Here is a 72,089-nt window from a genome sequence, read left to right as displayed (position 1 = left end):
TAAATGACAGTCAAAAATATATTCTACTCATTTTGGTGAAAATATATCAAATGATCATTACATATTTCACAGACTTTCTAAACTGTTCACTCTTGAATTTTGAGGGGGTTCTTATCAAATGAAGAAGGTCCTTAATGCCCACCATCACGTTTGCTAACTCATTTCCCTGTAATACCACTGGTGTGGGAAGTGTCTCACTTCAGCTAGAGCTTTTGTTTATGACAGAGTCTCTGCCCTGTGTTTCTGACTTCTTTCATGTCCTGGTGGGCTCGAATAAACAACATGAAGGAAGTCCCAAGTCCTACTTTTCCTTCTCTCCTGAAGCCAAATTCCAAGCTCAGCGAAAGTGGGCAAGCCTTCTTCTCCTTCAACTCCAAACCTGTTTGCACTTTCTCTTTTCTCAGGGGAAATTCCCTAGGGAAATTTTAGTCCTTAGGAAACTGAGATATCTCTCTCGTGAGATTATTAAAGGAATTCTCAGCCTTTCTTGTAAACAACAGTTTAGATCCAAACTTTTAGACTTACAGACTGATAGGAACTTGTCTGACTTCTGTGTTGAAATGATTAGGCTACACATGGGATTCTTGACTTAAATGCATTCATAAATAAAGAGCCTCAAGAGACTACTTCTTTTACTTACATTCTTTTTTCTTCCATATGTGTACTATGCATATGAGGAGCTTTCAAAACAGAGGCATAAAGTTCCTTGGGCCACTAGAACCAGTTATCTGGAGAGGCTCAAAAATGTTACCAGGGATGGCCATCTGAAATTTGGGAACACTGTAGAGGTATTTCTATGTTTAGCCTACTGTGACCAGAGTTGAACACCACCTGTGATGGTCATTGTACGTATGCTTTGTTGCAAATTACCAGGTTGAAAATACAGTTTCACATTCAGAAGACCTGGGAACATTCCCGGTTCTGCAACTCATTAGCTCTGTGTAACCAGGGTTAATTATTTTACATTTATCATCCTCAAATTTCTTACCTGTAAAAAGAGATATTAATGCTTAATGTCTTCAACAAAATTCAACTGAGTTTTCTTTAAGATTATATGATAGAATGGGGCTTCCCAGGTGGTGCTAGTGGTTTAAGAACCCGCTTGCCAATGCAAGAGACTTAAGAGACATGGATTCAATCCCTGGATCGGGAAGATCCCCTGGAGGAGGGCACAGCAACCCACTCCAGCATTCTTGCCAGGAGAATCCCATGGACAGAGGATCCTGGTGGGCTATGGTCCGCAGGGTGGCAAAGAGTGGGACATGACTGAAGCAACTTAGCACAGCATGGCACAGCATATGATATAATGTGGAATCTTGAATATTGCAAATTGTTACACAAATATAAGGATGTATTATTAGTAGGGAGCACAAAAATAAGGAATTATAGAAGAAGAAGCAAGAAGGAATATACGTCATCACTTTGTCTAACCATCTTTCTAGAGCCTTTGCAAGGGACAAGAATTACTAGACTGTTCATAGCCTGAGACATTCACTGGGACTCATTCAACTGGAGGGAGGGGTTAACTATACGCAAAATATAGGGTCTTAAGTTCTATTTCCTCTCTTGTAGTCTGTGAATCTATGTGGCTAGAGTACCTGGCAAGGCTTACTTCAGCAGGCCCAGCTTTCATGTGGTTCTGTGTTCTGACAGTGGCTAAGCAGATAAAGTAGGTTCCACCCTCATCCACAGAGACAAGAAATCAACAATGGCCCAGGTTCAGAGAAACTGAGCAAAGGGAGTGCCATAAGTTCTTCAAGGCTTAATAAATCCTTTCACATCAACAGTATTTATCAGAAGATCCTTGTACCTGGAAGAATAAAAAAAAAATTACCTTACATTAACAAAGCTTATTCTTCATTACCTATCATGGTGTTACTGCTTTTGTATTTGGCTCTATTGGCAGAAACGTCTAGAGGGGGGAGAGTAAGTATTTGTATTCCAGCACCAAAATTATATCTCAAGCTTCTAACTCTAGGCAGGGGATATAGAGGAAAAAAAAATTATCATGAACTCTGGGAGGTCAATTTCTAGTAAGGGATACAAATGCCTAAATAAATAGTTACAACAACACTCAAATAAAGTGGCAAGAATGTGCAAACTGTATTTGGCTGCAACCAGGTCTGGAGAGCTCAGGAAGGATTCCAGGATGCTGTGAAGCCTGAGTTGAATCTTAAAGGGTAAGCAAATGTCAGCTCAGGGAAGATAATTAGAAGTTGCTTGAGGTAGAGAAAGAAGCATGAGTAAATGCACAGGGTTGTTTGAGTAGAAAATTGTTAGCAGTGTGAAACTGTTGAAGCATAAAGTTCAAGGTAGAGTGAAGTAATGAGAGATACAGCTGGAACACAAAGCAGGGGATGCGTAATGAAGGGTTTATGCCACATCAGAGACTTGAATTTTATCCTGGAGTCAAAAGGCGAGTGTTGAAGGGTTCTGAGTAGACAGGGTGGCGTGGCCATATTTGCATTTATGAAAACAAATTTCGGCAGCCCTGCACTTGGTACATTTGAGGGGAATATGACTAGAAACTTGTTAGGAGGCTCTTTCAGAAATAAATTAGGTCAGAAATATAATGTAGGTCTTTAGCATTATGTACATAAATATGTATATGTAAAGCACCTATGTGTTTACAATAAGTATTATATGTGTTTTAAGCAGAGACTTAAAAAACTGTAATATTTAATGCTTTCTCCCATTTTACATATGTACTAAGCATATATGTAGTGTTTTCAAAATAGAGGCATATCTGAGTGCCTTGGGATATTGGATTAGGACATGTGAATGAGCTCAGAATGGCTTCAGGGATAAGCATATGAATTTTGAGGATGTTGCAGAGATATTTCTAACATATTTAGTCATTCTGTCATCCACTTTAAAATCACTCATGCACGGGCATTTGCAGTATGTGTGGTTGAAAATTGCTTCGTTGATAATATCACAGCATTTTATGCTAAAAGTCTACCTTGCTGTTACTGACATCTTGGAATATGATATGTTTTTATTATGATGACAAATAATGGTTTGCTTTTCTTCTATTAGAGAAAATGAATTGAAACCTTCAGGACAATATTTGCTTGAGCTCTGTTCACAAGTTTTTCTGAAGTGAATTCATCAATTAAATGATTAATAATTTCAGTTGCTAGTCATCCAAGAAACATCATGCTTGGCTACACTTTTAGTGTGATATAATCATTACTTATGACTAGGGCTTCCTCCTTCACCAAATAAAATTTATGATGTTTACTCAGGTGAACTCCAGCATGCAGGTTAAGTCACAGAATGCGCCAAGGTAAGTGAGAAAGTCAAGCATCTACTGTCTTCAAAGTGTTCCTCTGGGAAATCTGATATTTCTTGAGGTATAACATTTCACATTTTACTGCGTGGTACTTTTCTATATGTTTATATCATGCTGCTGCTGCTGCTGCTAAGTCGCTTCAGTCGTGTCCGACTCTGTGTGGCCCCATAGACAGCAGCCCACCAGGCTCTGGGATTCTCCAGGCAAGAGCACTGGAGTGGGTTGCCATTTCCTTCTCCAATGCATCAAAGTGAAAAGTGAAAGTGAAGTCGCTCAGTGTGATTGTATCATAGTAACTGAAAAAAAAAAAAATCAATATGATTGTTAAAGGATAACAAAGCATCATCACATATTCAGAATACATAGGTATTAAGCACCTATCTCAGGAATGATTTATTGGAAAGACATGATATTCTGATCTAGATTCAACTCCTAGTCCCACCACTTCTTGGAAATGGGACCAAGGGCAAGTACTTAGCCTCTAAGTGGTTTTCTCCTACAAATTGTGAGTAATAAAACCTACCTATTGGTGCTAGCGGTAAAGAAGCCACCTGCTAATGCAGGAGATGCAAGAGATGTGGGTTCAATCCCTAGGTCGGGAAGATCCCCTGTAGGAGGGCATGGCAACCCACTCCAGTATTCTTTCCTGGGAAATCTCATGGACAGAGAAGCCTGGTGGGCTAGAGTTCATGGGTCTCAAAGAGTCGAACACAACTGAGCAACAGCACGCACAGAGTTATTTTGAAAACTGGATGTAGCAAAGTATTTAAAGTGCCCAGATTGGCAAATAGCAGGCATTCTATAAATGAAAAGTAAAGTTGCTCAGTCGTGTCCAACTCTTTGCGACCCCATGGACTGTAGCCTACCAGGCTCCTCCCTCCATGGGATTCTGAAGGCAAGAGTACTGGAGTGGGTTGCCATTTCCTTCTCCAGGGGATCTTCCTGACCCAGGGATTGAACCCAGGTCTCCCAAATTTCAGGCAGACGCTTTAACCTCTGAGCCACCAGGGAAGCCCATATTTGCTTTTTATTCTTTGTTGTCACTTTCTGATAATTGATAATTTTCTCCCTTTACCATTTGCTGCTCTTTTTCAGTACTTTTGTCATCTCTTTTTTGCTAATTGTTGGAGTACTATGGAAGTGTGACCTGCAACACTTTTTTTGTAACTATAGTGCCAAGTGGCATCATTCATTTTCAAGAACATTTCTCAGTGTGCTTATGACTCCCAAATCTTTATCCAGGCCACAGCTTCCTTCAGTAACTCTGGATTTGTGTATCCAATTGCATACTTGAAATTACTACTTAGATGCTTAATGGACATATTGTTTTTCAAATAAATGTTCATTATGTTATTATTACTATAAATATTATTACTGTAATTGTAAGTGCTGATGATATATCAGCAGGAAAAACAGATGGAATTCTCTCTCCATACGCTTATACTCTACAAATGACAAGTTTATAATAATCAAAATGAATAATATATGGTATGATAGCAAAAGGTGCTTTGGATAAAAATAAAGCAAGTTAAAAAGATATTCATTACTGTATAACAAACTATCCCCAAATTTAGTAGCTTAAAGCAATTCATATTTATTATCTCCCATTTTTGTGAGTTAGGAATATAGGCACTGCTTAGCTGGATAGTTTCAGCTCAGGGTCTTTCGTGAAATTTCAGTTGAGATATTGACCAGGGGTGTTATTTGTGTCTGGAGGATCTGCTTCCAAGATGGCTCATTCATGTGGCTGTTGGTAGGAGATCTAAGTTCCTCACCACATGAACCTCCCCTTGGGAATTTTTGCATGACCTCACAACAGGGAGGTTGTCTTCTCTCAAAACAAATGATCTGAGAGAATGAAAGCACAATTCTTTGCCTGGCCTCTCAGATTTATAGTTAATCTGACACTTCACTTTAGCTTCATTCCTAAAAGTTATCTTTTAGGTAATTTCTGCCTCTAGGTGATACAGCCTACATCTATACCAGTCTGTCCTATCCTAGCCCTGCATTCTAGAACTCCAGCTTAGACTTTTTGAACAATCAGATCATTTGTTTTAAAGTGTTCATTTTGTTATTATTACTATGAATATTATTACTGCAACTGTAAATGATGATGATATATCAGTAGGAAAAACAGATGGAATTCTCTCTCCATATGCTTATACTCTACAAATGATGTTTATAATAATCAAAATAAATAGTATATAGTATGATAGCAATAAGTGCTTTGGATAAAAATAAAGCAGGTTAAGTAGTTAAATAATACTTTTTTAAATGTTAAATGATACATTTAAAAAAACCACACCACTGAAACAATGGAAAATAATAAGCTGAAATAAGGTAATCATTGTGCAAGAAGTACTAGCTACACGTTTCTAAATAAACAGATATACTAGGCTGGAAACAGTGGAGCTGTGGAGGGAATTTCATGAGTTCTGTGTATTTAGTTATGAAGACTATTTCCTGTTCTTCCTCATTGCCCCGATGAAAGAGAACATGTCTTAAGTGAAGAGAGATCCATTCAAAGAAGCTGTTAACAGGAATTCCAGGGGAGGGTCCACCCTAAACACTGCAGTATGTTTTCTCTCCATGGTGTATAGTGATTAATCACTAGAAAAGCTTAAAGTCAGTATCCAATTAAGGGATGGTATCACAAGAGGACTTCCCTGGTGGCTCAGAGGTTCAAGCATTTGCCTGCAAGGCGGGAGACCTGGGTTCAATCCCTGGGTTGGGAAGATCCCCTGGAGAAGGAAATGTCAACCCACTCCAGTATTCTTGCCTGGAGAATCCCATGGACAGAGGAGCCTGGTAGGTTACAGTCCTCGGGGTTGCAAAGAGTTGGACACAACTGAGTGAGTTCATTTTCATCACAAGAGGAATGAAAAGTGAAAGTGAAAGAAATTCACTGGTAAAGTATCTGTGAAAGCACTTCTAACCCTGAGAAAAAGCCTTAAAATAAAGCTGGGGGGCAGGATTATCTCTATCTGCAAAGCAATGAAGAAGCAATGAACACTGTGTAAAGAACAAAAGAAGGTCCATAAGAAATGAAAATTAAAACCTCTAAGATCTGGATCCTACCACAGTGTAATCAGAAATACTTCAATAAAATGACAATGCCTTGTGTTAGCAAGGATGTGCAGCAATGGGAATTCACATTCACTACCGGTAAGTGTGTAAATGGATTGAAGAGGGTTTAAACCTGCATAATGAAACTGAACAAACTCATACTCTTTTACCCAGAAATTCACTCCTAGAGATTCTACAGAATCTGGGGAAACTTCTGATCACAGACATACATAGGAATGTTCAGAGTAACACTCTTTATAATATCCAAATGTTCAGTTCAGTTCAGTTTACCCAGTCATGTTCAACTCTTTGTGATCCCATGGACTGCAGCGTGTTAGGCTTCCCCGTCCATCATCAACTGCCAGAGTTTACTCAGATTCATGTGCACTGAGTCAGTGATGCCATCCAACCATCTCATCCTCTTCTCCTCCTGCATCAATCTTTCCCAGCATTAGGGTCTTTTCAAATAAGTAGTTTTTCACGTCAGGTGGCCAAAGTATTGGAGTTTCAGCTTTAAAATCAGTCTTTCCAGTGAGTATTCAGGAATGATCTCCTTTAGGATGGACTGGTTGGATCTCCTTGCAGTCCAAGGGACTCTCAAAAGTCTTCTCCAACACCACAGTTCAAAAGCATCAATTTTTTGGCACTCAGCTTTCTTTATGGTCCAACTCTCACATCCATACGTCACTACTGGAAAAACCATAGCCTTGACTAGATGGACATTTGTTGGCAAAGTAACATCTCTGCTTTTCAATATGCTGTCTAGTTTGGTCATAACTTTTCTTCCAAGGAGCAAACGCTTTTAGTTTCATGGCTGCAGTCATCATCTGCAGTGATTTTGGAGCCAAAAGAATGAAGTCTGTCACTGTTTCCATTGTTTCCCATCTATTCACCATGAAGTGACTGGACTGGATGGCACGATCTTAATTTTCTGACTGTTGAGCTTTAAGCCAACTTTTCACTCTCCTCTTTCCCTTTCATCAAGAGGCTCTTTAGTTCTTCTTCACTTTCTGCCATAAGGGTGGTGTTGTCTGCATATCTGAGCTTATTGGTATTTCTACCAGCAATTTTGATTCCAGCTTGTGCTTTGTCCAGCCCGACATTTCTCATGATGTACTCTGCATATAAGTTAAGCAGGGTGATAATATACAATCTTGATGTACTCCTTTACCGGTTTGGAAAGGAGTCTGTTATTCCATGTCCAGTTCTAACTGTTGCTTCTTGACCTGCATACAGATTTCTAAGGAGGCAGGTCAGATGGCATGGTATTCCCATCTCTTTCAGAATTTTCTACAGTTTATTGTAATCCACACAGTCAAAGGCATTGATGTAGCCAATAAGGCAGAAGTAGATATTTTTTCTGGAACTCTCTTGCTTTTTCAATGATCCAGCAGGTGTTGGCAATTTGATCTCTGGTTCCTCTGCCTTTTCTAAAACCAGCTTGAACATCTGGAATTTCATGGTTCACATACTGGTGAAGTCTGGATTGGAGAATTTTGAGCATTACTTCGATAGTGTGTGAGTGAGTGAGTGAAGTCGCTCAGTCGTGTCTGACTCTTTGTGACCCCGTGGACTGTAGCCTACCAGGCTTCTCCGTCCATAGGATTCTCCATTTCCTTCTCCAGGGGATCTTCCTGACCCAGGGATGACGAGTGCAATAGTGTGGTAATTTGAGCATTCTTTGGCATTGCCTTTCTTTGGGATTAGAACGAAAACTGACCTTTTCCAGTCCTGTGGCCACCGCTGAGTTTTCCAAATTTGCTGGCATATTGAGTGCAGCACTTTCACAGCATCATCTTTTAGGATTTGAAATAGCTCAGCTAGAATTCAATCACCTCCACTAGCTTTGTTCATAGTGGTTCTTCCTAAGGCCCAGTCAAGTTTGCATTTCAGGGTATCTGGCTCTAGGTGAATGATCACACCATCGTGATTATCTGGGTCATGAAGATGTTTTTTGTACAGTTCTATGTATTCTTGCCACCTCTGCTTAAATATCTTCTGCTTATGTTAGGTCCATACCATTTCTGTCCTTAATTGAGCCCATCTTTGCAAAAAATCTTCCCTTGCTATCTCTAACTTTCTTGAAGAGATTTCTAGTCTTTCCCATTCTATTGTTTTTCTCTATTACTTTGCATTGATCACTGAAGAAGGCTTTTTTAAATCTCTCCTTGCTATTCTTTGGAACTCTGCATTCAAATGGGTATATCTTTCTTCTTCTCCTTTGCTTTTCACTTCTCTTTTCACAGCTATCTGTAAGGCCCCCTAGACAACCATTTTGTCTTTTTGCATTTCTTTTTCTTGGAGATGGTCTTGATCCTTGCCTCCTGTATAATGTCATGACCCACCTTCCATAGTTCTTCAGGCACTTTATCAGATCTAATCCCTTGAATCTATTTCCCACTTCCACTGTATAATTGTAAGGGATTTGATTTACGTCATACCTGAATGGTCTAGTGCTTTTCCCTACTTTCTTCAATTTAAGTCTGAAATTGGCAATCAGGAGTTCATGATCTGAGCCACAGTCAGCTCCCCGTCTTGTGTTTGCTGACTGTATAGAGGTCGTCCATCTTTGGCCACAAAGAATATACTCAGGGTGATTTCAGTATTGACCATCCGATGATGTCCACGTGTGGAGTCTTCTCTTGTGTGTTGGAAGAGACTGTTTGCCATGACCAGTGCATTCTCTTGACAAATCTCTATTAGCCTTTGCCTTGCTTCATTCTGTACTCCAAGGCCAAATTTGCCTGTTACTCCAGGTATTTCTTGACTTCATACTTTTTCATTCCAGTCCCCTATAATGAAAAGGACATGTTTTTTGGGTATTAGTTCTAAAAAGTCTTGTAGGTCTTCATGTAACCATTCAACTTCAGCTTCTTCAGCATTATTGGTCAGGGCATAGACTTGGATTACTGTGATATTGATGGTTTGCCTTGGAAATGAAGCGAGATCATTCTGTTGTTTTTGAGATTGCATCCAAGTATTGCATTTCATACTCTTTTGTTGACTATGATGGCTACTCCATTTCTTCTAAGGGATTCTTGCCCACAGTAGTAGATAGAAGAGTCATCTGAGTTAAATTCACCATTCCAGTCCATTTGAGTTCGCTGATTCCTAAAATGTCAATGTTCACTCTTGCTGTCTCCTATTCGACCACTTCCAATTTTCTTTGATTCGTGGACCTAACATCCCAGGTTCCTATGCAATATTGCTCTTTACAGCATCAGACTTTACTTCCATCACCAGTCACATCCACAACTGGGTTTGTTTTTGCTTTGGTTCCATCTCTTCATTCTTTCTGAAGTTATTTCTCCATTGATCTCCAGTAGCATATTGGGCACCTACCAACCTGGGGGGTTCATCATTCTTTGTCCTATCTTTTTTGCATTTTCATACTGTTCATGGTGTTCTCAAGGCAAGAATACTAAAGTGGTCTGCCATGCCCTTCTCCAGCGGACCACATTTTGACAGAACTCTCCACTGTGACCCGCCTGTCTTGGGTGACCCTACATGGCATGGCTCATAGTTTCACTGAGTTAGACAAGGCTGTGGTCCATGTGATCAGATTGGTTAGTTTTCTTTGATTGTAGCTTTCAGTCTACCTGCCCTCTGATGGAGAAGAATAAGTAACTTATGAGAGCTTCCTGATGGAAGAGACTGACTGAGGGGGAAACTAGGTCTTGTTCTGATGAGTGGGGCCATGCTCAGTAAATCTTTAATACAATTTTCTGTTGATGGGCAGGGCTGTGTTCTCTCCCTGTTATTTGACCTAAGGCCAAACTATGATGGAGGTAATGAAGATAATGGTGACCTCCTTCAAAAGGACCCATGCACACATTGCTACATTAAGTGTCCCCAGCCCTGCAGCAGGCCACCACTGATCCACGCTTCTACCAGAGACTCCTAGACACACACAGGCAAGTCTGGGTCAGTCTCTTGTGGGGTCACTGCTCCTTTATCCTGGGTCCTGGTGCACACATATCCAAATGTCCAAATATCCAAATGTAAAATGGTGTATTAATGAGGGTTCTCCAGAGAAACAGAACCAATAGGGGATTACGTACATATATGGGGTCACAAAGAGTTGGACACGACTGAGCGACTGAACTGAACTGAACTGAACTGATGTATATGTGTTTGTGTGTTTTTATGAAATGACAACCCACTCTAGTATTCTTGTCTGGAGAATCCCATGGACAGAGGAACCTGGTAGGCCACAGTTCCTGGGGTCACCAAGAGTTGTACACAACTGAGTGATGGAACACACATACATACATATATATATATAATTTATCATAAGGAATTGGCTCACATGCTTATGGAGCTTGGGATGTCCCACAAGTCTTCATAAGGTTCCATTCTCATTCAGTTCAGTTCAGTTCTTCAGTCATGTCCGACTCTTTGTGACTCCATGGACTGCAGCATGTTAGCCCTCCCTGTCCATCACCAACTACTGGAGTTTACTAAAACTCATGTCCATTGAGTCAATGATGCCATCCAACCATCTCATCCTCTGTCATCCTCTTCTCCTCCCACCTTCAATCTTTCCCAGCATCAGGGTCTTTTACTGAGTCAGCTCTTCACATCAGGTGGCCAAAATATTGGGGTTTCAGCTTCAGCATGAGTCCTTCCAGTGAATATTCAAGACTGATTTCCTTTAGGGTGGACTTGTTAGATCTCCTTGCAGTCCAAGGGACTCTCAAGAGTCTAATCCAATACCGCAGTTCAAAAGCATCAATTCTTTGACTCTCAGCTTTCTTTAAATCCAACTCACATCCATACATGACTACTGGAAAAACCATAGCCTTGACTAGATGGACCTTTGTTGGTAAAGTAATGTCTCTGCTTTTTAATATGCTGTCTAGGTTGGTCATAACTTTCCTTGCAAGGAGTAAGCATCTTTTAATTTCATGGCTGCAGTCACCATCTGCAGTGATTTTGGAGCCCAAAAGAATGAAGTCTGCCAGTGTTTCCACTGTTCCTCAATCTGTTTGCCTTGAAGTAATGGGACCGCATACCATGATCTTAGTTTTCTGAATGTTGAGCTTTAAGACAACTTTTTCACTCTCCTCTTTCACTTTCATCAAGAGGCTCTTTAGTTCTTCACTTTCTGCCATAAGGGTGGTGTCATCTGCATATCTGAGATTATTGGTATTTCTCCTGGCAATCTTGATTCCAGCCTGTGCTTCATCCAGCCCAGAATTTCTCATGATGTATTCTGCATATAAGTTAAATAAGCAGGGTGACAGTATACAGCCTTGACATACTCCTTTCCCGATTTGGAACCAGTCCGTTGTTCCATGTCCAGTTCTAACTGTTACTTCCTGACCTGCATACAGATTTCTCAAGAGGCAGGTCAAGTGGTCTTGTATTCCCGTCTCTTTCAGAATTTTCCACAGTTTATTGTGATCCACACAGTCAAAGGCTTTGACATAGTCAATAAAGCAGAAATAGATGTTTTATTGGAACTCTCTTGCTGTTTCGATGATCCAGCAGGTTTTGGCAATTAGATCTCTGGTTCCCCTGCCTATTGTAAAACCAGTTTGAACATCTGGAAGTTCACAGTTACCCTGGTGAATTTTTCAATGTCCAGGATGTGATCATCATTTTTACAATCTCATAAACATGAATTTTATTTTAATTTCCAACACAGGTATCACAGTAATTAGATTAATCAAACTGATGAATAAATCAGAATTTGAACATATTAATTTAAAGAGAAAAGTGACATTTTAAAGAAAGTAGCATCTTATACAAACATTTCTAGAATGTCTTCATTAAGTCAGCAGGCAAATCAAAATCTGGAGGGCTTGGTAAGCACAGAAGCAGAACAAACCCGCCATCATCTCTCACTTATACTTCGTCATTAAATTTTCAATCTACGCTCTTATATACTTACTCTTCCTTCTTCAATCATGGTGAATCCATGATGGACTTATTTAAAAAATGCAAAGCGTACTGTTTTTTTTCCTATGCAAGATTCTTCAATTGCAGGCAGAAAACCTAAACCCTTTACACTGCCTAAAATTCTCTGCATATCTTGACTTCATTTCACCCTGAGAAAATTTAATCTGAGATACCTAAATTAGATATCAATAGTTTAACTTATAAAAATACCATTATTGAAATTCCTTTCAGAAAAATATGTTTACTGTGACTCTGAAACTATCTAGCTCATATTCCTACATTCCTCATGGAAAAGATTGCTATTATAATTTATTTTTAATGACTCAGTGTTAAATTAATTAAACAAAGAGGCCATTGGACTAATGTGGTTCTAATGTCATGATGACCTTCGTAAGCAAGCCAAAATCTAGGTTTGTAAATAGCTCAAGATTATGAAATCAAGATGCTGTGGAAACCAAGTCACAAGTAGCCAACTACTTGCGATTATAGCCAATCAAATAATTTCATTTCTTTGCTTCTGCACTGTGTACCCTGGCTCTTATGTTAGTAGAGGGAGCACTCCTAACTACCTGGCTTTGCACTGCCAATCAGAATGACTATACACCCAATGATCTCTTAAATTTTTAATATGTCTCAGTTTATCTTTTAACAGCAGGTTTATTTTCAGCAAAATAACTTATTTTGAAAGTAAATTATTACCAAAGTAGGCACAATCTCTATGTTAATGACTTACTAGAGAAGCTAACCTATGCAAGACATTTAAGGAGAGTCAGAATATCATACTTAGAGGTTCATGCATTTAACATTTATTAAGCACCCGCTAAGTATCAAGCACTGTTTTAAGTGTGACACAAAAAGCAATCACAAAACATATAGATTTCCTGCTTTTTCATGGAGTTTAATTTCAGGTGAAGGGGGAGCCAGCAAATAAACAAGAAAAATATCTGATAGACCTCAAGATGCATGCAGAAAATTAAAAGAGAGTCAGGGGAGACTGAATTATCATGTTTTAAGGATTTAAAGAGAAATCTTAGACACTCTGATAAGCAAATAGGATCTGAAAGGAGGTTTATATAGTTAATATTTGAAACAAATCCTGTGGTTTAGAGTAGAACTTCATAATTTATGTGTAAAAATGTTACTAGGAACATAGACTCCCTTTATCTAAATATTGACATATGACATTTGGAATAGGACCTCTGATTCCATACTGACTGCTAGGATCCCTTGCGGAATCATTTGTGTTTTGAAAGAAACTTGTATGGGGCACCATGCTAGTTCAGGTGCACATTTTAAGGTACTTTAAATTCTTGAGAACTCTCAAGAATGCTTGAATGGGGTTCATAGGAACCAACTACTTGCTATTAAATACTTTAGTGGATTTGATAATTTTCTTAGCAAACAGGTTTGCAACTTTCAGCCAGCTGTTTCACTATATAAACTACGAGGATTGCTAAAAAGCCTAAGAAGTATTCTGAAAGTGTAGTTAACTTGAAGACATCTCTTTTATGAAGATATATTAAAACTTCTACCTAATCTATTAAGAAATATCAACCTACTTGGGTGTTGAAATAAAATGTTCAAAACAGATCATTTCAGTTTAATCTTTTTTGAAATCCGATTTGGGAAGGGTAGGGTGTGCCAGAAGCCAATGTGGTGATTGCTTCATGGAAAAATAAAGTACAACAGCATATATTGACCATGAAAAACATTGTTGAACAGGTCCCCTCTCCAGGATTGATTTCCAGAAAATCTATTCACAATAATTTTATTTTACCTCCTATAGCAATTAGAAAAAGTAGCAGAACAAATATATTCAACATTTGGATGAGGCAGGACTTTGAAAATTTGATCTGTGGTTAAATTTACCTCAGTGGTATATTTGGAAAGATGATAAAATTCAGAGAATTAGAAATATCAAATACTGGCAGTGTTCAGAAATCTTAAAAGATGGCAACTGTTAAACTGGAGTTATTTTTAATGACTATGGAAAGAAAACTAGCTGTTGGACCAAAAAGCTTGTGCTTAATTTTCTGTATAATTCAGTTCAGTTAGTCAGTTCAGTCACTCAATCGTGTCCGACTCTTTGCGACCCCATGAACTGCAGCACACCAGGCCTCCCTGTCCATCACCAACTCCCGGAGTTCACTCAGACTCATGTCCATCAAGTCTGTGATGCCATCCAGCCATCTTTTCCTCTGTCGTCCCCTTCTCCTCCTGCCCCCAATCTCTCCCAGCATCAGAGTCTTTTCCAATAAGTCAAGTCTTCACATGAGGTGTCCAAAGTACTAGAGCTTCAGCTTCAGCATCATTCCTTCCAAAGAAATCCCAGCGCTGATCTCCTTCAGAATGGACTGGTTGGATCTCCTTGCAGTCCAAGGGACTCTCAAGAGTCTTCTCCAACACCACAGTTCAAACGCATCAATTCTTCGGCGTGCAGCCTTCTTCACAGTCCAACTCTCACATCCATACATGACCACAGGAAAAACCATAGCCTTGACTAGGTGGACCTTAGTCGGCAAAGTAATGTCTCTGCTTTTGAATATGCTATCTAGGTTGGTCATAACGTTCCTTCCAAGGAGTAAGCGTCTTTTAATTTCATGGCTGCAGTCACCATCTGCAGTGATTTTGGAGCCCCCAAAATAAAGTCTGACACTGTTTCCACTGTTTCCCCATCTATTTCCCATAAAGTGATGGGACTGGATGCCATGATCTTCGTTTTCTGAATGTTGAGCTTTAAGCCAACTTTTTCACTCTCCTCTTTCACTTTCATCAAGAGGCTTTTTAGCTCCTCTTCACTTTCTGCCATAACGGTGCTGTCATCTGCATATCTGTGGTTATTGATATTTCTCCCGGCAATCTTGATTCCAGCTTATGTTTCTTCCAGTCCAGCGTTTCTCATGATGTCCTCTGCATAGAAGTTAAATAAGCAGGGTGACAATATACAGCCTTGACGTACTCCTTTTCCTATTTGGAACCAGTCTGTTGTTCCATGTCCAGTTCTAACTGTTGCTTCCTGACCTGCATACAGATTTCTCAAGAGGCAGGTTAGGTGGTCTGGTATTCACATCTCTTTCAGAATTTTCCACAGTTGATTGTGATCCACACAGTCAAAGGCTTTGGCATAGTCAATAAAGCAGAAATAGATGTTTTTCTGGAACTCTCTTGCTCTTTCCATGATCCAGCGGATGTTGGCAATTTGATCTCTAGTTCCTCTGCCTTTTCTAAAACCACCTTGAACATCAGGGAGTTCACGGTTCACGTATTGCTGAAGTCTGGCTTGGAGAATTTTGAGCATTACTTTACTAGCCTGTGAGATGAGTGCAATTGTGCGGTAGTTTGAGCATTCTTTGGCATTGCCTTTCTTTGCAATTGGAATGAAAACTGACCTTTTCCAGTCCTGTGGCCACTGCTGAGTTTTCCAAATTTGCTGGCATATTGAGTGCAGCACTTTCACAGCATCATCTTTCAGGATTTGAAATAGCTCTACTGGAATTCCATCACCTCCACTAGCTTTGTTTGTAGTGATGCTTTCTAAGGCCCACTTGACTTCACATTCGAAGATGTCTGGCTCTAGATGAGTGATCACATCATCATGATTATCTGGGTCGTGAAGATCTTTTTTGTACAGTTCTTCTGTGTATTCTTGCCACCTCTTGTTAATATCTTCTGCTTCTGTTAGGTCCAGACCATTTCTGTCCTTTTTCGAGCCCATCTTTGCATGAAATGTTCCCTTGGTATCTCTAATTTTCTTGAAGAGATCTCTAGTCTTTCCCATCTGTTGTTTTCCTCTATTTCTTTGTATTGATTGCTGAAGAAGGCTTTCTTATCTCTTCTTGCTATTCTTTGGAACTCTGCATTCAGATGCTTATATCTTTCCTTTTCTCCTTTGCTTTTCACCTCTCTTCTTTTCACAGCTATTTGTAAGTTCTCCCCAGACAGCCATTTTGCTTTTTTGCATTTCTTTTCCATGGGGATGGTCTTGATCCCTGTCTCCTGTACAATGTCACGAACCTCAGTCCATAGTTCATCAGGCACTCTATCTATCAGATCTAGGCTCTCAAATCTATTTCTCACTTCCATTGTAAAATCATAAGGGATTTGATTTAGGTCATACCTGAGTGGTCTAGCGGTTTTCCCTACTTTCTTCAATTTAAGTCTGAATTTGGCAATAAGGAGTTCATGATCTGAGCCACAGTCAGCTCCCGGTCTTGCTTTTGTTGACTGGATAGAGCTTCTCCATCTTGGCTGCAATACTACCTCTATATCCTTAGTAAATTCTTTTCTCTCTATATTTTTTCTCTGTATATACATATTTGATAACTTTAGCTAACATATTTTGAAGTTTACTATGTGCCATCTTATTTCACCTTCATAGTAATATGTCAGTGGTATAGATAGTAGCAATATTCATATTTTGAAAATTAGGAAGCTGATCATTATGGCTACTATAAATCTTCCCTTGTGTGTGTGTCCTAAGTTGGATCTGATTCTTTGTGGCCCTACCGACCGCAGCCCACCAACTTCCTCTGTTCATGGGATTCTCTGGGCAAGAATACTGGAGTGGATTGCCGTTGCCTCCTCCAGGGGATCTTCCTGATGCAGGGATGCAATGTGCATCTTTTATGTCTCCTGCACTGGCAGGTCTCATCCATTCTTACCACTGCACCACCTGGGGAACCCAAATCTTTCCTTAGGTCAAACACTGATAAATGGAAGAGGCAGCATTTGAAATTAGGTCTGAGACCAAAACTTGAGTCTCCAACCCCTATGTACTAGCATCAGAAGGTCACTACAACAGTAAATGGAATAACATATGGGACAGTGCCTAACACAATTGAAGCACTCAATATAAAAGAAGTTAGGAACGTTAGCATGAACGCTCAACTGAGAAGGAAAATAAATATGTGTTTCTTTTTAATCTGAAAAATCAGAATTTAAGTCCTTGTTCTGCCTTGCCAGCCAGAAGAAGTTCAGTCTGATTCATGATTTGGGCTTAATTTTTCTAGTGTTAAAGTGTCTGGGTTCTGTGCTGTGCCAAAGAACTGGAGCAGGCTCTTGTCTTCTTGTATGATTTGGTGCTTACTGGCTTATTACTGAGAAATTCCTTATTCCTTTCAGCATCATTGCTTCAGATCCAATAGTTCTGAGATAATTGAGGCAAAGAAATCTTTGTTGAGTCACGGAGGTTGGGGTGGGGGTTCATTCATTAATAGTATCTTTTAGTATGAAATACTATCTTAGGTCATTTCATGGGATTGCAAAAAGTCAGACATGACTGAGCGACTAACACTTTCACTTTTCACTATCTTAGATACTGAGAAAAAAGCAGCAACAAGACACATTTTCTGTTCTCCACTTCTCTTGGAACAGTGATACACCCTGTGGAATCTTGCCACCTCTTAACAGGGTGCTACAGAGTGACACAGAGATTCCAGACAAGGATGAATTTACCATGAGGCTAAAGAAGCTTGGGCTGCAGGGACCCTCATCTTCATTGTTCCTTCCAATACTTTTAAGATGGGTGTCAAGAATGTGTACACAAGGTATTTTCTTTTGTTTTTTCAAAGGTAAGATATTTTAACTGTCACCAGTTAGATGGTTGCTTAAACCCCATGTATTTTTGTGACCTGGCCAAAAGAAAATAGACTTTACTATTAACATTACTAGATGTGATAATATTATGATGGTTATATAAAAAGTATACTCATTTATTAAAGGTATGCATTGAATATGTAGAGACAAAAGGACAAAAAATATGGAATATTTCCTCCAAAAGGAAAAAAGTGGATACAGTGAAAATAAAAAATGTACTAATATAATGTTTATAATCTCTAAAGCTGGATGATGGAAACATGAAGTTTAATTTTATTGTTTACTTTATTTTTGTGTATGTTTGTACATTTCTAAAATAAGGAGTTAAAAAATGCCAGAGCCCAGAATAAATCTGGGTGTGATTTATCTTACATGTTTTTCACATAGCCTGGTAAGTCATTTAATGTGTAATTTCTAATTCATTTCCCCCTAGAAGTGTTTGAATTATATCTTGGTCTTGCCTTTGCTATTAATCTTATTGCATTTTCAGGAGAAGCATATTTAATTCATAGCCTGAATCTGTGATTCTGCTCAAAATGTTTATCATAAACTCTCATCAAGTTTATCTCTGTCTTTTTACCTTGTATCTCATTTATACAATTTATTCTCCATATTACTAATTTTTTTTTCTGGAAGTCAATTCTACTACTTATTGCATCTCATTGAAGGTTAAAATTTTGTTCTTGAATTCGGGATTCTTTGTATTATAAATTTTTACTAATTTAATGAGTTCATTTTGCTTCTTAGCCTTTACTTCTTTTGACTTCTTTATAGCTCTGTGTTCTTTCATGAGGCAACTTTTAAAATAAACCAATCAGAGAACCTATCTTTCTAGGTTAGAAACTGAAAGAGGTGTGGGTGGAATTAATCTTTTCCTTTTGCTGCACTCAGAGGCTTCATAGGTGAATGAGTGTGCTATGCATCTCCTGGAATAGGCAATGTTCTCCAGATACTTAATTTTCTTTTCCCTGAGACCTACACAAATCTCCTGTAATATTGCTCCATGAAATCTCAGTTTGGAAAATTTTGGCTAAACATTTTTAAAATTGTTTTATTTTCTGCCCATAATCAGAAGATTATGGAAGGCAGAAGGTAAATTCACACCTTGGATATTGTATGTGTCTTTATCATTCCTCAATTCAATAAAATATTAGTTTATATCTGTAATGGACCAAGTCCTGTGCTGGCTCTAGGAATACAAAAAACCAATACTTCTTCTCAAGGCAACATTACTTCATGGAATCATAAACAAACACAGGTGATCTGGCAACAGAGAAAGGAAGGCAAATGTAACTATTACTAATAGCACTGAACTGAAGACTACAGAAAATCCATTAACAGAGAGAAGCTTTTTCCAGGAGTAGAAACTCAATTACTAAGTGGTTCCTTTTAAGAAATAAAAGCAAAGTGTTATCTTTGTAAGTTAAGGGTTTTTTGGTTTGGGTATTTTGGGGAGAAAGGGGTAACCCTGAGCAAAAAGAAAACTCATTCTTTTTTGCCAAAATGTTTCAAAACATTTTAATGTGCATTAAAATAAATGGTTGCCTGAATTGAGAGAAAGAAAAAAATAAAAAGGTTTATTCTGGTTCAATGCTAAACCTCTTTGAGATTTACTGAGAGAATGTTTAACATTAGAACAACTGTTTTGGTTCATTAAATATTTTAAGCGATTCTAAACTTTAATCAGTGAGAACTTAAGCTTCTAACTGAAAAAAGAGTCTATTTTTAAGTAATGTGACAACTTTAAAATTTTATAATTTTAAAGCTCATTTTCACACAATTTTTTCATGGATGCCCCAGAAGTTTTGGATTTTCCTAATGAGATAATATTTATAAATAAAAGGCTATAAACTCTATAGGCTATAAGGACTAATAGATATGAGTTTTAGACGTCTAAATTTTGGTTGTACTTGGGGTTTTATGACCAACCTAGATAGCATATTAAAAAGCAGAGACATTACTTTGCCAACAAAGGTCCGTCTAGTCAAAGCTATGGTTTTTCCAGTGGTCATGTATGGATGTGAGAGTTGGACTTAAAGAAAGCTGAGCACCGAAGAATTGATGCTTTTGAACTGTGGCATTGGAGAAGACTCTTGAGAGTCCCTTGGACTGCAAGGAGATCCAACCAGTCCATTCTAAAGGAGATCAGCCCTGAGTGTTCTTTGGAAGGAATGATGCTAAATCTGAAACTCCAGTACTTTGGCCACTTCATGCAAAGAGTTGACTCATTGGAAAAGACTCTGATGCTGAGAGGGATTGGGGGCAGCAGGAAAAGGGGACGACAGAGGATGAGATGGCTGGATGGCATCACCGACTCGATGGATGTTAAGTTTGAGTGAACTCCGGGAGGTGGTGATGGACAAGGAGGCCTGGCGTGCTGCGATTCATGGGGTCGCAGAGAGTTGGACAGGACTGAGCGACTGAACTGAACTGAACTGGGGTTTTGAGATTATTGTTTTAAAGCTAATAATGGTTAAGAGCTTTATGGTTTAGTGTTTTTCTCTGTTCTATTTTGTAATCATTTTTATGTCAGTATTGCCAACAAAGAAATGATTACAAAATATAACATTGTGTTAAAATAATAACATGTCATGAGATTACATATTGACAAGGAAATGTTGAATGGTCTATAGAAAAATGGACAAAGGATATAAAGAAAAAGTGTATGAACAAGTCAAAAATAAAAAATGTCAATACATCTGTAAAAATCTGAAAAGCTGAACCTCAACAGTAACAACAGCAACAAGAAAACAGCATCTATTAAAATGGCAAGAACTAAAGAAAATATTAAACTGGCAAAACTATTTAAAAAACAACAGTCTCCTTTTTTGTGAGATTAAATATGAACTCCAGTACAATGCTACTGAATGTGCTAATTGGGATAGCCCTTCTGGAAAGGGCAGAAGTAAAATGTAGCCCCCGCAGTTCAAAACCATTTATAATCTCTGATTCATTAGTATCACTTCTGGAATTCATCCTAGGAAAATCTATTCACTGTATTCAAGCATAATATCTTTATAGAACTCTTGTTATAGTTTGATTTTTTAAAATGCTCATTATTCCCATGTTACAGAGGAGAATGACAAAACCCAGAGATGCTGACTTGTTCAAAATCCCACAACTAGTCAGTGCTAGGCATAGATCAGACATTTTGGATATCAACTTCATAATTATTGCTCGTGCTGACAATATTTGACCCCGTACTTTTTTGGAACATTCTCCACAGTATGTTCAACAACAGATTCTGACTTTACAACATAATGTTTACTGAACATTTACTGGGTCTCTCTAACTTCTTCACATGTAGATTATCTCATTTTACTCTTGGGACAAGCCTTTGGAGTTTGGAGTTCTGTTTTTACAATGAAGAAGCTGAGTAATTCTCCAAATGACAAATAGCTAGCTGAGTTAACAAAACAACCTAAGCAATCTTGGTGGTGGTGGTGGTTGAGTTGCTAAGTTGTGTCTGACTCTTGCAATCCCATGGACTATAACACTCCAGGCTCCTCTGTCCATGGAATTTTCCAGGCAAGAATACTGGAGTGGGATGCCATTTCCTACTGCAGGGGATCTTCCTGACCCAGGGACTGAACCCTCATCTCTTGCATTGCAGGCAGATTCTTTACCACTGAGCCAGCCAGGAAGCCTTAAGAATCTTACTCTTCAGAATTCTCTCTTAACTATTATATTGAATTGTCTCCCCAAGATAAACTACCCATAGATCCTATCCTCAAAGAGCTCAAGTGTAGTCTCAGAGAGACAAATTTTTTACAGTTAGCAATACATGACAAAAATCCTGGAGGACACAGAAGATAAAACTAACATAACTATGCTTTGGTCCCCATAGTGCTGATCCTGGGTGGGTAGTAGGTTTTTCAGTACTATCATCATTGTAAAGAAAGAAAGTGAAAGTCACTCAGTCGTGTCCAACTCTTTGTGACCCCATGGACTATATACAGTTCATGGAATTCTTCAGCAATACTGGAGAGAGTAGCCGTTCCCTTTTCCAGGGTATCTTCCCAATCCAGGGATCAAACTAGGTCTCCCTCATTGCAGGTGGATTCTTTACCAGCAAGACACTAGGGAAGTCTATTTTAAGACCAATTTATATTCGAATTTGCAACTTCACATAATCACATCCACTGTGAGAATACTCTAACAAGATACCTACATTTTTACTTATTGATATAAAACTCTCTATATGTTTAAATCTCCTTGTTTAAAAGAAAGAAGACCCATTAATATTCATAGAAAAGTAGTAAAACAAAATGCATTAAAATGTCAACAGGATCTATCTACTGTCACCAACAAAAAGATTGTTTTTTCTTTTCTTTATGTCTCTTGCTTTTCTACCTAGACAAATGCTATATTAGTATATTTTATATAAATTCATTGTATTAATTTACATAATGAATATTAGCATCAAATACATAATTGCTACTTCTTGGAGGTTATCTCATAGTCCAGCAAGTATTTAGCAAATGCATGTTTAGAGGCAAAGGTCAGGGAGATGCCATGTGTACTTTCAGTGATTTTCCAAATTCCAGCTTAGGTTACAAGCTCATGAACTGGGTAATGTGCATGCTCTCATACTGGTCTTCCTGGGAGGATTTAATCAGAGCTTAACAGTTCAGGGGCAGGACTGGCCACAGAAACAGTACAGCGGCCATGGAGCTGAAGTGTTGGTTGCCAAACCAAAGAAGAAAATGCATAGAACTGCATCTGAAAACATGTAATGGCTATATATATAAATTCAAGACATATTATCAAGCTTTAAAAGTATGAAGTGGAGTCTCATTAGAGAAACTGCCAAAGGAGTACTGCTATCCAGAGCATTCCTGTCTTTGATCCTAGCCATGGTATAACCACTGTTAGCCAGGTAACCCAAAGGTAAATTTTGGGTGAAGTAACTTTCAGGCTCAAATACAAACAGCAAAGATCAATTGAAACTTCCTTATACTAAAGTGCTTAAGGGCATTACTCACTTATTTGAGCCTCCTCACAATAGATTTTTGTTGTCATCACTACAAATGTGGGATCAGAGGCTCAAGGTCACAGTTTTGAGTTGTAAAGCCAGGAAAGAAACCCAAGCAGAATTGGGCTCTTATTCATTACCGGCTGATCTTTTGCACGGAAGAAATAAATGAATTAATATTTGAAATTTGATAATCATTTTTCCCATGTCTTTTATTACCACCCACCTAGCCCATAACAACTCCTCCAATACATTGGACAGCATTTTAAAAATGCTAATTAATATATGTTCTGTGCTTAGTTGGTCAGTTGCATCTGACTCTTTGCAACCCCATGGACTGTAGCCTGCCAGACTCCCCTGTCCATGGGGGTTCTCTAGGCAAGAATACTGGAGTGAGTTCCCATGCCCTCCTCCAGGGGATCTAGGTATCATTTAAAGTTTATGAGATAATTTGGTAAAGACAACCAGAAGTCCTAGTAAAATAGAATTAAGATTCTCTGGTGCAGATAAAAGAGATAAACTGAAGATAATACCTTCCTCTATCCCTTCTTTATTATTAATATATAATGTTTTTAATAACTATATGTGATTTTGTAGTTTTTTTCCAAATATACCCCCAACTCAGTAATTCACAAGTTTTGCACCTCTCTGTCATTCTACTTTGAACTTAGAAAATTTGATAACTCTGTTTATTGAATCTAAATGTGTCTACTATAAGTTTAAAGAAAATAATACTGCCCTATTATCTTCATAGAGTGTTCCTTACTTCTAGGAGGAGGGGTTGAAGAGAACAAAGTACATTTTCTAATTCTGATTTTTGTGCTAATTATTAACATGAATCTGCAATTAATGCATTAGGTCAAGAGGAGAGTCTGTAGCTCATCTCTGGCAAATATAAATACACAGAGCAGTGTAAAGGTAGGAGAATCTCCTGGGGATCACAGGAGTCCCTGCAGGGGGTGTGCAAGTCTAGTTTTAAAAAATACTAGTAAAAAGTTAAAAAGGGCAGGCAAAAAGAATATAATGAGACAGCATGGAATAGAGGAAATATGGAAGCAGTTGCCATTTAAATAGGTTAAAGTTTCATCTCTGTGATGTACAAACTACATTACCTCTGGAAGTTCAATTTAAAAAATTGCTATTCTGATCTAATTCTATTTTAAGAATTAAATGAGTGTATGCAAAATTCTTTAATGCAGAACACAGTCGGTACCAAATATGTGAGTTTTCATATCTTCTCTTAGATTACTAATTCAGGGACAGTTATATTTACTGTAAAGAGTTATCATGAGAATTACAGGAGTTTCTATGGAGAGTTTCTCTGTACCAGTTAAACCCTTGGATGAATCTCTTTGTTCTTGGTTAAGCTTTTGTAGAAACATTAATTCATTTACAAAATTCAGTTGCAGAATTTCCACATTTCCACATGGTATTCTACCTATCCACTCCAGTGAATTTTTCATTCTTTTTCCAACAAGCAAGCTCCGTTGTTATAATCTGACCTAAATAATAAATGTTATCTTGAAGGAAAAAATAATCCTTGTTCTAGAAAAATTTGGCCACAAGGGGGAAGTAGAAGAACTTGCTCGGGGAATCAAGCATGTTTTTCTTTGTTTAATTTCTCCTCCTTACTTTCCCCCTTACTTCCTCAGTTCTGTTTGGCATCTTGTACTTATCTTGCAGGCTTTCTGATTCTAAAAATACCCTTATACTCTCTATATTTGGAAAGTTTATCGAATTCAACCACGTTTTGATATCAGAGTGATGTCTGCAGGATGAAGTAAGTGGTGCCTTGCTGACAATGTTGCCTTCGATGCCAGATCTGTCCTCATGGATTGTAAAGCAATAATCACTCACTGCAGCATTGCCCCAGTGTGGTTAATCACTGAGAAGGAATTAGCTATGGACACAGTAAGATAGCTGTATAAGAGCGAGCCCAGCATCTACATGGGAAGAGGTCCTTTTAGGATCTGCTATTTCAGAGAAGTACTCATTTAGATTGCCTACTTTTAGTTTATAGGATTTCTCTGAAATCTACCTGTTTTGTTACTACTAGGGGCTGTTTAAGAAAGTGGATTATCTTTTATCTGCCCTTGATAATAATTCAAGCTCTAGGCTACATCAGTTCAGTTCAGTTCAGTCGCTCAGTCATGTCCGACTCTTTGCGACCCCATGAGTTGCAGCACGCCGGGCCTCCCTGTCCATCACCAACTCCCGGAGTTCACTCAAACTTACGTCCATCGAGTCGGTGATGCCATCCAGCCATCTCATCCTCTGTCGTCCCCTTTTCCTCCTGCCTCCAATCCCTCCCAGCATCAGAGTCTTTTCCAATGAGTCAACTCTTTGCATGAGGTGGCCAAAGTACTGGAGTTTCAGATTTAGCATCATTCCTTCCAAAGAACACTCAGGGCTGATCTCCTTCAGAATGGACTGGTTGGATCTCCTTGCAGTCCAAGGGACTCTCAAGAGTCTTCTCCAACACCACAGTTCAAACGCATCAATTCTTTGGTGCTCAGCCTTCTTCACAGTCCAACTCTCACATCCATACATGACCACTGGAAAAACCATAGCCTTGACAAGACAGACCTTTGTTGGCAAAGTAATGTCTCTGCTTTTGAATATGCTATCTAGGTTGGTCATAACTTTTCTTCCAAGGAGTTAGTGTCTTTTAATTTCATGGCTGCAGTCACCATCTGCAGTGATTTTGGAGCCCAAAAAAATAAAGCCTGACACTGGTTCCCCATCTATTTCCCATGAAGTGATGGGACCAGATGCCATGATCCTCGTTTTCTGAATGTTGAGCTTTAAGCCAACATTTTCACTCTCCTCTTTCACTTTCATCAAGAGGCTTTTTAGTTCCTCTTCACTTTCTGCATAAGGGTGGTGTCGTCTGCATATCTGAGGTTATTGATATTTTTCCCGGCAATCTTGATTCCAGCTTGTGCTTCTTCCAGACCAGCGTCTCTAGGCTACATAGATTTAATCAATTGTGTTTGAAGTTACTTATTTTAATAAGTGAGCATTGTAGGCTATGCATGCCATACTTTCTTCTAGGCATTTGTTACAACATTGAATAAGGCAAAGGCTCTGTTTCTGAAGAACCTGTAGTGCAATAGGTTTTCTTCTGCTAATGTTTGAGCTGTAAGGATATCTTTATATTCTAAAGGCTTTTGGTTTTCACTTTGTGCAGAATTAAGTCCAAATCTCACAAAATGTCAGGCTCTGTGGATTAGAGTCCTTGTAGGAAGATGACTCACTGAAAAGAAATCATTTACAAAGTTGCGTGTGGGGAAGGGTAAGGAGGAATTCACATTTGATGGTAAAGCCTTAGCCTCTATTCCTGAACTGGGAGAAAGATGCAGCTGAAGGGGTGGTCACTTTGGTACTCAAATGGCTGGGTTTCAGCCTAGAAAGTAGGGAATCAAGAAAACAAATGTTTCAATTTATCAACCACTCCTTCTGTCTCATAATCTCTATCTGCTGCATTCAATGGCAAAACCCAATATCATGTCAGATGATAAGCGAACATGGTATGGTGGTCCCCAAAGTCTAGTCTCCTGGAACTCTGGTGAAGGTGGAGTGTGCATCAGGAAGGGAGCAAACAGAATAGCCAGCACAGAGGCCACTCCAAATTAACTCTGACTTAATTTGCCATCTATTATAGTTCTATCCCTCTGTTTCTGTATCTGTGTTCTTAGTCATTCAGTTGTGTCTCTTTGTGACCCCTTGGACTGTAGCCTACTAGGCTCATCTGTCCATGGGATTTTCCAGGGAAGAATACTAGAGTGGGTTGATGCCCTCTTCTAGGGAATCTTTCTAACCCAGGGATCGAACCCAGGTCTCGATTCTTTACTGTCTGAGTCACCAGGGAAGCCCCTACTTGCAGCTGTTCCAATTCTTACAAGTGTAGATAATTCTGGAGTTAAAATTCCCTTTCACATCAAGCATTTGACATTAAGTGAATTAATATTTTTGGAGTGCATCCTATATGCCAGACACATTTTCAGCAACTGGAAATGATCTCTGTTCTTCTGGAGCTTTCCTTTGAGTGACTGATGTCATTACAAAGAGGGTTACAGTACAGTGTATAATAAGAGAAACACACAAAGAATTCAGAAAAGTTTTCCAAATACAATAGTGGTTAAGCTTATGGAAGAAGACATAAGAAAAGAAGAATAGAAAAAGATACTCCAGACATAAATGAAAGTTTGAGCATGAACCTGAAAGAGGAGAGAACATATCCTTTTGTGGAGTTGCAGACAGTTGGTACTGCAGGGCAGAGCTGAAGGTGAAAGAAGAAGAAGAGAGGTGAGCAGAGACAGAGCACAAAGACCTTGGAAGTCACGTTCGGGAGTCAGGTTCCTGCGTAATTAGGCTGCACTTTCAATCTGCTCCACTTTCTGCAAAAATCCTGTCATAAAATGTTTGAGAGTTTTTCCTAAGAAAGAAGGCTGTTTGAAGGAAAACCAAAATTTCTCCAGTATATCCTGGTTCTGAAGCCCTTTGATCTGTGGTTGCTCCTTGTGTGGTTCCATTATTTTAGTCCACCAGGACTAAAAATTATCCAAAGGCTGTCTTGGTGGTTTCTACCCTTAACCAGTGGGTCACCTTTAATTCAGCATTACTGCAGTTTAATTCCTATGGCAATAAAGGCCTCCTCAGTGTTTTGTCACTGCCGAAGCTGGTAAGGATCAGAGCATCAGCTCGTGGCTCCATTCTCAGTAATCCCTGGCTTTTACTCACCTTCCCCTGCCCCAGAGCTGAAAATCAAGACTGTCTACATGAAAGTTCAGGCTCTGACTTAAGACTAGTTTTATGACATTCAATTTTTCTTGAGCTATTTTCTCATCTGTGAAATCTTGAGCATTCTAACTTTTGTACTGAAAATACACTACAGGTTTTAAGGATGAACTGATTTTTTTTTAAGGGGGGTTATAACATGTAAGCCCACTGCTGCCGAGGCTTCCAGGACCTGACTTTAGGAGTAGGTGCCTCTGATCCTGAGCACAAGGTACAAAGAAGCCTTCTGGGTTGAGGTCCATGATGTTGGGAGGAGGTAGGGAGGCACTGATTCAGTGGTGGGGCAAAGCCCTTGAGTGCGGGCATTGAAGGAAAACTAATTGTTATTTTTCATAATCATTCTACCTTCTTGACAAACATTGTGACTCAGTGTTTTAAAACATTTTATCAGGCAAGACTGTCCTTGGGGATGTAGGAAGCCAGGTTACAGGAGAATAGCACCTACATGGCTTGTGTTCCTGATGGATAGTGGACCAGTGCCTTGAAGTCCATGCTTCTATTTCTGCAGAGGGAAGCTAAGTAGGGTCACATCCTTTACTGAGATTCTCAGAACAGCACAGATGTGCCAGTGGGATGCTTGCTTTTCTCTCTGGTGTCTAGACTCAAAGGGCAGCCGGCTAGGTTCAGTGCCAGGATTCCACCCTGGAACAGCAAACAACTCAGTCTCCGGACCGATCTTAAATATGCTACACCTGATCCCAATCTCAGTCCAGGATGCCAGCATCTCAGGAGAACGTCTGATTACTTTTCCCAGTTGGAAGCAAGAGGATTGGTATAACCAATTCAGGGCTGGGATTGAAGCTTGGGAGGACAGCATATAAATGGGTATGCTAAGAGGATGAGAACTGGGTCCCTCAGTGGATTGGGAAGCCATGGAGACATCAGCAAGTCAAGCAAGCACACCCGGAAACAGGACTGGGTGAAAGCCAGACCTAAATGCTGTTTCACTCACACATACTTATAAAATCTCTGCAAACTGATGGCCAGGCAAGCTGCTGCTTCTCACATGAGTAGAGATAGGATCCATGCTTGAATCTTGGTCCTGCATGGGTGAGCAAGTAATTTGACTTCTTTAACACTCATTTTTCTGACCTGTAAATATAATATTTCTGACTTAGCTCTCTGAAAAGGTTTTATGAACTTCAAATGATATTTATCTAACATTTTTTATAGAATATATAATATCATAATAAAATATCTATAGTACTACATGTGGAATCTCTATGCAACAGATAAGCACTTGCTAATTCTAAAAGATGATTTATTAGTTGAAAAGTTCTATAAAATTATAATCTAAACTTGTCTGGGTCATTTTTTCCATTTGATAAAAACTGCATAATTAACAAAAATGTTTACTTGTATTATAATAATTTCATATACATGTGTTTGTGCTTCTTAGACTTTTTTCCTTGTAATTGATATCTAGTCTCATAGCATTGTAGTCAGAGAAGATGCTTGATATGATATCAATTTTCTTAAATTTACTGAAGTTTGTTTTGTGATCCAAGATGTGGTCTATCCTGGAGAATGTTCCATGTGCCCTTGAGAAGAAGGTGTACTCTTCTGCATTTGGATGGATTGTCCTCAAGATATCAGTGAGGTCCATTCTCATCTAATGTATCATTTAAGACTTGTGTTTTCTTATTAATTTTCTGCTTGGATGATCTGTCCATTGGTGTGAGTGGGGTGTTAAAGTCTCCTAGTATTATTGTGTTACTGTCAATTTCTCCTTTTATGTCTGTTAGTGTTTGTTTTATGTATTGAGTTGCTCCTATGTAGGGTGCATAGATATTTAAAATTGTTATGCCTTCCTCTTGGACTGATCCCTTGATCATTATATAGTGTCCTTTCTTATCTTTTGTAATCTTTATTTTGTCTGTTTTGTCTGACATGAGGATTGCTACTCCAGCTTTCTTTTACTTCCCATTTGCATGGAATATATTTTTGCATCCTCGGTTCAGGATTGGGAACACATGTACACCAATGGCAGATTCATGTTGAAGTATGGCAAAACCAATACAATATTGTAAAGTAAAAAATGTATTAAAAAAAATGTGACTTAAGGTCTGAAGTGGGTTTCTTGTAGACACTATATATATATGGCTCTTGTTTTTGTATCCATTCAGCCATTCTTTATTGCCAAATTCAGACTTAAATTGAAGAAAGTGGGGAACACCACTAGACCATTCAGGTATGACCTAAATCAAATCCATAACAATTATACAGTGGAGGTGAGAAACAGATGTAAGGGACTAGATCTGAGAGACAGAGTGCCTGATGAACTGTGGATGGAGATTCATGACATTGTACAGGATATGGATTGAGACCATCCCCAAGAAAAAGAAATGTAAAAAAGCAAAATTGCTGTCTGAGGAGGCCTTACAAATAGCTGTGAAAAGAAGAGAAGTGAAAAGCAAAGGAGACAAGCAAAGATATACCCACTTGAATGCAGAGTTGCAAGGAATAGCATGGACAGATGAGAAAGCCTTCCTCGGCGATCAGTGCAAAGAAATAGAGGAAAAAGATAGAATGGGAAAGACTAGAAATCTCTTCAAGAAAATTAGAGATACCAAGGGAATATTTCAGGCAAAGATGGGCTCAATAAAGAACAGAAATGGTATGGACCTAACAGAAGCAGAAGATGTTAATAAGAAGTGGAAAGAAAATACAGAAGAACTATACAAAAAAGATCTTCATGACCCAGATAATCACGATGGTGTGACCACGCACTTAGAGTCAGACATCCTGGAATGTGAAGTCAAGTGGGCCTTAGGAAGCATCACTACAAACAAAGATAGTGGAGGTGATGGAATTCCAGTTGAACTATTTCAAATCCTAAAAGACGATGCTGTGAAAGTGCTGTACTCAATATGTCAGCAAATTTGGAAAACTCAGCAGTGGCCATGGGACTGGAAAAGGTCAGTTTTCATTCCAATTCCAAAGAAAGCAATGCCAAAGAATGCTCAAACTACTGCACAATTACACTCATCTCACATGCTAGCAAAATAATGCTCAAAATTCTGCAAGCCAGTCTCCAGCAATACGTGAACCGTGAACTTCCAGATGTTCAAGCTGGTTTTAGAAAAGGCAGGAGAGCAAAAGATCAATTTGCCAACATCTATTGGATCATCAAAAAAGCAAGAGAGTTCCAGAAAAACATCTATTTCTGCTTTATTGACTATGGCAAAACCTTTGAGGTTGTGGATCACAATAAACTGTGGAAAATTCTGAAAGAGACAGGAATACCAGATCATCTGACCTACCTCTTGAGAAATCTGTATGCAGGTCAAGAAGCAACAGTTAGAACTGGACATGGAACAACAGACTGGTTCCAAATAGGAAAAGGAGTACGTCAAGGCTGTATATTGTCATCCTGCTTATTTAACTTATATGCAGAGTACATCATGAGAAACGCTGGGCTGGAGGAAGCACAAGCTGGAATCAAGATTGCCAGGAGAAATATCAATAACCTCAGATATGCAGATGACACCACCCTTATGGCAGAAAGTGAAGAGGAACTAAAAAGACTCTTGATGAAAGTGAAAGAGGAGAGTGAAAAAGTTGGCTTAAAGCTCAACATTCAGAAAACGAAGATCATGACATCCAGTCCCATCACTTCATGGGAAATAGATGGGGAAACAGTGGAAACAGTGTCAGACTTTATTTTTTTGGGCTCCAAAATCACTGCAGATGGTGACTTCAGCCATGAAATTAAAAGACGCTTGCTCCTTGAAAGTAAAGTTATGACCAACCTAGATAGCATATTCAAAAGTAGAGACATTACATTGCCAACAAAGGTCCATCTAGTCAAGGCTATGGTTTTTCCAGTGGTCATGTATGGATGTGAAAGTTGGACTGTGAAGAAAGGTGAGAGCTGAAGAATTGATGGTTTTGAAGTGTGGTGTTGGAGAAGACTCTTGAGAGTCCCTTGGACTGCCAAGGGAATCCAACGAGTCCATTCTGAAGGAGATCATTCCTGGGTGTTCATTGGAGGGAATGATGCTAAAGCTGAAACTCCAATACTTTGGCCACCTCATGCGAAGAGTTGACTCATTGGAAAAGACCCTGATCCTGGGTGGTGGTGTGGGGTGTGAGGGTTGGGGGCAGGAGGAGAAGGGGACAACAGAGGATGAGATGGCTGGATGGTCACCGACTCGATGGACATGAGTTTGGGTAAACTCCAGAAGTTGGTGATGGACAGGGAGGCCTGGCGTTCTGTGGTCCATGGGGTCGCAGAGTCAGACTGAGCAAAGAGTTGGACTGGGAGACTGAGCTGAACTGAGGGTTAGCTCTCTGATAGTCTAGGGTCTTGGAATCAGTGCTCCCACTCCAAAGGATCAGGGCTTGATCCCAAGTCAGGAACGAAGATTCCACAAGTGATTTGTTATGGCATTAAGTGAGATTAAAACAAATATCCAAAAATGAGAAACCAAAGATGAACCCCACACAAATGGCAGGTAAAAAATCAGGCAAATAATAATCAAAATAATGGAATATATACATATATATACATATATATATATATATATATATATATATATATACACACACCCATGAACAAAGTGAAAACAATTCAACAAAAATAAAGTACAGAGAATTGACTGAATAAAGGGAATAAAGGAAATAAAAAATTATATTTACGAGTTAAGAACAAAACTATAAAGCAGAAACTAGAAAACAAAACTAAAGCAAGGTGCCAATTGGGGAATGAAGCAATGAAAATAAAGCTAACAAATATGTTGAGAAGAAAGGAGACAAAACAAAAGAAACAAAGAAAGAATAGATAAGCATAGATAAAGCTTAGATAAAGCAAAGAATAGATAAAGTTAAATAAAGGCAGATAAAGATTTATATAAGCTAAAGATTAACTGCAAGGGGAAAATAACAGTAGGAAAAGCAATCAAAGGAATAAATGTAGAATAAATAATAATAGTTTTTAAAAATTAAAATTAAAAAAAAATAAGAAAGAGGAAAACTCCACAGGATGTCAAAAGCCCAATCTAGAGGCAAAGCTTTATGACAACAATAAGGAATGTGACTAAGGGGTGGGGGGGACGGAGAAACTCAAATGCTTAATTGGATTTCTTAGTGCCAATAAAATAAAAAACCACAATGGGGGGGTGGGAGGGGGGAGGAAAAAAAAGAAAAGAAAAATATTCAAAAGAATCTACAGAACAAGTCAAAAAATAAGAATAGCAAATGTTTTTCTTGAGTCACTGCTGTCAGAGTTTTCCTCGCTGGCAGTCACAGTCCACCTCACCTCCCTAGGATGCCCTCCAACACTGTGCTGATCTCTGGACCTGCTGTGCGGGCAGCTCAGATTCTAATCTGGTCCTGCTCCTGTGTGTTCTTGCCTCCAATGTCCACAGCTATCAGAACTAGTGCATTTTCTTTTGTGGGAGCTTTCAATGACCTTTTATATATTTCATAGACAGAGTCTGCCTAGTTGATCATATGGATTTAATCTGCAGCTTGTACAGCTGGTGGGAAGGTTTTGGGTCTTCTTCCTTAGCCACACTGCCTCTGGATTTCAATTATGGTTTTATTTCCACTGCTACATGTGGGTCATCCACTGGGGTTTTGCTCCTGTGGCTGCCCTGAAGGGCTTGGGTTTGCCCCAGTGTGGGCCAGGTGTGGAGGTGGTGCAGCTGCTTAGGTCGCAGGGGTTCTGGCAGCGCCAGGTATTCAGGGTGTTTGGCAGCTAAGGCAGAAGGAAGTATAGTGTTCTAGAAGGGTATGGCAACTGGTATTGGCCAATACGCTCCAGTATTCTTGCCTGGAGAACCCCCTCTCTGACAGAGAAGCCTGGCAGGCCACAGTCTACAGGGTTGCAAAGAGTCGGACACTACCGAAGTGACCCTGTGTGCATAGACGCAAAACTTGTTTAGCCTGTGGCAGCTCTGCCCCAGTGAGAGTTGAGCATGAAGGTGGTGCAGCTGCTTAACTTGAAGGTACCCTGGAGGCACCAAGTGTGCAGGTACACGGACTGCCTCCGCCACAAGAGTTATGGCCCTATCAGTCTTTTTTCAAGCCTCTTGTAGCTGGCGATCGGAAGGCCTCTTTGGACAGTCTTTCTCTGCAGCTCCACCCATTCAGGGACTGGGGTCATTCTCTGTAGATCAGTGTGCCAGTCGTTTGATGGTCCAGCCTCTCTATTGTTCAGCTGCTGCCCTGCTGGCATATGGGGAGAGAGATGCTATAGTGATAGCTCCGCTCCCTACATGTGACTCAGCACTATCGTCTTGTTGCCATGGCTGCCTGGCTTTCCTCCACTGGAATTTCCCACCACGATCTCCTCCCTCACATCCCCTCAATCCGTCTCTCTGCAGTCGATAGCAGCCCTCACCTTGAGATTACTCCATAGTCCCTAAACTCCAGCTCCTAGCTGCTGCACCTTCCAGGGGACCAGCGTTCCTGTCCAGGGTATGTATGGCTGAGGCAAGGACTGTTTGATTCTCATTCCATTTAGGCTGCCACAGATCAGCTGTTTCACTCTCAGCCTTAAATGTTTCTCCTCTGACTCAGACAATTGCTCTGGAATGGGGATTGGACCCCTGCTTCAGGTCCCCCGCCCGCTGAGGGCAGGTCCAGTTCTACTAACACTCCTGTTTTCCCCCCTGGTTCCTTCATCCTGCTGAGTTTTGCATGGTTTTATATATTCTTTTCCTCTATATATTCTTTTCCTGTCCGCTCTCAGCTGGTGTTCTGCATGCACTTCTGTTTATCTCCTACTTGTATTAGAATACTTTCAGATAAGGTAGCCTGAAGTTTTACTCTTCATTTTGTGGTTATGTTATTGAACAGATTTGGTTTCCCTGTAATGATTTCTCTAAGTACCCAATTTTACTTTACTTTTACTTTCAGACAGTAAAGCTCAGGTCCATGTGAACCACAGCAAATGTCTGAAAATTCTGATGGTATAGTAGAATATAGTTTTCAGTTCTGATTATTCCTGATAGTCTTGCTTCATGTGGTGGTGGTGGTTTAGTTGCTAAGTGGTATCCACTCTTGTGAGTCCATGGCCTGTAGCCCACCAGGCTCCTCTGTCCATGGGCTTCTCCAGGCAAGAATACTGGAGTGGATCGTCATTTCTTCTTCCACTTGCTTCATGTGCCATTACATAAACTTGAAATTGTACTCTACAAATATTCCAGAGGCATATTTTTCTCATTCGTTCTTCCATTTATGCATTCCATACATATCCACTAATTTGACCCTTTATGAACTGGGCATTAGTTGGTTGATAGTGATAGAAATTAAAATCCGACATGGTTTCCATGAGAGCCTATGTTCTAGTGGAGGAGATATCCACAATTAAGAAGAGAGTTGCCATGTAAAATGATATCAGAAGTGGAAGCTAAGGGAAATGTGGAAGCATGATTTCTTACTTTCACAAATGTATTTTTTTGACAGCAGAACCCCAACAATTTTGTTGTACTTGAAAAGTCTTTAAGAACCTCATAATCTGCTTGACAGAGAAAGAAATGCCTTGTATGTACAAATTACTATAAAAACCGAAATATAAATATTCCTTAGCATCAGAAGTCAAGACAAAGTTAACAATTTGCTTCTGACGTCCTACTACTGCCATAATTTTTTTTGAATCATAATTTTGAGTTTTGTTTATTCTTATTTTTGTAAGACCTCTTTCATCCCTCCCCCCCAATAATGTCTGTGAGGTTTTCATCTTTTGAATCATTTAAAAATAATAATCACAACTTATTTTTCAGGATAATTTCATAGAAGACAAAATTGTGTGAACCATTGGAACAAAACAGTGTCCTAGGTATTCTTTGTAATGTGCCTTATCATTACTAATTTGTATATCTAATAACTTTCTCATATGTATCATTCACTTCAGTTCAGTCACTCAGTCGTGTCCAACTCTTTGCGACCCCATGAATTGTAGCACACCAGGCTTCCCTGTCCATCACCAACTCCTGGAGTTCACTCAGACTCATGTCCATCGAGTCAGTGATGCCATCCAGCCATCTCATCCTCTGTCACCCCCTTCTCCTCCTGCCCCCAATCCCTTGCAGCATCAGAGTCTTTTCCAATGAGTCAACTCTTCGCATGAGGTGGCCAAAGTACTGGAGTTTCAGCTTTAGCATCATTCCTTCCAAAGAAATCCCAGGGCTAATCTCCTTCAGAATGGACTGGTTGGTTCTCCTTGCAGTCCAAGGGACTCTCAAGAGTCTTCTCCAACACCACAGTTCAAAAGCATCAATTCTTCGGCGCTCTACCTTCTTCACAATCCAACTCTCACATCCATACATGACCACAGGAAAAACGATAGTCTTGACTAGACGGACCTTAGTCAGCAAAGTAATGTCTCTGCTTTTGAATATGCTATCTAGGTTGGTCATAACTTTTCTTCCAAGGAGTAAGCGTCTTTTAATTTCATGGCTGCAGTCACCATCTGCAGTGATTTTGGAGCCCCCCAAAATAAAGTCTGACACTGGTTCCCCATCTATTTCCCATGAAGTGATGGGACCGGATGCCATGATCTTCATTTTCTGAATGTTGAGCTTTAAGCCAACTTTTTCACTCTTCTCTTTCACTTTCATCAAGAGTCTTTTTAGTTCCTCTTCACTTTCTGCCATAAGGGTGGTGTCATCTGCATATCTGAGGTTATTGATATTTCTCCTGACAATCTTGATTCCAGCTTGTGCTTCCTCCAGCCCAGTGTTTCTCATGATGTACTCTGCATAGAAGTTAAATAAGCAGGGTGACAATATACAGCCTTGACGTACTCCTTTTCCTATTTGGAACCAGTCTGTTGTTCCATGTCCAGTTCTAACTGTTGCTTCCTGACTCTCCAATATTTTAGACATTTCTTTTACTAATTTTTTTCTGTTTCATCTATTCACTCATCAAAATTTATTGGCAGAGCCATTCTGTGAGTCCTCTGCTGGGAGATTATAAGACTTTATATATGTATATATGGTTGGCCCTTGACAACATAGGGTTTAGGTGCCCTGAACAGTTAAAATGAAATCCAAGTATAACTTTATAATTGGTCCTTAGCATATGCCATTCTGTGTCTGCAAATTCAACCAACTGTGGATCATGTAGTACTGTGGATCATGTAGTACTGTGGTACATATCCTTTGAAAAAAAAATCCGTGTAAAAGTAGACTTGTGGATTTCAAACTTGTGTTGTTCAAGAGTCAACTGTATACACATGCCTTCAAATACATGCCTTCAAATAAATAATAGCCTAGCATGGCAACCCACTCCAGTACTCTTGCCTGGAAAATCCCATGGATGGAGAAGCCTGGTAGGCTGCAGTCCATGGGGTCACAAAGAGTCGGACACGACTGAGCGTCTTCACTTTCACTTTTCACTTTCATGCATTGGAGAAGGAAATGGCAACCTACTCCAATGTTCTTGCCTGGCAAATCCCAGGGACGGGGAAGCCTCATGGGCTGCCGTCTATGGGGTCACACAGAGTCGGACACGACTGAAGCGACTTAGCAGCAGCAGCAGCAGCAGCATAAACAGCAAGTTCACAGGAGAGTAAACTATCTTTGCTAAATACTGAACGAATTAAATGGTTCATTAAAAAAAATAAAGTAGTGAGAGAAGATTCAGAATTCCAGAGATAGACATTAATCAAGTGAATTTGTGAAAAACTATGGGCTGAAGAGATGTGGTTTAATCCCTGGATTGGGAAGATCCCCTGAAGAAGAGTGTGGGAGCCCACTATAGTATTCTTGCCTACAGAATCCCATGGGTGGAGGAACCTGTTGGGCTATAGTAAGTCCATAGAATCACAAAGAATTGGACACAACTGAAGTGACTGAGCATGTACGCAGGCACACCCAATATATTAAAATCAGATATTACATATAAGCAGTGAAGACTTCTTCTGCTTTAAAAAGTGCTTTCTTCACTCAGTCACGGCTGACTCTTTGTGACCCCATGGACCGTAGCCCTCCAGGGTCCTCTGTACAGAGAATTCTCCAAGCAAGGATACTGAAGTGGGTTGCCATTCCCTTCTTCAGGGGTTCTTCCCAACCCAGGGATTGAACCCAGGTCTCCCCGACTGCAGACAGATTCTTTACCATCTGAACCACCAGGGAAGCCACCCCCCGCCCTGCCCACCACCCCCCCACACCACACACACACCTAAAAAAGATTTGTCTACAGGCAAGCTAATTTTCAACTTTTCTTAGTTGTGGTACTAAGAGTCAGGCTCCTTCTAGTCTTTAATAGAAATACTACAAAGTTAAAAACTTTAGAAAGTTTCTTGGATACAGAACTGTACAATATCTTATATTTTGTTTTTTTTTCTTATTGTTAATTACATATTTTTTGAAATGGAATTACCCAAACCTGGGGTATGATGTTCTTCTAGTTACATGTTTGTAGTGTAGTTTTATAGTTGAAAGAGTAGTTATGTGGCATATGGCCAAAGAGTCACCAAAGCCTGTGCATTCAATTGCTCAAACGTCCCTTGGCACATTGGCTTGAAAAGGAAAATAGGCTTAGACTGAAAATAAAAGAACCTGATAGAAATACCAGGTCCCTAGTGTTCCAAAACACATGCTTATTCAACTCCACAACAAGTGGAAGTGCTCAGAGTCATGTCAATGCTGAGCTCCCTCATTTTCTTAAGACTCCTGTACACATCTAGATGTGTATAGTAAGCACAAGTAAAAACACAAATCACAACCAAAAAAAAAAAAAAAGAAAACACCCCAAAACAAAACCAAACCTGTATGAATTTTTGACATTGTGATTTATAAAAAAATCTATGTTGGTTATTCAGATGACCAATATATATTTCTCACTGTTTTTAAAATCCTTGAAATTTCCTGTGATAAGAGCAATAAAGGTGTCTTTTGTTATGGTAATAAGGTGACTTCTGGAAACCCTAGGTAACCTAAGGACAGGGGAGAAGGTCTGATTGCCAGGGGAATCAACATGTATTAGACGGTTGGAACTTTTAGTCCTCTCCACCCCACCCCCAATTTCTGGGGATGGAAGAGAGGCTGGAGGTCAAATTCAATGGCCAAAGGCCAATGGCTTAATCAATTGTGTCTTTGTAAAGAACCGTCCACAAAACTCCCAAGGAAAAGGGTTTGGAGGGCTTCTGGGTTGGTGAACACTTGGAGATTTGGGGAGAGTGGTACACTCAGAGAAAATGTGGAAGCTCCATGCCCTTTTCCTACCCACTGCTTGAAGCATCTCTTTCATCTGACTGTTTCTGAATTATATCCTTTCGTAATAAACCAGCAATCGAGTGAGTAAATGGGTGTCCTGATCTCTGTGAGCCACTTGAGCAAATTAATAGAACCCAACAAGGGAGACTTGGGAATCTCTGATTTGTGGCCAGTTGGTCAGAAGTATAGGTAATATCCCGGACTTATAACTGACATCAAAAGCAAGGGAGGGAGGGCAATCTTGTAGGACTGAACCGTTAACCTGTGGAATGTGACACTATCTTTGGGTTGGTGTCAAAGAATTCGCTTGACTGGGTGGGGGTGGGAGAGGAGAGGTTAACCTCATCCTTATGAATTAAAATTTGGATCTAGACACTTTTAGAATACAAATCACCTAATATCTTTTAAAGCATACACATAAACTAAACACTTTTGTGCCTTCCCTCACTGGCTCCCTTCAGAGCTAAGTCTTCCTGTGATAACACTGACTGCATGCTAGTATTGCATGCGTGCTGTCAATTCAGTCCTGCCGGACTCCTTGCGACCCTATGGATTGTAGCCTGCCAGGCTCCTCTGTCCATGCGATTCTCTAGGCAAGAATACTGGCGTGGGTTGCTATTTACTTCTCCAGGGGGTCTTTCGACGGAGATCAAACCCACCTCTCTTACGTTTGCGGCTTTGGCAGGCAGGTTCTTTACGACTAGCGCCACCTGGGAAGCCCATGGAGTATTGCATGCTGCTGCTGCTGCAAGTCGCTTCAGTCGTGTCCGACTCTGTGCGACCCCATAGACGGCAGCCCACCAGGCTCCTCTGTCCACAGCATTCTCCAGGCAAGAATGCTGGAGTGGGTTGCCGCTTCTTTTTCCAGAATATTGCTTACCTCTAGTATAATACCCACTCTCATGGAGTTATTATTGTTGGACTTCCCTGGTAGCTCAGATGGTAAAGCGTTTGTCTACAATGCAGGAGACCTGGGTTCGATCCCTGGGTAGGGAAGATTCCCTGGAGAAGGAAACGGCAACCCACTCCAGTATTATTAGTAGTCATTATTATTAGTGGTTACTATTCAGTGCTGACTGCTGCTATCATAGCACTAATTGTTTGAGTGGGCTTTAAGGGGAACAGATGCATGAGAAAGGAACAAAAGTACTCAGATTTACATTAAAAATTGTTAAATTATTTATACCTGACGGTCTGTGTGTTCCCCTTATTTAGTGTGTAGAGGTCTTTAAGATGCTTAAGATAAGAAGTGAGGGAACAACAGGGCTAGCTTTAGACTATGTTGATGACACCTAGTGTTCTGGGGCAACTCGGCTCACAGATAAATCAGAAATCATAAATAATCTTACATTCACCCAGGAAATTTCTACATATAATTTAGAACTCATTTTTTTTTTTTTACTAGAAAACTCACTCAAATTGTGGAAAATGTCTTTACAATAATGACTTCCCTAATAAGTACTTTTCGATTGCTTAGTTTTCCAACCAGTAAAATAGCCAAATCATTATGGTATATTCTTTCAAGCAGTTACAAAAATAAGTAGGTTTACTTCAGTCTCTTAACAAATTGTCCTTATGTTTAAAACATATATTAAAAAACGTTGGCTGGTGAGATCTTTAAGGAAACTATTTGGTTTCCCCTTTTTGACTCAAATAGGTTTGGCCATATCTGCAGCACAGCACTTTTCTAAACGTACTTCTAAATATGAGAAATTTTTTTCCTAGATAGCTTTGAAACTGATCTTGAAGGCAGTATCAGACAATTTTTCATTTGCTTGTTTGATGGTTCTTTTTACTGTTTTGCTCCTAGTCAAGACAACTCTCTTTTTAACTCCAAGACTTCTGACAATTTGCTTTTAAAATTTGCATGCTTGGCTTTAAAATGTTGCTGAAAAAGAGTTTCATGCAGTAATTGTTGTTTCTTTTTTCACACAGCAGATACTGGAATTTTGTCTAATTTGCATCCGCCCAATAATAAAACCTATACTTTAAATAAACATCTCAGTATATCCTATGATTTTATGTTGACGATTGCTGCTTAGCACTGAGTCACTAATCCTGGTTGAGAAGAATAATATTATCTTTGCTTTAAAGTTGTTCTTTTTTTTTTTTTTTTTGCTTGTCTGTTTGTGTGAAGCTTCAGGGAGTAGACAAGAAGGCCAAGTTTTCTAATAATCCAGAAAAACTTCCTTCCATTCTACTTTCCATCTCTTTTCTAGATACATAGCTAGTATACATGGGCTATGAGGAAGAACTGTCATCATCTCTAGAAGGAGGGTTCTCAGAGTTTAACAGAAGAAGTCATCTTATTCTAATAGACATGAGACCATGCGCTAACAGGCCGGCAATGTGAGCAAATTATGAAAACTCAAAAGAGGGAATCTCTTGTGGATTGAGGAGGGGGAAACAGAAGTCTTCAAAGAGGAGGAGATAATTTAAAGTGGTTTTGGAAAATTAGTTTCCCAGGTTAGAAACAAGAGAAAAATAGAATATCCCATTGAGAATAAATATTATCATCACAGTGAGAAGAAAGGGACTAGCTATTTGAGTGAAGACTGGTAGCCTAATGTGATGTGGTTAGAGCAGCAGGTTTCAATCTTGGTTGTGATCAGAATCACCTATTGGGTTGTTTGTGGGCTACACACTAGATCTACAGAATCATGTACCCCAGGGATACAGGGGTAAGACCTCCATATGTGGGTTATTTACAGAGCCTCACAGTTATTTGTGTTTGCTGACAAGACCGTGAGTAACAGGACTGGAAGATCAAGTACCTTAAAGAATGTGAAGTACTATGCAGAGGGCAGGTCAGGGCAGATTGGAAATTTTGAATGCCCATGTATATATTTTGGCTGTATTCTTAATTATTCCTTAAATTCTCCTGACCATAAGAATTCCAAGGGTCCTGATAAAAAGTCAACTTTCTTGGCCCCAATCCAAACCTACAAAATAAGAACAGACAAGAGAAGAGGCCTGGAGATTTCTCTTTCTTTCTCCCTTCTTTCCTTCCTTTCTTTTTTTCTGTTATAGACTGCATGTTTATGTCTCTCCCCCACCCATCAAATTTATATGTTGAAGCCTAATTCCCAGTGTGACATTTTCTGGAGATGGGGCCTTTTGGGAGATAGTACTCATGATGGGATTAGTGCCCTGCTTATTTAATTTCTATGCAGAGTACATCATGAGAAACACTGGGCTGGAAGAAGCACGAGCTGGAATCAAGATTGCCGGGAGAAATATCAATAACCTCAGATATGCAGATGACATTACCCTTATGACAGAAAGTGAAGAGGAACTTTTAGTTCACGTTTAGCCTCTTGATGAAAGTGAAAGTGGAGAGTGAAAAAGTTGGCTTAAAGCTCAACATTCAGAAAACGAAGATCTTGGCATCTGGTCCCATCACTTCATGGGAAATAGATGGGGAAACAGTGGATACAGTGTCAGACTTTATGTTTTTGGGCTCCAAAATCACTGCAGATGGTGACTGCAGCCATGAAAGTAAAAGACGCTTACTTCTTGGAAGGAAAGTTATGACCAACCCAGATAGCATATTCAAAAGCAGAGACATTACTTTGCCAACAAAGGTCCGTCTAGTCAAGGCTATGGTTTTTCCAGTGGTCATGTATGGATGTGAGAGCTGGATTGTGAAGAAAGCTGAGCACCAAAGAATTGATGCTGTTGAACTGTGTTGGAGAAGACTCTTGAGAGTCCCTTGGACTGCAAGGAGATCCAATGAGTCCATTCTGAAAGAGATCAGCCCTGGGATTTCTTTGGAAGGAATGATGCTAAAGCTGAAACTCCAGTACTTTGGCCACCTCATGTGAAGAGTTGACTCATTGGAAAAGACTCATGCTGGGCGGGATTGGGGGCAGGAGGAAAAGGCGGCGACAGAGGATGAGATGGCTGGATGGCATCACTGACTCGATGGACGTGAGTCTGAGTGAACTCTAGGAGTTGGTGATGGACAGGGAGGCCTGTTGTGCTGCAATTCATGGGGTCACAAACAGTTGGACACGACTGAGCGACTGAACTGGACTGAACTGAAGAGAGAGCTTGCTTCTCTCACTGCCATGTAAGGACACAAGGAGAAGATGGCCACCTGAAAATCCAGTCCCTCCCTAGGAACCAAATCTGCCAGCACCTTGATATTGGACTCAGTCTTGGATCAGTCTCCAGAACTGTGACAACAATTACTTGTCTTTTAAGCCAACCAGTTTATGGTAATTTCTTATAGCTATTTGTTATAGCACCCTGAGTAAAACTCTCCCTTCTTTCCTCCCCTGTTTTTCTATGTTTCCCTTACTTTCAAAAGAATTCAGGCGATTTTCATGATTATTCATGCTGGGAAATTCTTCTTTCCAGTCTGTTGGGAGTCATTTAGACTTCATCAGAGTGAGATCTTTCATAAAGATCATCCTGGTAGAAATTAATTTCTGGAAGAAAGGAATGAGATTTAACTGGGGGAGATGAAATAAAGGCTTACTGTATAATTTGGGGGCTAGGTGATTAATGGGGACCTTGATTGGTTCACTTTTTAGCTTTCAGTGTGAAGCTATGTCCAACACATACCTGGTGCTCAGAAATGTGTTAAAATAATGAAGCAGATGTACTATTTTAAAGGGCATTTTAATAGGTGAAATAATGAGGACTTGATGAAAAACTGAATCTAGAGTGGGGAAGAAGAAGCCCAGAGCATCATTTTGAAATTTCTAGCATAAAATGTTTGATGAGTGGTAACACCACACATTGAGACAGGATCAAGTGTTATTCCTTAGATTCAAACTTGAGAAAAAGACTGTTCCTTAAAAAAGCAAAAAGTTATCAGCAAATGACTTTGTTTAAACACTACAGCATCTCATATAATTCCTCTCCCCTCTTTATACTTCTGTCAAATTATAGCCAAACCTCCAGCACAAATCTCATACTTACACAAGTGATGCATACTCTCATGGAGTGATGAGTTATGCATTTACAGTCCACACCTTAGACTGGTAAAGCCAATTTTCACACCTGTCAGATCCTCTCCCCTTTGCTTCACTTTCCTTCCTTATTCAATAGCTCTATAATAGCTTTCATACATTAAAACAAAAAGAGAGAAGGCATGACTGAATGAAATGACGGCTGTCTGATTTTGTTGCAGTATCTGCTGCAAAATTCTGAGTGAATGGTATAACTTGGTGCTAGAATTTGAAACAGAAGGACAAAACTCTAATTGAATCTAATCTTCAAATAACCAGAGCCATAAAAGAGAAATAAGGGTGGAATTTCATAGCGGTTCAATTTGAGAACTCTTGTAGCTGCTCAGTTTGAGAACTCCACATAACAATTACCTGTGTATTAACAGATCATAGGTGAGTCTTGATTTTTCACCTCAGTGAACATTTTTCTGGCAATAAAACAAGTAGTACTATCTTTCCTTATTACGGTAAAACTGCCACTGGGCTTCATTTAATAAAAATTAACTGTGAATAAATTACAGCATCAAATTATGCACCATGACATGACTTGGTGTGGAAAATCTAGGCAGCTGCAAGACTCCTTGAAGTTAATTCAAGCTGAGCTCAGTAGAAAAACCCTTAATTACTTCCTGGAACCTGTGGATCTATTCTTAGTTCCTGGCGCCACTGGGATCACAGTTTAGATGAATTACCAGTAAATGCTCATGAAAGACAGCAGTGGGAATGCTCTACAGAAATGGGGGTCATTTCTTTTTTTTTTTTTTTTTATATTCTTGGATTTGCCTCTCGGCTTTATTAGTACGTGTGTCTCTACAAATTGGTTTGAGAAATCACAGCTGGATTTAGAAAAATCTACATATTGTCTTAGGAAGGAAACAGACTCATTGAGTTCTACCTCCTATGGAGAACAAGCTTCCCTTCACTGTAATTTCTGACAGGTAGTCAGCCTTTGCTTACAAATAGCTCTATGACCAGAGCTTATTACCTCCCAAAGCAGCTTATACTTACTGCAGGACAAAAATTTTAGAGACCGTAGGTCAAAATCTCTCTGATTTTTATAGTCTTTCTAGATCTAGTTCTGTGAATATGAACAGAATTTCCCAAATTTGTGTGATTAATATCACCTGGTGCATTTGCTAAAACTGTAAATTACCTGACCTTTTCCACCAGAAAATTCTAAACCACGAAGTCTGAATTTGGTCTCAGGCATCTGCATTTTATTACACACATTAAATGACTTTGGCTCAGAGGCCAGTTTGGGACACTTCTCTAACCACTTCTCAGACACAATCACCTAGGGATCCTGTTAAAATACAGATTCTGGTTTAATGAATCTAGGATGAGACCTGAGATTCTGAATTTCAAAGGAGCTCCCAGGCGATGCCAGTACTGCTGGCAGGTGGACCATGCGCTGAGTCTCAAGACTCAAGAATAACAACAAACTTTCTTTTAGGATGATAGTTTTCAACATATTATTGAAGAAAATAATTTATCCTTAGCTTCTGTTTCTCTAATCACCAAGCTAAAAACCTTTGATTGCTTCAGTAATTTCTCATACAGTGTAGATAACGCCGTAGTCTCCACATGCTTTATTACATCCTTCATCATCTTGGTTATCTTCTCCTGGCTTTATCTAGTTTTGCTAATATCTATCATAAAATATAATGTACATAATCTAGTATAATTCTAACATGCTTTGAAATTGGTACTGTTTTGTTTTTCTTATAAATTAATCCAATTTCCACCAAATTGTTAGGTCACACTAATTTTATAATCTGCCAAAATCTTAAAATCTTCTTTGCTTAAACTACTTCTAAGGGTGGTCTTTAGAAGCTGACTTAATTTCATTTTGGTGGGTATATACAGGATCTATGGGAAGATTCTCTGGAGGAGGGCATCTTCCCTGGAGTGGAGGGCAACCCACTCTAGTATTCTTGCCTGGAGAATCCCATGAACAGAGGAGCCTGACGGGCTGCAGTCCACAGGGCTGCAAACAGCCGGACACAGCTGAAGCGACTTAGCACACCTACTGATTTTATATATTATCTCTGTTAAGTTTTACATTTCTTTTATTCTTTGAGAAAATTTTCAGTGTTGATTACGTCGCCTGCAATAGCAGCTATCCTTTCCAACTTTATTTCATTTCTCCTCATTCTTCATTAATGTCTTTTTTTGGAATGCTAAAAAAAAATACAGTACTTGCTAACATGTTAATGGAGATGACTAATGTAAACTGACAAGTTGTTGTCTTCTGCTGCTGCTGCTGCTAAGTCGCTTCAGTTGTGTCCAACCCTGTGTGACCCCAGAGACGGCAGCCCACCAGGCTCCCCCGTCCCTGGGATTCTCCAGGCAAGAACACTGGAGTGGGTTGCCATTTCCTTCTCCAACGCATGAAAGTGAAAAGTGAAAGTGAAGTCGCTCAGTCGTGTCCAACTCTTAGCGACCCCATGGACTGCAGCCTACTAGGCTCCACCGTTCTAGAGCAGTTTTTAAACAACTGGCTTTTAACATGGCTCTACTGGTATTTCAGCTCCTGCAGTTCTTTGTTGTGTGGGATTGCTTTGCAAACTGCAGTTCATTTACCATCCCTTGACACTACTCTCTAAATGCAAACAGCAGTCCCTCTACATATTCCTGAGGCTTCCCCGATGGCTCAGTAGTAAACATCTGCCAGCAATACAAGAGACACAGGAGACATGGGTTTGATCCCTGGGTTGGAAAAATCCCCTGGCGGAGGAAATGGTAACCTTTTCCAGTATTGTTACATGGAAAATACCACAGACAGAGGATCCGGCAGGCTACAGTCTAAGGGGTTGGAAAGGGTTGGACACTACTGTGTGACTATGTGTCTATTCCCAAATACTCCCAGAGTACTAGACCCTCGATGATTGAAAACTGTCCAGCCTGTATTTTACTTCCTTTGCAGAGTATATCATAGGAGTCTTTACTCAATACTTCTCTGAAATCTAGACTCTTTGTGTTGAACTAAGACCATTACTTGTGTAAAAACTAAGATTACTGCTCCCACATAATTTAACTAATGACACAAACAACTGAGACCACCCATGTCAATATGATTGAATTGTTTGCTCAGGAAATTTTTAACCAGAAAGATAAACTTACAAATCAGTAAATAATTTCATATTTTGCTTGAATAAATCTTTACAGACCAAACTACATATCTGAGTGAATGATTTGGAAAACAGTTCATTCACCTAGACATACATCTTGCTTATTTGAGCAACGGTTTGATAATCTATACTTGCTTCAATTGCTGCTGTTGCAACAATTTTAAATAATATGTCAGAAACTTTTCCCAGCCCCAATTAATTTCCTTAAGTTACTTTAGCTCAGACTCCAACAGCCAAAACTTTTCCAAATTTCTCCTTTTTTAGACATTATTGAAACTATTAAGGTGGTGATCTCCCTTGCATCAGTAAGTTTAATGAACTCTGTGGGTTAACAGACTTCTTTGGTAGTCTTTGTAAGGGAGCTGACAGTGTTATTCACAAAGACTTTAAAATATTCCTAGTGGGCTTTTGATTATCTTGATTTATGAATACTGAATATTTGCTCCAAGTTAGTTAATGATTGATATGTACTTCTGCAGTTATTTATTTATTTATCTTTAAATTTTATTTTTACTTTATTTTACTTTACAATACTATATTGGTTTTGCTATACATTGACATGAATCCACCACGGGTGTATACAAGCTCCCAATCCTGAATTCCCCTCCCACCTCCCACCCCATATCATCTCTCTGGATCATCCCCATGCACCAGCCCCAAGCATCCTGTATCCTGTATCGAACATAGACTGGGACTTCGTTTCTTACTTGATAGTATACATGTTTCGATGCCATTCTCCCAAATCATCCCACCCTCTCCCTCTCCCTCATTTAGAAGGAAAAGAAAAGAAATGGAAAAAGACAAAAGGAGTATCAATGAAGATGACTGAAAGGAAATGATCAAGAAGAGGATTAAGTATGCAGAGAAGAAAATGAAGACAACAGAAACAGGAAAAGAAGAGGGAAATCATTATGGGAATTATGTAATGACAAAGAGGAATATGGAAAAAGACAAAAATATGATTAATTACCTTTTTTCCTCCCTGTTTTTTCCATCATGGAAATAGGTTGTGACTCGTTGTTCTCAGGCAGCATGATTTCAGCTACAAATATAGACAAGAAGGAAGACAATGAGAATAATCAGGGTATTAGGGAATAAATTCAAGGACATGATTAATGACTTCACTCAAAGAAGGCTCCTTTTGCAGAGAAGGCATACTTCTCCTTTGCAGAGTAGGCATACTTCTCCTTTGCAGAGTTAGCTCTTCCCACCCAGTAATCTACTGAGCAGTGTTTGGGACTAGACCAGCTTGGGACTCCCAGAATGAGACACAAAATGAGCTATAATTAATATTTTTAGTTTATTCAACAATTAGTTGAGGTTCATTCTTTTTGACTTTTCCTAGCCAATTTATGTAGTAGTTTGTGTTTCATTATTACTAATATATATCTATTTAGGTCCACACTATTCCAGGATTCTTGGGTTTCCTTGGTGGCTCAGATGGTAAAGAATGTGCCTGCAATGCGGGAGACCTGGGTTCCATCCCTGGGTTGGGAAGATCCCCTGGAGAAGGGAAAGGCCACTCACCCTAATATTGTGGCCTGGAGAATTCCATAGACTGTATAGTCCACAGCGTCACAAATGTCCATACTACAGGAGACTACTATCTTTTATATTTACGTCTTTTCTAGTTCTTTTCCCCTATAATAGAATATCTTAAAAATATTGATAGTTATTTTAAAATAACACTTTAAGTGTTTAAACTCAAAAAGTGTCATCTGCCTAATGATGCATAATTTGGATGCTTCTAATGTGTAAATTTATGCAGGTGAGGAGTGTGTGGCCCAGAAGGTTTTGTTAAGAAGTCTAAATGGCATGGACAGATATAAACAATTCTGAAAAAAATTATTCTGAAATAATTTTCTATAATGCAGAATAACATTTCACTTCTGGGCCTTTTATTTTTGTGGATACAGGACAGTCATTAGTCCATTCTTCATTGGCTCAAGTATACATGTTCTCATATTCTTCCTAAGCCATTGTATTATAAAGTACCCTATTCCTTTTTACAGAATCCAGGGTGAATTCTTGTTCTACCTATGGACACCACTGTGGTTCTGTTCATTTAAAATCTTTTATTTGTTGAATATGGAGCATAATGATAGAAGCAAATAAATTAATCTCAGTGGAAAACCAGTTTGTTAACCTAAGTAAACTACTTCATAAGAAGTAGATGCCACAGCTTCCCCCACTGCAGAAAATTCATGCTAAATGAGCCATTATAAAGCAACCAAGAGTGTCTTAAACTGTGGACCCTGGCTGCATTATTAACATGAGGAGTTCTTCCAAGAACTGAAAGCCAGTAACCAGATGTATGTGAGCTGGAACCAGTTTATGTGGATTTTAAGAATGCAGCTAAGACAGGATGCAGGCATAAAGTGAGGAAGGAATGAATGGCAGTGAATGTAAATCCAGTATCATAAACTCAGATCTAGGCAAGGTAGAACATCAGTTCCAAAAAATTCTATTCTAAACAGGGCAGACATTTTGTATGACCTTATGAATTTGAGAACAACAGAGGGGACACTGGTGAGAAAGATGAGTGATGACCATAAGCTAAGGCCAGAGAATTAGTATTCCCAGCCTATCAGAGGGAGTTTAGGTCTGTAGTCAGTCAAGCAGAGATTGGTATAGGTCAAGTTTCAGCATGATGTTCTCACAGGCACCTGGGGATTTGAACACTTCCAGAAACCCATCATCAGGCACTGATAACTGCTGGGAACTATTTCCAAATTCCCACTTTCTAAGAGTATGTTTGAGATCAGCCCTGGGATTTCTTTGGAGGGAATGATGCTAAAGCTGAAACTCCAGTACTTTGGCCACCTCATGCGAAGAGTTGACTCATTGGAAAAGACTCTGATGCTGGGAGGGATTGAGGGCAGGAGGAGAAGGGGACGACCGAGGATGAGATGGCTGGATGGCATCACTGACCCAATGGACGTGAGTCTGAGTGAACTCCGGGAGTTGGTGATGGACAGGGAGGACTGGCATGCTGTGATTCATGGGTCGCAAAGAGTCGGACACGACTGAGTGACTGAACTGAACTGAACTGAAGAGTATGTTAGTCGCTCAGTTGTATCCAACACTTTTTGTGACTCCATTGACTGTAGTCCGCCAGGCTCCTCTATTCATGGTATTTTCCAGGCAAGAATACTGGAGTGGGTATCCATTTCCTTCTCCAGGGGATCTTCCTGACCCAGGGATCAAATCCGGGTCTCCCACATTGCAAGCAGGTTCTTTACCATCTGAGCCACCAAGGACGGAAGCAAAATATAAATACAATTTTGGGTAGTGTATGTACTAGTTGGGATTTAGCCTGATGGTGTGCATAGATCATTCCCAAATGGGGTTAAATAAGTCGTAACTGATGTCAAGATATGCTGGTGATATGGTGATATGGGGCAGAGGGTGGAGAGTGGTTAAGAGCAGGCAGCTTCCCTCTGTGGGTATTCTGGTAGAGAGGCCATCATTCTTTCCTCATAGTTCATATTTCTAGATCATAAGAGGAACTGTTAGCTACAATCAAATATCCTTTGCCATGACTGTTACTCTGTCATAAACCAGACTACAATCAGAGCCTTCTTTTATAGTATTTAATTAAGTTATCCCATCAACTATGTGAACTACATATTATCAGTTTTTACAGATCAAAAAAATAATGAAGTACAAAGAGGTAACACTTTTCCTTGTTTGACTCCAGCTTCTATGCTCCTCTTCAACATTTCTTATTTTGGAGACATTCTTTTTATGTCTCCCATATCACACAAAGCATCTGCATAAATTCACTTCAGAAATAACCCTTCACAACATAGTAATTAGGCAAATTAAGAAAAAAAAACAAGGTCCTATATTCTTACATAGTGATACCTGGAAGAAAGATAATTTCTGAGACTATGTCCATAAACCTGGTCAATGATAGTAGTATATATCACTGTAAAACCTGATAGCATGATGCTGTGGTATGATCCCATATAGATCACAAATAAGTTATATGAAGTAATTTGTATTTTTATAAATACTATCCTCCTAGATGAAACAACAGTAGCAATCATATTCTCTTAAGTCATTATAGCTGCTTATGCTGTTGTGTTTTTCATAACTCTTACTATATAGGTCTTAATCCAGCACTAACACTTAGCAGACCATAGCAATATCTCTTTTGTGCTCTGTTTAGTGTCTAAACATTAAAGTTTTATGAATGACTGCAAATAGATATCTAGTGCCAAGGCTGGCCCCAGTTGCTATTGTTCAGCAGTGTTTGCTCTGCAGCAGTTTTCTGAGCTCTGCAAACACATCTTCCATCTGGCAGCTGGCTATGTTTTAAATTTTTCTCTGTAAAAGCCCTTAGACAATGCCATTTCATAGATTTTGCTATTCAGGCCAAGTGAATAGCCTATCAGAATCTTCTGAAGAAGTCCTAGTGATCAGTATTATTGATGAACTACAGAAAAATTATATGCATGTATCTGAATAGTCCTCACTAATTAACAGAATCCTTGGAAAAACCCTTAAATGCAAGAGAGTCAGCTTGTTCAAAAAATTATTTTTTATTTTTCTCCTTGTTAATGGTGCATCGACATCCTTTGCCTTTCTCAGTTTTACAATTTAAGTATCACTGGTTATCCTGCATCTCTAAACTCAGCTGTAATCTGAGGTAAAGCTGGTCAAGTCAACCACCTCCACTTCATCTTTTATACAGTCCAGGAATTTATGTTGGTTCTTACAGACTCAGTATGCAGTGTGCCATGGATGACATTCCAGTCCATCTGAGCTTTTAGCATTACAGTATTTCAAATTCCTGGTCTTACATTATCAGCGACTCATTTTAACAGAGGGACTCCTGCTCTGGATTTTCCACTTACATGAAAACAGATCTGTTTCTCTGGGTCATCCCCGTGCACCAGCCCCAAGCATGCTGTATCCTGCATTGGACATAGACTGGCGATTCGATTCTTACATGATAGTATACATGTTTCAATGCCATTCTCCCAAATCATCCCACCCTCTCCCTCTCCCTCTGAGTCCAAAAGTCCGCTCTACACATCTGTGTCTCTTTTGCTGTCTTGCATACAGGGTCATCATTGCCATCTTTGTAAATTCCATATATATGTGTTAGTATACTATATTGGTGTTTTTCTTTCTGGCTTACTTCACTCTGATCAGCTCCAGTTTCATCCATCTCATCAGAACTGATTCAAATGTATTCTTTTTAATGGCTGAGTAATACTCCATTGTATATATGTACACCCGTGGTGGATTCATGTCAATGTATGGCAAAACCAATACAGTATTGTAAAGTAAAATAAAGTAAAAATAAAAATTAAAAAAATAATAATAATAAATTAAAAAAAAGAAAAAAAAAAGAAAACAGATCTGTTTCTTTTTAATATTTACCCCTGCCTATCTTATTCTAGGTGACTGCCCCAGAAAAAGAGCCTTGTGTGCATATGGGGAGGGAGGTGGGAGGGGGGTTCATGTTTGGGAACACATGTAAAAATTAAAGATTTTAAAATTAAAAAAATAAATAAATTTAAAAAAAATAGCATTTTTTTTTTTTTGACAGATAGTGCTTTAAAAAGAACTGGTTTAGTTTACTAAGAATAACACAGACTTGGATGAAAAACTTTGGCCTTCGACCCAGTTCTATGTCTAATTAACGATTTTAAGCACCCACCAATCTAACCCTAGACGTCAGTTTCCACATCTGTAAAATGAGTAAAGATGGGTCTTCATCATCTGTTTGGAAGAAGCAGAAAAGTTTACTCAGATACTTAACACCCAAGAATGAAAAAAATACAGTTTTCCAACATCTGAGAAGGTTGTTCTCCTTAACTCTTATACTCAGATTCATAAAGGAAAAGCAATGTACAGTGTAAAAGAAAGAAATCACTTTTTGGACTTGAATTTAATCTCATGGTAGGTTGCCCTAAATTCTCAATAAATGAGACAATTCCTAAGGTATCCTTCAGTTCCAAGTAAGACAATAATTCACTTTAGTTAGGAAAACACAGTCAGATAATCAGCTGATGTAGTCTATGATATTAACTGACTGATTTTATAATCAAGCTGGTTTGCATGACATTAACAATAATTAATATGGAGCATCAAGTTTTTTACACAATTCTAGCTTCAAAGTTCATCTACTATAGCACACAAAATTCCTGCTGGAAGGTAAAGATAATCTACAACTAAACATCTCCCCAGATTAAATAAACAAAGTCTCTCTATCATACGGGAGACATGATTTAGAATCCAATTTATTGGTAGCATTATAAATAGAGAGATAAACAAGTTATTGGTTTTGTAGGATAAAAAGAAAATTTTAAAGTAGAAGTGTCACAATAAGATGATGCAAAAAAATTTTTTTTTCATTTACACAAATTCTTCCTAAAAGTCAAAAGAACTAGAATCAAAGGATTTGGAATAGAAGTTGAATCAATTTGGGTTCATCACATTCACATACTACTACACATGAAATCTACAAAGAGTTATTTTAAAAACCTCATTTTATTTAAGTGTTAAATCTTCCCATGATTAAAGTGCTATGGGTCTAATTCCTTTTAAAATGTAAATTCTTATTGTGTAAAATGTGGGGAATATTAAAATGCATTAAAATAATAGTCTAGTCTTAATGAATACTAATATCGGGGGATTTTTCTTTTACTATTTTTTATGCATTTATTTTATTAATTTTGTAAAATTAATATTGGGCTTCCCAGGTGTGCACAGTGGTAAAGAACCTACCTGCCAATGCAGGAGGTACAATGATTCCTGAGTTGGAAATATTCCCCTGGAGAAGGAAATGGCAATGTACTCCAGCATTCTTGCCTGGAGAATTCCATGGACAGAGGAGGCTAGCGGGCTACAGTCCATAGGGTTGCAAAGGGTCGGAGACACATACAAAACAAATATAAGAATGTATTTTTATGTCAAGCAGAAACATTACTTTGCTGACAAAGTTCTGTTTAGTCAAAGCTGTGGTTTTTCCGGTAATCATGTATGGATGTGAGAGTTGGACAAGAAAGAAAGCTGAGCGCTGAGGAATTGATGCCTTTGAACTATGGTATTGGAGAAGACTCTTGCAAGTCCCTTCGACAGCAAGGAGATCCAACCAGTTAATCCTAAAGGAAATCAGCCCTAAATATTCATTGGAAGGACTGATGCTGAAGCTGGAGCTCCAATACTTTGGCTACCTGATGCGAAGAACTGACTCATTGGAAAAGACCCTGATGCTGGGAAAGATTGAAGGCAGGAGGAGAAGAGGACAACAGAGGATGAAATGGTTGGATGGCATCACCAACTCGATGGACATGAGTTTGAGCAAGCTCTGGGAGTTGGTGATGGACGGGGAAGCCTGGTGTGCTGCAGTCTATGGGGTCGCAAAGAGTCGGGCATGACTAAGTGACTGAACAGAACTAACTGTATTTAACATATGTTATGAATGTTTCCTATTGCATTAAATATTTCTCAAAAACTAAAAGGAAGATTGAATTATTTTATCATGTGGATATTTATTATCCGCATTTTATCATGTGGATATACCAAAGTTTTTAAACATTTTCATAAAACAGATTTTGTTTCATCATACTATGTTAAGCAAGATAGATTTTTACTATATGAGAGATACTGTTCTAACTTACATGTATTAATAGATTTAATTCTCTTAATAAACATATAAGATTAGTGCTCTTATTTTTCTTAATTTATTCACAAGGCAATTGAGTTTACAGGAAGTTAAATAAGAGCACCTACCTCACCTACCTCTTAATAAATATGCTAATATGCATACTTGCTGAGGCTTCCTAGGTGACGCTAGTGGTAAAGAACCCACCTGTCAATGCAAGAGACATAAGAGATTCAGGTTCTATCCCTGGGTTGGGAAGATCCCCTGGAGGAAGGGATGGCAACCCACTGCAGTGTTCCTACCTGGAGAATCCAGTGGACAGAGGAGCCTGGGAGGCTATGGTCCATAGAATCACAAAGAGTCAGACCAGACTGAAACGACTCAGCATGCATGCATACATGCATACCTGCTAACATATCCATTGGTAGCATTTGCTAGCAGAGGAGTCTTTATTATGGAATATTTTTAGTAGGATATACCCAACTGTCTAGAATTGTTTATGTTAAATAAACCTCTAGCTGTAGGGAATAAATAGCATATGTCATATACACCATTTAGATAGTATGAAATTAAGTGACTAAATAATTACTAAAAGAGTTTATTTTTTTGTAAGTGATATCTGCTATGCTGGGTCAGTCACTCAGTTGTGTCTGACTCTCTGCTGCCCTATGGAATGTAACCAGCCAGGCTCCTCTGTCCACGGGGATTCTCCAGGCAAGAATATTGGAGTGGATTGCCATGAACTCCTCCAGGGAATCTTCCCACCCCAGGGATTGAATATAGGTCTCCTACATTGCAAGTGGATTCTTTACTGTTTGAGTCACCACGGAAGGAAAAGCATACTGGAACTTCTCCAGGGGTACTTCCTGACTCATGAAAGGAACTGGAGTCTCCTGCATCGCAGGTGGATTCTTTACCAGCTGAACTACGAGGGAAGCCGCTGTAATATAAATATACACTATTTTTAGATACATTATGTGCCAAGAAAGGACCTGAGGGACTTTATTGGTGGTATCAAAACTCTCCTTGACATCCTGTTCCTTGAAATTACTTCTATACTTGAGATTATTATCTCCATATCAAGATTTTTATCCACTTGATTCTGATTTAACAGTCCCATTCTTTGTGTAATACTAGATATTTTTTTAACATCTAAACTCCGGGAGTTGGTGATGGACAGGGAGGCCTGGCATACTGCGATTCATGGGGTTGCAAAGAGTCGGACACAACTGAGCGATTGAACTGACTAACTGATTGATATTTAGGGTGTCATTTTCTGCATTTTATAAGCAGAATCATTTCTGTCTTCATGACAAACAATTTTTTCATAGATGTTTATGTAGCAAAAATTTTGGAAGATAGAGTTAAAGTCTTTCTCCAAAGTGATGGATAGGCAAACTTACTATTTAGCATAAAGTAGAAAACTAGGGTCATGGCATCTGGTCCCATCACTTCATGGGAAATAGATGGGGAAACAGTGAAAACAGTGTCAGAGTTTATTTTTTGGGGCTCCAAAATCACTGAAAATGGTGATTGCAGCCATGAAATTAAAAGACACTTACTCCTTGAAAGGAAAGTTATGACCGACCTAGATAGCATATTCCAAAGCAGACACATTACTTTGTCAACAAAAGCCCATCTAGACAAGGCTATGGTTTTTCCAGTGGTCAGGTATGGATGTGAGAGTTGGACTGTGAAGAAGGCTGAGTGCTGAGGAATTGATGCTTTTGAACTGTGGTGTTGGGGAAAACTCTTGAGAGTCCCTTGGACTGCAAGGAAATCCAACCAGTCCATCCTAAAGGAGATCAGTCCTGGGTGTTTATTGGAAGGACTGATGCTGAAGCTGAAACTCCAATACTTTGGCCACCTGATGTGGAGAGCTGACTCATTGGAAAAGACCCTGATGCTGGGAGGGGTTGGGGGCAGGAGGAGAAAGGGACGACAGAGGATGAGATGGCTGGATGACATCAGTGACTCAATGGACATGAGTCTGAATGAACTCCGGGAGTTGGTGATGGACAGGGAGGCCTGGTGTGCTGCAATTCATGGGGTTGCAAAGAGTCAGACATGACTGAGTGACTGAACTGAACTGAACTGAACTGAACTGAACTGCATTAAGTTTAGGTCGTATTGCATTTCATCATGGAGAAGGGAATGGCAGTCCACTCCAATATTCTTGCCTGGAGAATCCCACGGACAAAGGAGCCTGGTGGGCTTCAATCCATGGGGTCACAGAGTCAGACAGGACTGTGACTAAGACACACACACACACCACACACACACACGCGTGCATGTATCACCTGGCCCTCTTCATGTCCCTCTGTGGAGACTGGGGTTTGGGGCACTACTCTGGATGTGTTAGTCATTCAGTCATGTCTGACTCTTTGTGACCCCATGGACTGTAGCCTGCCAGGCTCCTCTGTCCATGAAATTCTCCAGGCAAGAATACTGGAGTGGGTTGCTGTTCCCTTCTCCAGAGGATCTTCCTAACCCAGAGATCGAGCCTGGATTTCTCACATTGTAGGCAGATTCTTTACAGTCTGAGCCACTAAGGAAGCCAAAGCAAATAAGGAAACTATGGCTACAAGAACCTCTTCTGTGAACCTCCGCAAACATTTTGTAGGCTGAAATTTTAGCTTCAAAGGAAAGTGGAATCTCAGGTCTTTCACCTTTCTTTATAGGGTCGAATTTTGCTTTAGAGAGGTGCTACCTATTTACAGTGTCACCAATAATAAAGTGTTTATATAAACACTTTTGACAATATTGGCTATTATCATAACATAACAGTCAACTCACTCAATTTTGTTAATTGACCATTTAGAGAAAAGTATCTGTTTGAATTCATGCATTTTTATAATTACTGAAGAAGTATCACATGGTATTATAATTGCCTTACTTGCTTACTCCCAAAATAGACTCTCAACATTTATAGTAGAAGGACAGTGTCAAAATTATTCTTTATTTATTATGGTCTAATTCACTGCTCAGCATCTATTAGGTAATCAAAAAATATTTAGTGTACTGGAGAAATAAAATATAGTGTTGCTTCAGGTGTAGTTATAACCTTTGCTGGCTCTTAATCTTTATTCTCTAGATTAATTAGTTATTCCTTTGTTATTCTTGATGCTTAAACATTTTCCTCAAAAATAAGCTTTATTATTTTGGTCATTTCCTATTACCAATAACCTTCGCACTGTCTCAGTAACTTTTATTTGGCTTCCCTGAGAGCTCACTTGGTAAAGAATCTGCCTGCAATGCAGGAGACCCAGCTTCCATTCCTGGGTCAGGAAGATGGCCGCTGGAGAAGGGATAGGCTACCTCCTCCAGTATTCTTGTGGCTCAGCTGCTAAAGAATCTGCCTGCAATGCAGGAGACCGGGGTTTGATTCCTAGGTTGGGAATATCCCCTGGAGAAGGGAAAGGCTACCCACTTCAGTATTCTGGCCTAGAGAATACCATGGAATGTATAGTCCATAGGGTGACAAAGAATCGGATACAGCTGATCGACTTTCACTTTCACTTTCAAAGTAATCCTTGGTTTCTAACTCTTCAAAGAGAAAATGATTATTTATTAGGACTTTCAGGAAGATCCCTTGGAGAAGGAAATGGCAACTGACTCCAGTATTATTGCCTGGAGAATCCCATGGACGGAGGAGCTAGGTGGGCTACAGTCCACGGGTTGCAAAGAGTCGGACACGACTGAGCTACTTCACTTTCACTTTCACCCTGACAGCCCTGAAAAAGGAATCATACTTTCTAGTCATCTGTTTCTTAAAGCCTTAAAACATTAGTCTTCAATTCAAAGACTCATCTTATCTAGCATCTGTCTCTTTCATTAGTGTAGGCACTTTTGTTTATCTGTTTGGGCCAATTACTTCCCTATACTATTAAACGATAATTTTCATTTGATTCTGTGTTTCTTTTCTTAATGGGGAGTTGAAAGCATATTTTCTGTAGGATTATGCTAGCAGTGATTTCTGAGATTTTCATTCACATATACCAGATTGGCTTGTGTCTACAAATTTCATCTCAAAAAATAAAAGTTACAAATAAACTGAGCAAATTAAAAATTATAAATCTATTTCCATATAAATCTATATACGTTCTAATACACATACATTAATATTATATGTTGGTACAAACTTTCCAGATAATAAATTTCCCATTTGAATCAAAAATCTTAAAATATGAAAAACATAACTTCTCCCATTAATTATCCTAAGGGCAACATCTGATAGAGTTAAGATTTTATTCACAAAGATGGTCATTGCAACATTATTGCTAGAGACCAAGATATTAAAAAAAAACATAAATGGCCAACATTAAGAAATCTAAGTAATTTAAAAGAATTACTTTAAAATTTTTAATGTTTAGAAGAATCTTAACATTAAGATGAAAATATTTAGTGAATAATACACATGAAAAATGTACACATAAAAATATTTTAGTACACAAGAAATTATTTTAGCACACATGAAATATTTAGTGAAAACAGAAGTTTTGAAAAAGCTCCTTTGAAATACTAATCAATGATTATGTTAGGGAAAGAAAACTATTTCAACTAGTTTTTTATATAACAATATTTTCTAAACCTTTTTTATTTGTAACATAGAGATGATAACTGTAGGTTTCTGATACAGTTTTTCTCTTAAGACTTAGAAAGATAATGGACACAAATTGCTTAGGACAGTGACTTATGCCTAGTAAATGTGTCATTAGAAATAGCTATTGGGGTGAAAGCATAATTTGGACCTTTACAATGGGATCAAAATTAAGTTGTTTAACACAGACTGCTGTAGAAATGAGTTGTTATATATGAGCCTCATGGTAACCACAAAGCAAAACCTATACTATATAAATGAAAGAAATATAAACATGCAATTAAAAAATGTCATCCAGTGACAAACGACAGAGCACAAGAAGAAAGTAATAGAGAAGAACTACTAAAACAGCCCCTCCAAATTTAACAAAACAGAAATAAATACATACCTATCAGTAATTAACTGTTCAGTTCAGTTCAGCTCAGCTCAGTTCACTCGCTCAGTCGTGTCCGACTTTTTGCGACCCCATGTATCGCAGCACGTCAAGCCTCCCTGTCCATCACCAACTCCCCGAGGTCACTCAGACTCACGTCCATCGAGTCAGTGATGCCATCCAGCCATCTCATCCTTGGTCGTCCCCTTCTTCTCTTGCCCCCTAATCCCTCCCAGCATCAAAGTCTTTTCCAATGAGTCAACTCTTTGCATGAAGTGGCCAGAGTACTGGAGTTTCAGCTTTAGTGTCGTTCCTTCCAAAGAAATCCCAGGGTTGATCTTCAGAATGGACTGGTTGGATCTCCTTGCAGTCCAAGGGACTTTCAAGAGTCTTCTCCAACACCACAGTTCAAAAGCATCAATCCTTCGGTGCTCAGCCTTCTTCACAGTCCAACTCTCACATCCATACATGACCACAGGAAAAACCATAGCCTTGACTAGATGGACGTTAGTCAGCAAAGTAATGTCTCTGCTTTTGAATATGCTATCTAGTTGGTCATAACTTTTCTTCCAAGGAGTAAGTGTCTTTTAATTTCATGGCTGCAGTCACCATCTGCAGTGATTTTGGAGCCCTCCCCCCCCCCCCAAAAGTCTGACACTGTTTCCACTGTTTCTCCATCTATTTCTCGTGGAGTAATGGGACCGGATGCCGTGATCTTCGTTTTCTGAATGTTGAGCCTTAGGCCAACTTTTTCACTCTCCTCTTTTACTTTCATCAAGAGGCTTTTTAGCTCCTCTTCACTTTCTGCCATAAGGGTGGTGTCATCTGCATATCTGAGGTTATTGATATTTCTCCCGGCAATCTTGATTCCAGCTTGTGTTTCTTCCAGTTCAGCGTTTCTCATGATGTTCTCTGCATAGAAGTTAAATAAGCAGGGTGACAATATAGAGCCTTGACGTACTCCTTTTCCTATTTGGAACCAGTCTGGTGTTCCATGTCCAGTTCTAACTGTTGCTTCCTGACCTGCATACAGATTTCTCAAAAGGCAGGTTAGGTGGTCTGGTATTCACATCTCTTTCAGAATTTTCCACAGTTGATTGTGATCCACACAATCAAAGGCTTTGGCATAGTCAATAAAACAGAAATAGATGTTTTTTCTGGAACTCTCTTGATTTTTCCATGATCCAGTGGATGTTGGCAATTTGATCTCTGGTTCCTCTGCCTTTTCTAAAACCAGCTTGAACATCAGGGAGTTCACGGTTCACGTATTGCTGAAGCCTGGCTTGGAGAATTTTGAGCATTACTTTACTAGCGTGTGAGATGAGTGCATTGTGTGGTAGTTTGAGCGTTCTTTGGCCTTTCTTTGGGATTGGAATGAAAACTGACATTTTCCAGTCCTGTGGCCACTGCTGAGTTTTCCAAATTGAGTGCAGCACTTTCACAGTATCATCTTTCAGGATTTGAAACAGCTCAACTGGAATTCCATCACCTCCACTAGCTTTGTTCGTGTGATGCTTTCTAAGGCCCACTTGACTTCACATTCCAAGATGTCTGGCTCTAGATGAGTGATCACACCATCGTGATTATCTGGGCCGTGAAGATCCTTTTTGTACATTTCTTTTGTGTATTCTTGCCATCTCTTCTTAATATCTTCTGCTTCGGTTAGGTCCATGCCATTTCTGTCCTTTATCGAGGCCATCTTTGCATGAAATGTTCCCTTGGTATCTCTAATTTTCTTGAAGAGATCTCTACTCTTTCCCATTCTGTTCTTTTCCTCTATTTCTTTGCACTGATCGCTGAAGAAGACTTTCTTATCTCTTCTTGCCATTCTTTGGAACTCTGCATTCAGATGCTTATATCTTTCCTTTTCTCCTTGGCTTTTCGCTTCTCTTCTTTTCACAGCTATTTGTAAGGCTTCCCCAGACAGCCATTTTGCTTTTTTGCATTTCTTTTCCATGGGGATGGTCTTGATCCCTGTCTCCTGCACAATGTCACGAACCTCATTCCATAGTTCATTAGGCAGTCTATCTATCAGATCTAGGCCCTTCAATCTATTTCTCACTTCCACTGTATAATCATAAGGGATTTGATTTAGGTCATACCTGAATGGTCTAGCGGTTTTCCCTGCTTTCTTCAATTTGAGTCTGAATTTGGTAATAAGGAGTTCATGGTCTGAGCCACAGTCAGCTCCTGGTCTTGTTTTTGTTGACTATATAGAGCTTCTCCATCTTTGGCTGCAAAGAATATAATCAATCTGATTTCGGTGTTGACCACCTGGTAATGTCCATGTGTAGAGTCTTCTCTTGTGTTGTTGGAAGAGGGTGTTTGCTATGACACCCTCAGTGCATTTTCTTGGCAAAACTCTATTAGTCTTTACCCTGCTTCATTCCGCATTCCAAGGCCAAATTTGCTTGTTACTCCAGGTGTTTCTTGACTTCCTACTTTTGCATTCCAGTCCCCTATACATCTTTTTTGGGTGTTAGTTCTAAAAGGTCTTGTAAGTCTTCATAGAACCATTCAACTTCAGCTTCTTCAGCATTACTGGTTGGGGCATAGACTTGGATTCCTGTGATATTGAATGGTTTGCCTTGGAAATGAACAGAGAACATTCTGTCATTTTTGAGATTGCATCCAAGTGCTTCATTTTGGACTCTTTTGTTGACCATGATGGCTACTCCATTTCTTCTGAGGGATTCCTGCCTGCAGTAGTAGATATAATGGTCATCTGAGTTAAATTCACCCATTCCAGTCCATTTTAGTTCACTGATTCCTAGAATGTTGACGTTCACTCTTGCCATCTCCTGTTTGACCACTTCCAATTTGCCTTTTTCATGGACCTGACATTCCAGGTGCCTATGCAATATTGCTCTTTACAGCATCGGACTTTGTTTCTATTAACAGTCACATCCACATCTGGGTACTGTTTTTGCTTTGGCTCCATCCCTTCTTTCTTTCTGGAGTTATTTCTCCACTGACCTCCAGTAGCATATTGGACACCTACTGACCTGGGGAGTTCCTCATTCAGTATCCTAAGATTTTGGCTTTTCATACTGTTCATGGGGTTCTCAAGGCAAGAATACTGAAGTGTGTTGCCATTCCTTCTCCAGTGGACTACATTCTGTCAGACCTCTGGAATAATTATACCGCCAAATGCATACTGTACATGAATGGATTAAAATGAAAACAAGTATCTATATACTGCCTGCTCACTTTAGATGTAAGGAAACAAGCAGACAAACTACCTTATGATTCAGTAATTCCTCTTCTGGGTATTTATCCAAAGAAAACAAAAGCAATAACTTGAAAATATATATGCAACCCCATGTTCATTGCAGTGTTATTTACAGTAGCCAAACAACCTCTATGTGTCTGTCAGTGAACAAATGGATAATGAAAATTAAATATACATATATATATATAAAATGAAATATTATTCAGCCATAACATAGTATGTAATCTTGCCATTTGTGACAACATGGATGAACCTAGAAGGCCTTATGCTAAATGAAATATGCCAACTGAGTAAGACAAATATTCTATGATCTCTCCTGTTATGTGAAATATATATCAGTTCAGTAGCTCAGTCGTGTCCAACTCTTTGTGACCCCATGTATCGCAGCATGCCAGGCCTCCCTGTCCATCACCATCTCCCAGAGTTCACTCAGACTCACGTCCATCGAGTCAGTGATGCCATCCAGCCATCTCATCCTTGGTTGTCCCCTTCTCCTCCTGCCCCCAATCCCTCACAGCATCAGAGTCTTTTCCAATGAGTCAACTCTTCACATGAGGTGGCCAAAGTACTGGAGTTTCAGCTTTAGCATTATTCCCTCCAAAGAAATCCCAGGGCTGATCTCCTTTAGATGGACTCATTGGATCTCCTTGCAGTCCAAGGGACTCTCAAGAGTCTTCTCCAACACCACAGTTCAAAAGCATCAATTCTGCAGCATTCAGCCTTCTTCACGGTCCAACTCTCACATCCATACATGACCACTGGAAAAACCATAGTCTTGACTAGATGGACCTTTGTTGGCAAAGTAATGTCTCTGCTTTTGAATATACTATCTAGGTTGGTCATAAATTTTCTTCCAAGGAGTAAGCATCTTTTAATTTAATGGCTGTAATCACCATCTGTGGTGATTTTGAAGCCCCCCAAAATAAAGTCTGACACTGCTTCCACTGTTTTCCCATCTACTTCCCATGAAAATATGGGACCAGATGCCATGATGTTAGTTTTCTGAACGTTGAGCTTTAAGCCAACCTTTTCACTATCCTCTTACACTTTCATCAAGAGGCTCTTCAGCTCTTCACTTTCTGCCATAAGGGTGGTGTCATCTGCATATCTGAGGTTATTGATATTTCTCCCAGCAATCTTGACTCCAGCTTGTGCTTCCTCCAGCCCAGTGTTTCTCATGATGTACTCTGCATATAAGTTAAATAAGCAGGGTGACAATGTACAGCCTTGATGTTCTCCGTTTCCTATTTGGAATCAGTTTGTTGTTCCATGTCCAGTTCTAATTGTTGCTTCCTGACCTGCATATATGTTTCTCAAGAGGCATGTCAGGTGGTCTGGTATTCCCATCTCTAATAGCAAAGGAGAAAAGGAAAGATATAAGCATCTGAATGCAGAGTTCCAAAGAATAGCATGGAGAGATAAGAAAGCCTCCCTCAGTGATCAATGCAAAGAAATAGAAGAAAACAACAGAATGGGAAATACTAGAGATCTCTTCAAGAAAATTAGAGATACCAAGGGAACATTTCATGCAAAGATGGGCTTGATAAAGGATAGCAATGGTATGGACCTAACAGAAGCTGAAGATATTAAGAAGAAATGGCAAGAATATACAGAAACTGTACAAAAAAGATCTTTACGACCCAGATAATCATGATGGTGTGATCACTCACCTAGAGCTAGACATCCTGGAATGTGAAGTCAAGTGGGCCATTGAAAGCTTCACTACGAACAAAGCTAGTGGAGGTGATGGAATTCCAGTTGAGCTGTTTCAAATCCTGAAAGATGATGCTGTGAAAGGGCTTCTGTTAATATGCCAGCAAATTTGGAAAACTCAGCAGTGGCCACAGGACTGGAAAATGTCAGTTTTCATTCCAATCCCAAAGAAAGGCAATGCCAAAGAATGCTCAAACTACCGCACAATTTCACTCATCTCACATGCTAGTAAAGTACTATTCAAAATTCTCCAAGGCAGGCTTAAGTAATACATGAACCGTGAACTTCCAGAGGTTCAAGCTGGTTTTAGAAAAGGCAAAGGAACCAGAGATCAAATTGCCAACATCCGCTGGATCATCAAAAAAGCAAGAGAGTTCCAGAAAAATATCTATTTCTCCTTTATTGACTATGGCAAAGCCTTTGACTGTGTGGATCACAATAAACTGTGGAATAGAAATAAATAAATAATCAAGCTTATAGATACGAAGAACTGATTGGTGGTTATCAGAGGCACGGGTAGGAAAATTGGTAAGCTCTTATGTTTTTGTTTATTTTAAATAACTTGGAAACAAATGTAAAAAAGAAATATCTCCTAGTATTAGATAGACTATTTCTTTAGTTAAAAAAAAAAAAATCTAACATGTCTAAAAACCAGTGATGTGCTTGGGGCTACACTCTCCCTCTCCGCCCATAGCACTGTCTTCCAAAGTCAGAAACTTATGAGTTAACTAGTTCAAAGTCACTCTATTTGAGCATAGAGTCAGAATTAAATGTAAGTCTCTCTAATTGCAAAGCCCATGTCCTTAACTTTTCTGGAATATTACCTCTGTAGGCATCATATGTGTAATTGGAAACAACAACATAGTTCGGTTCAGTTCAATCGCTCAGTCGTTTCCAACTCTTTGCGACCCCATGAACCACAGCAGGCCAGGTCTGCCTGTCCATCACCAGCTCCCAGATTTTACACAAACTCATGTCCATTGTGTCGGTGATGCCATCCAACCATCTTACCCTCTGTCGTCCCCTTCTCCTCCTGCCTTCAATCTTTCCCAACTACAGGGTCTTTTCAAATGAGTCAGCCCTTCACATCAGGTGGCCAAAGTATTGTAGTTTCAGCTTCAACACCAGTCCTCCCATTGAAGACCCAGGGCTGATCTCCTTTAGGATGGACTGGTTAGATCTCCTTGCTGTCCAAGGGACTCTCCAGAGTCTTCTGCAACACCACAGTTCAAAAGCATCAATTCTTCAGAGCTCAGCTTTCTTTATAGTCCAACTCTCACATCCATACATGACTACTGGAAAAACCATAGCCTTGACTAGATGGAGCATTATTGGCAAAGTAATGTCTCTGCTTTTTAATATATTGTCTAGGTTGGTCATGACTTTCCTTCCTGGGAGTGTCTTTTAATTGCATGGCTGCAATCACCATCTGCAGTGATTTTGGAGCCCCCCAAATAAAGTCAGCCACTGTTTCCACTATTTCCCCATCTATTTGCATGAAGTAATGGGACCGGATGCCATGATCTTCGTTTTCTGAATGTTGAGCTTTAAGCCAACCTTTTCACTATCCTCTTTCACTTTCATCAAGAGGCTCTTCAGTTCTTCCCTGGGATGACACGCCATAAGGGTGGTGTCATCTGCATATCTGAAGTTATTGATATTTCTCCCGGCAATCTTGACTCCAGCTTGTGCTTCTTCCAGCCCAGCATTTCTCATGATGTACTCTGCATATAAGCTAAATAAGCAGGGTGACAATATGCACCCTTGACGTACTCTTTTTCTTACTTGGAACCATTCTGTTTTTCCATGTCCAGTTCTAACTGTTACTTCCTGACCTTCATACAGGTTTCTCAAGAGGCAGGTCAGGTGGTCTGGTATTCCCATCTGTTTCAGAATTTTCCAGTTTATTGTGATCCACACAGTCAAAGGCTTTGGCATAGTCAATAAAGCAGAAGTAGATGTTTTTCTGGATCTCTTGTTTTATCGATGATCCAGTGGATGTAGGCAATTTGCTCTATGGTTCCTCTGCCTTTTTAAATCCAGCTTGAACATCTGGAAGTTCATGGTTCATGTACTGCTGAAGCCTGGCCTGGAGAATTTTGAGCATTACTTTACTAGCATGTGAGATGAGTGCAATTGTGCAGTAGTTTCAGCATTCTTTGGCATTACCTTTCTTTGGGATTGGAATGACCTTTTCCAGTCCTGTGGTCACTGCTGAGTTTTCCAAATTTGCTGACTTATTGAGTGCAGCACTTTCACAGCATCACCTTTTAGGATTTGAAATAGCTCTACTGGAATTCCATCACCTCCACTAGCTTTGTTTGTAGTGATACTTCCTAAGGCCCACTTGACTTCACATTCCAGGATGTCTGGCTCTAGAGGAGTGATCACACCATTGTGATTATCAATGGGTCATGAAGATCTTTTTTGTATGGTTCTTCTGTGTATTCTTGCCATCTCTTCTTAATATCTTCTGCTTCTGTTAGGTCCATACCATTTCTGTCCTTTATCAAGCCCATCTTTGCATGAAATTTTCCCTTGATATCTGTAATTTTTTTTTTAAGACATCTCTAGTCTTTTCCGTTCTGTTGTTTTCCTCTATCTCTGCATTGATCGCTGAGGAAGGCTTTCTTATCTCTCATTGCTATTCTTTGGAAGTCTGAATTCAAATGGGTATATCTTTCCTTTTCTCCTTTGCTTTTCGCTTCTCTTCTTTTAACAGCTATTTGTAAGGCTTCCCCAGACAGCCATTTTGCCTTTTTTCATTTCTTTTTCTTAGGGGTGGTCTTGCTCTCTGTGTCCTCTACAATGTCATGAATCTCTGTCCATAGTTCAACAGCCACTCTGTCCATCAGATCCAGTCCCTTAAATCTATTACTGTATAATCGTAAGGGATTTGATTTAGATCATATCTGAATGGTCTAGTGTTTTTCCTCATTTTCATCAATATAAGTCTGAATTTGTAAATCAGGAGTTCATGATCTGAGCCCAAGTCAGCTCCCAGTCTTATTTTTGCTGACTGTATAGAGCTTCTCCATGTTTGGCTGCAAAGAATATAATCAATCTGATTTTGATGTTGGTCGTCTGATGACGTCCATGTGTAGAGTCTTCTCTTGTGTTGTAGGAAGAGGGTTTTTTTTTTTTTTTTTTTTTTTTTTTATGACCAGTGCAACATAACTTCTTTTAAATAAAGGAAAAAAAATTGGAATTGTTATGTGTACTGCTTTTCTGATTCCAGTGGTACAGATAACTCTGTTTATGTTTCCAAAAATAAAATTCCTGAAGTCTTTCCAATGTGTGCAATATTTTCCATCAGTCATCCCAGGAGGATGAATGCCTACTCTTTTCCTCCAAATCTTTATGTTGTTAAATAGAGACCTTTCCATAGTTTGAATCAAAATTTTATAACCTCTGATGATGTGCTCATAATAATTTTCTGATTATGTCATCACATACGAGACAAAATTTGAACTAAAAGAAGAGTAGATCTGCATGGATAAGTGCAAAGTCTGATATTTGTTACACTGCCAAAGGAGACATGGTTTTATTTACTTCAAGTACACTTATTTATTTGAAACATATAGATGCTGAGAGGACTGTGTCAGGGTGAGAATAAGAAATGTAAAAAATACCATATCAGTCACATTTATGAGAAGATGCATCTAAAGTAACTTTTAAGTTATTACATTTCTTCAATATACTTTTATAAATTAGTTTAAATAGAAACAGTTTTCATATTTTTAGATCTTGAGAATATGAAGTTAAAACATATTCTCAAAACATTTCAAATATATTTGAAAGCATATATTGTGCCTTCAATATAAAGTCTCATTTACTCTCAACAATCTATTAGGTAGGTATTATTATGTCTATTTTCCATTAAGGAAGCTGATGTTCAGTCAAGGAAATTGGTACATCCTTCTACATTTGATTTTTAGAAAAAAATATTAGTTAACATTGTATTTGTGAATTTATCCATGTTGAGATATAGTTTAGGTATTTTCATCTTAAATGGTGTATCCTATTCTATTATATAAATCTACCACAATTTTTGTCTTCTGTCTGTGGATATGTTTCTGTGTTTTGTTATAATAAATATCTCAATGCATGCCTTGTTGGTAAATATGAAGGGATTTCTCAAGGGAATAGACTTACAATTGAAATCTCATTTAATATGCACCGTTTCAACTTTACTAGGTAATGTCAAAGAGTTCTCCAAAGTGATTTATAATATAAAGATTTACTAGCAGTATATCAGAGTCTTCACTGCATCAAAATTTCACTTCTTGGTAGAGCAAACATTTTACCAGTGAAATGAGGATAATGATATTTTATGTCTACCTAAGTTTCACTCATAAAATATATATATATATATTTACATTCTTGATCCCACTTTCTCTTTTTCAAATAACTTTATTGGTTTTTTTCCTTTTGATATATTTTCTTATGTGAGTTAATAAAATCTAATAAAAATTAGTTTATAAAACAATAGTAATAACTAATTTATGTGGTTTCAAAAAAGATTGAATTCAAATATTGACCATAAAAAGAACAGGAATGTGATGATTGGGTTATGGCTTTTAATATCCTCATATACATATTGGCCACAATTCTATCAGTAATAATAGTTGTAATTATTGGCTCTTACTTTGAGATTTGCCTTGCTTACATTACCTCTGTTGCATTCATTCATGAATAGGAAGTTTTTGTTACTGTAGTCATTTTAATTATTGTTTATACTTATTGATAATTATTTATCAGTTGATTATTATTTATAATTCTTCTCTATACTAGTCATAACATCTCTCTTACATTTTTGTCATAAGTTTTAAAAATATTGTCTTTGTATCTGGCATGAAGCAATGATTCTATTTCATTTTTCACATTGTAATTACCAAATTATAACAACATACTGAATATCACATATGTTTGCTACTGATTTGGACTGTGAAGAGGGCTGAGCACCGAAGAATTGATGCTTTTGAACTGTGGTGTTGCAGAAGACTTTTGAGAGTCCCTTGGACTGCAAGGAGATCCAACCAGTCCATCCTGAAGGAGTTCAGCCCTGGGATTTCTTTGGAAGGAATGATGCTAAAGCTGAAACTCCAGTACTTTGGCCACCTCATGTGAAGAGTTGACTCATTGGAAAAGACTCTGATGCTGGGAGGTATTGGGGGCAGGAGGAGAAGGGGACGACAGAGGATGAGTTGGCTGGATGGCATCACGGACTCGATGGACGCGAGTCTGAGTGAACTCCAGGAGTTGGTGATGGACAGGGAGGCCTGGCGTGCTGCAATTCATGGGGTCGCAAAGAGTCGGACACGACTGAGCGACTGAACTGAACTGAAACTGATTTGCAGTGCCAACTATATTATACTTCATATTTTCAAGTGTGCATGAGTGTGTTTCTGGTCTCACCTTTTGGTTTGTTCATTTTCCCTAGGCCTACTCAATAGTGCCTTACTCACTACGGTCTAATAAGTCTTGATACTTGCCAGCACAAATTCCACATATTGTTCTTCTCCTTGAGGAAAGCCTTGGTGTTCTTGAATATATTTTTTAAGTTGTGTTCTTGAGGTATTAGATACCTGCCTCTCTTGCATTGGCAGATGGATTCTTTACCATGGCGTCACCTGGGAAACCCCAATATTTCTACCAATATTCATTAAATAGACTCACTGCTCTGAGTGCCTTCTTTATTAGAAAACATAGCCACATATATGTTAGATAGTCTCTGGACTCTTTTTTTTTTTTCCCCCCTTACTAGCCTTTTGTCTATATTTACCTTTATTGCTATCTTTTAGAGCAAGTTTTTCCATTTGATTTTTCTTTCTAAAGAGTGTTACCTTAGAGTTTGTCAGAAGTGGGTTGGGAAACTGGTAAAGATGTGAAGGAAACAGAACAGTAAAAATTATGGGGAAGGAGAGGTGCATAGAGTATAGATTTAGTGTGAAAACCTGTGGTAAAACTTTGCATTAAAATTTATTCTTTGAAGATTTTCAGGACCCAGGATAAAGAACAAAATCACATGGTGACTTTCTCGAGCCCTAGGCACTTTTGCAACCATAAATCTTTTTCTCTACTAAAATTTTTTTAAATTTATGTTTTATGGCTGCAACAGTGGAAAGATGAATATAGTCTAGGCCAGATTTACTATTACATATTTATATAATTATATTAATGCTATTCTTCTGAGTTTAAAGTAAAATATACTATTTTTGTAGACTCCTAAAATTATTAAGGAGCTTTGGCATTGTGCCTACAGTGTCTTATGGGTGTCAGCATTGCAAAGAAGCTGTTTTTTTCATGCTCCTACAGTCTTTGACACTGCTTAATGGCTGTCCAACTCTCTTATTCTATGAGCACTGGGATAAAGAATTGCAGTTGCTGAATATGGGAAGTGAAAGTGAACTTAAGGAACCAGGGTTTCACAAAAATAGAAAAAAAAAAAAACAATCCTAAGAGATTCTAACATTATTCACTAAATAGTCATAGCTATTTTTGGATCTTTACATTTCCACATAAAATTAGAATCAACATGTTCAGTTCAGTTCAGTCACTCAGTCATGTCCATAGGTGTTTAATTGGAAACGTCTTAACTTTATAGACCAATCTGGAGAGGTGACATTTTTATTAAAATACTAAATCTCCTCTATCTCATTAGAATATTATCTATTTGTACTTTACAAATGAAAAACAATCCTAAAATTTTTATGGAAACTCTAAACGCTGAATAGCCAAAGTACACCTGAACAAAATTAATAAAGCTTGAGGTGTTACACTACCTGATTTCAAAATACACTACAAAGCAATTGTAATAAAAGCAGCATGGTTCTGGCATAAAAACAGACATACGGGACAATCGAACATACCAGTGATGCCAGAAATATTGATCCAAATTGACTTAAGAGCTGTATATATAGAACACTTCATCCAGAAGAGTAGAATGCACTTTTTATCAAGTGCCCATGATCCAGGATAGATCACATACATGCTAGGCTACATTAATTAACTAATTAGACTGAATTTAAAATAAGGACTTGATTTAATATTAACTCTAAATGGCAATATTTTATCCAAGCTCATTTTATTAAAAATCTTATATTTACATGTATTAAAACTTTTATATGTGATCATTAAAATCTGCCCAGTCTGTTTGTTATCAATCCTTTTTATGCACTATGAAATAGACTAGTGATCAACTTGCTCTCACATTGGTCTCCATTGAAAAGTGAAAGTGAAGTCGCTCAGTCGTGTCCAACTCTTTGCGACCCCATAGACTGTAGCTTAGCAGGCTTCTCTGTACATGGGATTTTCCAGGCAATAGTACTGGAGTGGATTGCCATTTCCTTCTCCAGGGGATCTTCCCAACCCAGGGCTTGAACCCAGGTCTCCCACATTGTAGACAAACGATTTACCATCTGAGCCACCAGGGAAGTCTATTACTGCTGCTATGTAATGGTTTCCATTACATAGCAGTAAATAGTTGTTATATGTGATACTTCATTATTTATCATTCAGTTCAATTCAGTTGCTCAGTCATGTCTGACTCTCTGTGAACTCATGGATTGCAGCATGCCAGGCTTCCCTGTCCATTACCACATCCTGGAGCTTACTCAAACTCATGTCCATTGAGTCAGTGATGTCATCCAACC

This window comes from Budorcas taxicolor, chromosome 8 (assembly GCF_023091745.1).
Source record: "Budorcas taxicolor isolate Tak-1 chromosome 8, Takin1.1, whole genome shotgun sequence".
Taxonomy (NCBI): Eukaryota; Metazoa; Chordata; class Mammalia; order Artiodactyla; family Bovidae; genus Budorcas; species Budorcas taxicolor.
The sequence above is the reverse complement of the archived record's forward strand: the minus strand, read 5'-3'. Positions refer to the sequence as shown.